We start from the raw sequence: 72,089 nt of genomic DNA, 5'->3' as shown, positions 1-72,089 counted from the left end.
AGAGATTGACATCATCACTACCTGTTTTTGTAAGTTTTGACAAGCTGAATGTACCGAGCAGTCTCCTTAAAATACTAGCACACAGCTTGGACACCCATGCATACCCCACAAGACATGCCACCAGAGGTCTCTTCACAATCCCCATGTCCAGAGCAGACTATGGGAGGCACACAGTACTACATAGAGCCATGACTACATGGAACTCTTTTCCACATCAGGTAACTGATGCAAGCAGTGAAATCAAATTGTTTTTAAAACAGGTAAAAATGCACCTTATGGAACAGCGGGGACTGTGAAGAGACACACAAAAGGTACAGACACACGCATCATTGTAATATTGTTGTATGGTGGTATTATACATTTTGTATTGTAAATATTTAGTGGTGTAATAATGTTATGATGTACTGTTTTATATGTACTGTAAGTGCTTTAATGTGTTTGGACCCCAGGAAGAGTAGCTACTGCGTTGGGGATCCCTAAGAAATAATAAGTTCTTATCCACCCTCCATTGACCCCAACATATACATTCCTTATACTTTATTTGACCTTTTATTTAACTAGGCAAGTCAGTTAAGTACAAAATCTTATTTTCAATGACGGCCTAGGAACAGTGAGTTAACTGCCTTGTACAGAAGACAGATTTTTACCTTGTCAGCTCAGGGATTTGATCTTGCAACCTTTCGGTTACTAGTCCAACGCTCTAACCACTTGGCTACCTGCCACCAATGTAATCATTAACTTTTAGTATAGTAAGTATATTTCAAGCTAGAATCCAACATCATGAATCAAATTTTTTATGGATATATACAGACATTTTAGAAGAAATGCAGCTAGTTTGCAGTCTTTCGAGCTTCAGTTTGAAGTGATTTTGTTAGCTGTGTTGTTGGCTAGCTCCTCTGAACAACAGTGATGAAAGAGCACATTGTCTATGTCAGGTGTCATCGTGCATCATTAGCCCATTGTTATGGATGTTTCCAAATAAATGTCACTAGAAAACAGCTTAAACAAATGCAAATGCAGCTACTTTGCTGTTATTCTGGCTGCACAGTTTGAACGTGACTGTAAGTTAGCCGTAGTTGGCTAGCTAGCAAGCAAGGGATAAAAACGTTGCCAGCCAGTATGGCAATAAAACAATTTGAACAAACAACTGGGTCGCGTCCATAGATACAGAACAAAAATACTTAGCGACTGGGTTGCGTCTCTGGCAACTGAACCGATAGAATGAACGACCAGCCGGCTTTTATATCAATGCTAATATGGCAAAACATTTGATAGCTAGCTAACCAACAATTGTACCGATTTCTTTGAGAGACAATTGCTCACTGTGCACATTTATGTTTTCAAATATAGTTTACATGTTGTGAACAACCTAAGCCAATCCTGTCTGTTTTGCCCCATACAGTAGTTGCGCACTCATCGGTTTTGTTGCTAAACAATCATCCAGTCTATATTCCTGGATTTCAAAGAATGTCCCTGAGCATAAAGCTACATCTCAATAGTCTAAAGTGGATTCCTATACTTGTCTCCTTTCATTTATCTGCACTGAAGAAAAGTGAAGGCATTATAATAAATAACAGCTGGGAATGTCCATTCATCTGTCCAGTTCTTTCATATCAGATTTTTTTTTTTAGCTTATATCAGGAGGAAAGGAGACTAGGCGATATGATGCGTCAACACTTTGGTTTCGGGATGCTCTCATTGGGTTTCATGTTTATCATCGCCACGGTTGGAATTGCAGGTGTGTGTGTAGCTGATAAGGCATGTGGAGAGAACCATAATGGACTCCTTTGTGAAAGGTCCTTTGATCAATGACAAAAAACATCTGCAGCGTTATTTGATTCTATTGATTGATTCCATTCAACTGATTGCCAACTGACTAAAATTAAATGAAAACCTTTCCATTCTACTTAAGTGTTGCTATAACTGTGTACTTGCATGGTAGTTACATAGGCAGCTACTGTAAAACTGTAGTGTTTAGTCAGACATTGTTATATTGCTTACAACTATGTAACATAGTATAATTCATTACAGACCAAGGTCAAAATGCTTTCAAATAGTTGAGCTGCACTTGATTTAAGTTTTCCCGGTACTATGTCCCAAAAGTGCATACTCCAAGCTAAATCAGTATTTATCTAGGTCTGCTATATCCCCTTATATAACCACAATGAAATCTCATTTTAAAATGAAAGACCATGTGTCCCAATCCAAAATATTCTATTCAAAACCCATGATATGAACATATACTGGCTACCTCAGATAATTGTACATGATGCACATGTTGAAGAACCTCAAACTGCTGTGCCTGAGGATGACAATCTGTCCCTTTCGATATAGAGATATACAGTACCAGTCAAAAGTTGACACACCTACTCATTCAAGGGTTTTTATTTTTACTATTTTCTACATTGTAGAATAATAGTGAAGTCTTAAACTATGAAATAACACATATGGAATCATGTATCCAAAAAAAAGTGTTAAACAAAACCAAAATATATTTTATATTTGAGATTCTTCAAAGTAGCCACCCTTTGCCTTGATGACAGCTTTGCACACTCTTGGCATTCTCTCACTCAGCTTCATGAGGTAGTGCTTTGTTAAATTTGTGGAAAATAATGAGTTTGAGCCAATCAGTTGTGTTGTGACAAGGTAGGGGTGGTATACAGAAGATTGCCCTATTTGGTAAAAGACCAAGTCCATATCATGGCAAAAACAGCTCAAATAAGCAAAGAGAAATGACAGTCCATCATTACTTTAGACATGAAGGTCAGTCAATCCGGAAAATGTCAAGAACTTTGAAAGTTTCTTCAAGTGCTGTGATAAAAACCATCAAGCGCTATGATGAAACTGGCTCTCATGAGGACCGCCACAGGAAAGGAAGACCCAGAGTTATCTCTGCTGCAGAGGATAAGTTCATTAGAGTTACCAGCCTCAGAGATTGCAGCACAAATAAATGCTTCATAGAGTTCAAGTAATAGACACATCTAAACATCAACTGTTCAGAGGAGACTGCGTGAATCAGGCCTTCATGGTTGAATTGCTTCAAAGAAACCACTACTAAAGGACACTAATAATAAGAAGAGACTTGCTTGGGCCAAAAAACACAAACAATGGACATTACACCAGTGGAAATCTTTCCTTTGGTCTGATGAGTCCAAATTTAAGATTTTTGGTTCCAACTGCCGTGTCTTTGTGAGACGCAGAGTAGGTGAACGGATAATCTCCACATGTGTAGTTTCCACCGTGAAGCATGGAGATGTGACATTGCTTTGCTGGTGACACTGTCTGTAAATGATTTAGAATTCAAGGCACACTTAACCAGCATGGTTACCACTTCATTCTGCAGCGATAAACCATCCCATCTGGTTTGTGCTTAGTGGGACTATCATTTGTCTTTCAACATGACAATAACCCAACACACCTCCAGGCTATGTAAGGGCTATTTGACCAAGAAGGAGAGTGATGGAGTGCTGCTTCAGATGACCTGGCCTCCACAATCACGCGACCTCAACCTAATTGAGATCATTTGGGATGAGTTGGACCGTAGAGTAAAGAAAAAGCAGCCAACAAGTGCTCAGCATTTGTGGGAACTCCTTCAAGACTGTTGAAAAAGCATTCCAGGTGAAGCTGGTTTTGAGAATGTCCAGAGTGTGCAAAGCTGTCGTCAAGGCAAAGGGAGGCAACTTTGAAGAATATAAAAATATATTTAGATTTGTTCAACACTTTTTGGTTACTACATGATTCCATGTGTGTTATTTCATAGTTTTGATGTCTTCACTATTTTTATACAATGTAGAAAATAGTCAAATAAAGAAAAACCCTTAAATGAGTACATGTCCAAACTTTTGACTGGTACTCTGTGTGTGTGTGTGTGTGTGTGTCCACCTCTCTTCTCTCAAAGCTCTCTATACTTTATTGGGGAACATTGAGTTAAGGTAGTTTTCCGCGCAGTGCTCAGGGCCTCTTTTTCACCAACATCTTCATTGTGCAAGTGGTGTAGAGGCACTATCTGTGGATTGTCCATCTGACTGTCCAGGGTTTTCTGTTGTAAGTCCCACCAGAGCAAGCCAGGGTTAATGGTATTTCTCTTGGTAGGTCCTGTTTAAACAGAAAATATAATTACACACACACATAGTGTGTATATACAGAGCATTCGGGAAGTATTCAGACCCCTTCCCTTTTTCCACATTTTGTTAGGTTACAGCCTTATTCTGGATTAAATTACATTTTTTTTCTTCAATCTACACACAATACCCTATAACAACAAAGCGAAAACAGTTTTGTAGAATATTTAGCTAATTTATAAAAATACCTTATCTACATAAGACCCTTTGCTGTGAAATTCTAAATTGAGCTCAGGTGCATTCTGTTTCCATTGATCATCCTTGATGTTTCTACAACTTGATTGGAGTTCACATGTGGTTAATTCAATTGATTGGACATGATTTGGAAAGGCACACTCCTGTCTATATAAGGTCCCATAGTTGATAGTGCATGTCAGAGCAAAAACCAAGCCATGAGGTCGAAGGAATTGTCCATAGAGCTCCGAGACAAGATTGTGTCGAGGCACAGACATGGGGAAGAAAAAGATGGAAGAAAAATATGTCTGCAGCAAGGAAGGTCCCCAAGAACACAATGGCCTCCATCATTCTTAAATGGAATAAGTTTGGAACCACCAAGACTCTTCCTAGAGCTGGCTGCCTGGCCAAACTGAGCAATCGGGGGAGAAGGGCCTTGGTCAGTGTGGTGACCAAGAACCTGATGGTCACTCTGACAGAGCTCCAGAGTTCCACTGTGGAGATGGGAGAACCTTCTAGAAGGACAACCATATCTGCAGCACTCCACCAACATGATTCTCTGGTCTGATGAAATTAAGATTTTACTCTTTGGCTTGAATGACAAGTGTCACGTCTGGAGGATACCAGGCACCATCCCTATAGTGAAGCGTGGTGACAGCATCATGCTGTGGGGATGTTTTTCAGCGGCAGGGACTGGGAAACTAGTTAGGATCGAGGGAAAGATGAACGGAGCAAAGTACAGAGAGATCCTTGATGATGTCCTGAGCACTCTAGAGCAGGTTTTCAGACTGGGGTGAAGGTTCACCTTCCAACAGGACAACGACCCTAAGCACACAGCCAAGACAAAGGAGCAGAGGCTTCAGGACAAGTCTCTGAATGTCCTTGAGTGGCCCAGCCAGAGCCCGGACTTGAACCCAATCTAACATCTCTGGAGAAACCTGAAAATAGCTGTGCAGCGACGCTCTCCATCCAACCTGACAGTGCTTGAGAGGATATGCAGAGCAGAATATGAGAAACTCCTCAAATACAGGTGTGCTAAGCTTGTAGCATCATACCCAAGAAGAATCAAGGCTGTAATCACTGCCTAAGGTGCTTCAACAAAGTACTGAGTAAAGGGTCTGAATACTTATGTAAATATGCAATAAACAACAAAAAAATACTGTTTTTGCTTTGTCATTATGGGGTATTGTGTAGGTTGATTGAGGGAAAAAAATGGAATCAATTTTAGAATAAGGCTGTAATGTAACAAAACTTGGAAAAAGTCAAGGGGTCTGAATACTGAATGCACTGTATGTCTGTTTGAACTGAATGGTCAAGACATGGTATTAAACGATAAAAACATTGAGGAAATGATAAATAAATCGTACTTTTATTACCTGTTGCATAGCTCACAGCTACCCCAACCAGCACCACTGAAATTGTCCCCACGGCACCAAAGTAGAGGTAGGACATGGAATAAAAGTTCTGCAGACTCGTCAGTCTGTGGAGAAATATTTCCTTGGTCAGCGTACCTCATAAGGCCAAGAGCCTTTCCTAACCATATGCCCAGACCAGGAACATCTGGGCTGTAAACTATCCAACATTCAAGATAAGAGACAAGTTATTGAGTTATGAACACTTTAATGAGATATATGATTGATGATAGTAACACACTTTTGCTACTTCTACTGGTGGTACTACTCTCAATTTGTTAGTATGTCTCTCCATATGTCTTCCTCACCCATGTTGATATAGGGGAAGCGGCGTGGAGGCGGAGGGTGTGTCCATGCCCAGGCTGCTGTTGACTGTGCTGTTACTTGATGGACACTGATCTGTATAGGTGGGCAGGACACCCATGGTCTGCAGACTGGGAGGATGGAGGGTTGATCCAATGACCAGCCACAAGGAGATGGAGAAGCCCACCGCCACGCCACTAAACACGCCCTAAAGACAAAAGTAATATAATCTCTGAAGGCAATCAGTCATTATGAAAACTGTGGTATTAGCTGTACAAATAATCTTCCTATGGAGGGTTAGAATTACAAAGGTGAAAAAGGGTACGGGGCAATACCCCCATATCAAATCATGGCACCCTCCTAAGCATCAAAATAGAATCATGGATGGACACCCCTGTAACTCTTATTACATGAGCAGCTGATCTTCTCTCTCTTCCCAAATGTTCCCATTGTGCAAACAGCATCTTGTCCAACTCACCGGCCTGTTACTAGCGGGAACAAACATCCCCAGGATGAAAGCCCCAAGAAGTGGGCCACTGACCACTCCCATGACTGTGAAGGACCCCTGAGGAGGAGAAGAATAGGGACAATGTGACACTGGACAAATCCTTCATTACTCTCAGTCCCCAAGGCTTATGGCTGTATGTCAGGACAGCATTTTGGTACACTTGTATTGGTGTCCATAAGAAAGCCTTTTGTGTACCTGATCTGAGTCCGTGGCCTACAGAGACTTTAAACATGAGGAGGAATGTAATATGGTGAAGGGAGGAACCTACTTGAAGAACTCCCCAGTCCAAGAAGGATGAGAGAGCAGCCACCGTGATACATCCAGCCCCATACATGAAAGCTAAAACACAGCGACACATTAGATGCTACAACGCCAGCTTGATAAGGTCACATTCTTTTGTACCACATTGATTATTTAATAATTTGGTACAAAAACCAAACTATTTAAGGTGTTTTTCACTTTAGAGAAAGAGTTGCTGACCTAATACAAAAATATAACTTTAAAATTGCGCTTACACAGCCCTCTGGAAATTAAAATCAACCTCTTCTCTGACATGTTGGCTAGAGTTGGTTTCAGTAGATCATCCATGGTAACAGCTGCCATAGCATTGATGCTGGTGGAGGCAGTACTGTAAAGCAGTGAATTACCAGCAATGATGTCATCAGTGGTGTCAGTCATATGCTGATTTATGACTTGATGCATATTACAGACAGGGATTGGATACCTCAGGGTGCCACTGTATGCACAAGCCAGAAAAAGACCGGGAAAGCCAGGGTGGTCTTGAAAGATGTCCAGCACCAAGTATGGCATATACTTTGAAAGAGAGAAGAGGGGAAATGTATGAAAGCCCAAATATTAACACAAGCGCAATCATTTCATAAAAAGGGAGAAAATAAAATGTTTACAATTCTGTGAAAGTTCATTGGGTGCATTTACTTTAGCTCTCCTTGTACCGCAAGTGGATGTAGATTTCACTTTAGGACCACCCCGGTCCCTGAATACCCCCAACAGTACACATTTTTATTGTAGTCCTTGTCAAGCACACCTGATTCAACTTGTCAACTAACTATCAGGCCCTCAATGAGTTGAATCAGGTAAGTTTGTCTGAGGCTACAACAAAAGTTGGGAACCACTGGTGTAGATTGTAGTAGTTATATCATTACTCATTACCTGGTCTGGAGTAGCAATCTTTCCAGACTTCAAAGGGTCACAGTGGGAGTACAAGGCAAACATGACAATGCCGCAGGTGGCTGCACTGCCTACAACGAGACACAAGCCCACTTGGTTGACAAACAACGCCCTGCAGAGAAGGATACGCAAACATCTACGTTTAGTCCAGTACAGCCTTGTGGGACATTATTTTTCAGCAAACATCCTTTATATTAGCGGTCAATAGACAGTGTTTTATCAGTAGACGTCCTGTTCCTCCTTGTTACCAAACAGTTGAATTATCATAAATTATAATTTCCAGGGCCCATATTCATAAACAGTTTCAGAGTAGGAGTGCTGACCTTATTCAATATATAATAAAGGGTAAAAACTGATCCTAGATCAGCACTCGTTATCTGAGGATCACACATTATGAATAAGGACCCTGGTCTTGTGGGTAAGACATGGACACCCTTCCCTCTAGTCCAACTAATCTGGGATTGGGACAGGGACTGTGCTGGACTGCCATCATTTGAGTGATGGTCTAAACCAGGGCTCTCCATCCCTGTTCCTGGAGAGCTACTGTCCTGTATGTTTTTTTCACTCCAACGCTATTCCTGGAGAGCTACTGTCCTGTACCATTTTCACTCCAACCCTAATCTTGCACACCTGATTCTAACAATCAGCTGGTTGAATCAGGTTAGTTACAACTGAGGTTGGATTGAAAACGTACAGGAGAGTAGCTCTCCAGGAACAGGGTTAGAGAGCCCTTGTCTAAACATATACTGAACATTTTTCTTACAGAAGTGCTGTGCGTCTTATAAAGTAAAGTGAGTCATTCTGGAGTGATTTTGGAATCATTACATCCTTCTGGTTATAATTACTCTGAACATTCCTGTCAGTAATCAGCCTTTCATGTGTGAAGTGATTGTGATTTGTGGCTCTTATTTGTAAATAATAAAAACACCATTGCTCATTTGACTTACTCTATAACAAACTATTGAACATGCACCGTGCTTCTCTCAACGTTCATTTGATAGCCTGTATGCGTCAGGGTTCCTTAGTATTTCAGAACTCGCCTTTGCTTCTGTATAAACCAAGGGGTTGCGTATTACCAGTTTATTTAATTTAATTTCCTGTAACTACTAGTCCAGTTGGTTACAGTTATATTCCTCCCTTTTTTATATAGGAAGGTCTAAAGAATCTAGAATCTGCTTTTATTCATTGGCAACGTAAAAAATATATTAATACATTTCACAAAATGTGAATTTGCATATGAGCTTAATCTTACATTATCTTATGTGAAAATAAGAAACTGTGATCCAGCATAGGCTTTGCTGAAAGTGGATGTCTGCACTCACCACTGGGCCTGTCGCTCAGTTCTGCAGGAGATGTAGCGTTGTACCTGTGCCTGGTTCACACCATACATGGACAGCCACAACAGCGTACCGCCAACAGTAAAGCTCCAGAATGTGTATCGCCTCCTTGGGTCGAAGTCAAAACTGATCAAAAGAGAAGGTATTGATGGTGTAGTAATGGTAAGTGTGATTTTTGGGGGCAATTGTGCAATGGATAGCTGAAAGGCATATTGTTAGTTGAATAAAAGGCAGTTTTTTACTCATTAAAGTTAATTCGTGATCCATTGTTGGCAATCTCCAAAACCATTGCTGGCCCACCAACCAAAACGGTGCCCTGGATGAAGATGGCGATGAAGCCAGAGAGCATGACCAGGATCTGGAACACGTCTGTCCAGATGACTGCTTTCATGCCCCCCTGTGGTGCGGAGGACAGACAGACAGACAAGATAGATTCAGAGTAGCACCCTGCGCTAATACAGTCCATTTACTATGAAGTATGGAGAAGGCATTCTAAGTCTTACCAATGTGGTGTAAAAAGTACAAATGAACCCAGTTGAGAAGAGGGATGCCCACATATTGAGCCCAGTGGCTGGAATACAATAATTAAAACATATTAATAACAATTGTACGTAACACATTGATAATGTATCACACACACAGGTGGTATAGAGCATTATAACGCTTACTAAGACTTCATAACGGCTCATGGTCACTATAGTCATACATGCATTTATAAAGAATTACATACTGGAGGTTGCATATACATTATTGTGCTTCTCCAGAGATCATACCTTGGCTCAGGATTAAGGCTGGAGCATAGATCACAATTCCTGTGTAGAGCAGCTGGAAAGAAATGATCAAGTATAAATCAATGGCTAATTGACGGTATATGTTATACACACACACACATATCTAATATGTATGTATGTATGTACACATTCTGATCTCAACATTATGCATAAAGTCATATGAGGACGACTTTGCGCATGCTCTATCAGTTTGCCTTACTTACTGTTGAGACTATAAACTGGACACTTCCAAGCAGCTGCATCTCTCTGCCAAATCTCATCTTGAGGTACTGTGACAGCAAAGCAAAGAGTAATTGTAACAAAACAGTATCCTTCCACACAGACTGTTCTTCCTATCCCTCCCCCTGCCTTCCCCACACACACAAACATTTCAAGTTCAACAGTTGCTAGGCCATAACCCTATTTCTTAATTGCGTAAATCTAGTAGCTATGTGTTGTATGTGCATGGCATCTCTATGGATGCTGTCAATGTAAAGGGTAACAAAACCTCATTGGTGCTGGTGATACCAAGGCGGTAGAACACTGGCAGGAACAGGTATGCAGTCAGACAGGAGTTGATGGTTTGCCCAAGGCACATGTATAGGAACTTAAAACCATAGATGGAGGCTTCAGCTGGCACTCCCAGGACCTGGACAGCTGACATGAAGCTGGCACACAGTGACATTCCCACGGGTATGACTGGCATACTACGGCCACCGGTGAAGAAGTCATCCACCTTAGCATCACCCGGTTTCTTCTTCAGGGCCTGGAACAGCCCTATTCCCATGGAAACGAGCAGCATGGCAGCAAAGACAACGTAGTCTGCCAGGACAAAGCCTGGTCGGGGTCGTTCAGGGATATGTTCTCCATCCATTGCTTTGTCCTCCTTGTCGTGTTGGATGGTAGAATCAGATGCTCCAGGTGTTTTTTGGGACTGAATAGGATGTATGCATAATGAGTATAAATTACGACAGAGTATATGATACAGCACCTTTAAACTGCTGTTTTGACCTTTCAACTGCAATTGGTGCATCTGATAAAAGGTTGCTAGGAAAAATGTATTGAATGAAAGAAACTTTACATTTACAGATAAAATGAGTCCCAGTCATATATAGTGCCTTCAGAAAGCATTCACAACCCTTTCCTTTTTCCAAATGGATACACATGCAGTTCCTTTTTTTAAATGGATACAGACATTTGAAGTCGGAAGTTTACATACACCTTAGCCAAAATCATTTCAAACTCAGTTTTCCTGACATTTAATCCTAGTAAAAATTCCCTGTTTTAGGTCAGTTAGGATCGCCACTTTATTTTAAGAATGTGAAATGTCAGAATAATAGTACAGAGAATTTTAATTTTTTAAATTTATTTCATGATTTATTTATTTCATCACATTTCTAGTGGGTCAGAAGTTTACATATACTCAATTAGTATTTGAAGTTGGGTGAATTTAGGCCCATTCCTCCTGACAGAGCTGGTGTAACTGAGTCAGGTTTGTAGGCCTCCATGCTCACACACGCTTTTTCAGTTCTGCCCACACATTTTCTATAAGATTGAGGTCAGGGCTTTGTGATGGCCACTCCAACACCTTGACTTTGTTGTCCTTAAGCCATTTTGCCACAACTTTGGAAGTATGCTTGGGGTCATTGTTCATTTGGAAGACCCATTTGCGACCAAGCTTCCGGACTGATGTCTTGAGATGTTGCTTCAATGTATCCACATAATTGTCCTTCCTCTTGATGCCATATATTTTGTGACGTGCACCAGTCCCTCCTGCAGCAAAGCACCCCCACATGATGCTGCCACCCCCGTGCTTCACGGTTGGAATGGTGTTCTTCGGCTTGCTCCCCCTTTTTCCTCCAAACATAAATGGTCATTATGGCCAAACAGTTATATTTTTGTTTCATCAGACCAGAGGACTTTTCTCCAAAAAGTACGATCTTTGTCCCCATGTGCAGTTACAAACCGTAGTCTGGCTTTTTTGTGGCAGTTTTGGAGCATGGCTTCTTCCTTGCTGAGTGGCCGTTCAGATTATGTTGATATAGGACTCGTTTTACTGTGGATATAGATACTTTTGTACCCGTTTCCTCCAGCATCTTCACAAGGTCCTTTGCTGTTGTTCTGGGATTGATTTGCACCAAAGTACATTAATCTCTAGGAGACAGAACGCTCCTCCTTCCTGAGCGTTATGACGGCTGCGTGTTTATAGTTCCGTACTATTATTTGTACAGATGAACGTGGTGCCTTCATGTGTTTGGAAGTTGCTCCCAAGGATGAACCAGACATGTGGAGGTCTTTCGATTTCCCATGATGTCAAGTAAAGAGGACCTGAATTTGACGGTAGGCCTTTAAATACATTCACAGGTACACCTCCAATTGACTCAAATGATGTCAATTAGCCTATCAGAAGCTTCTAAAGACCTGATATAATTTTCAGGAATTTTCCAAGCTGTTTAAAAGGCACAGTCAACTTAGTGTATGTAACTTCTGACCCACTGGCAATGTGATACAGTGAATTATGAGTGAAATAATCTTTCTGTAAACAATTGTTGTAAAAATGACTTGCGTCATACACAAAGTAGATGTCCTAACCGACTCTCAAAAACTATAGTTTGTTATCAAGAAATTTGTGGAGTGGTTGAAAAACAAGTTAATGACTCCAACCTAAACTGTAAACATCCAACTTCAACTGTAATACCCCATATTGTTTTTATTAGTTTTATTCATTTAAAAAAAGAAAAGCTGAAATGTCTTGAGTCAATAATTATTCTACCTCTTTGTTATGGCAAGCCTAAATAAGTTACTGTGTAAACAACTTCACCGACCACCGAAATCCTAGAAGTCGTTTGTGCTTAAGTCAAAATTGCACGGTTCATGATTCGGTTTCTCGGGCCAATCAGAACGGTTTGAATGTGTTCCGATTCAAGAAGTTGTTGAGGTGGAAGCAAATCTATTCTCATTGCAGAGAAGACATGTTAGTGGGCGTGGTGTTTTGCCAGAGCGATGTGGATGGGTAGCCAGGCAAGTTTGACATCGCAACCAGCGGCTTCTATAGCCAGCGTGACAGTGTGGGAATTTGGCAGTTTGGGTTATTACCTATTATGACCCCATTCCTGAAAGCGAAGACTCCCAGGAACTTAGAGCTCCAAAAGTATTGTGACAGTGAATTTGTTGTTGTTATGGCTCTGTACTCCAACACTTTGGATTTGAAATGATACAATGACTGAGGTTAAGTGCAGATTGTCAGATTTAATTTGAGGGTATTTTCATCCATTTTGTATGAACTGTTTAGAAATTAATGGACTTTTTGTACATAGTCCACCCATTTTAGGGGACCAAAACTATTGTGACATTCACTTACAGTTCGTGTATCAAAGTAGTCAAAAGTAGGCCAATGTCATCACAAAAATGCAGCCTAAATAACATGAATCAGTGAAGTACTCCTTCAGATAAAGATCTGTATAGATTCTGTTCTGTCACATCATTTGATTATATGCTGAGGGTATGAAATTAAATGTTCCGGGGCTAAAGTGTTTCAATTTGAAGGGACCAAATAAAAATGTTAAAGGATCTTTACATTTTTTTACTTCAATTTGTCCATGTGCCCTGAAAGAAGTCAATGGGGCCAGGAGAGTGTCATCCACAGTTTTGTTTAGTTTCAAAAGCCACTGCTAACTTAACCCCAAAAAAATAGATAGGGGCAACCTCACCATGTTTAAAATTGCATGACCAAATCAACTCAAAAACTTGGTTCTAAGTTACTTTTACATGGTGAGCTGGTCCCTATCACTCCCATAGTTTTTTAGTTATTATTTCCTGAAGTTAGCTTAAGTTGGCCGTGGCTTTTGAAACAAATTTGAACCATAGATGACTCTTGGCCCCATGGATTACTTTCTGGGTAAATGACAAAACAGAGTCGGAAAAAGTGAAGACTAACTATATATTCATGAAAACTTTAACAATTGTCTGACTAAATTTGTTTGATATAGAGGAAGTCTTCATAAAGACCATCAAAAGTCATTGTACTTTGCGTTAAGTTCCATTTGTGAGGCTATTTGGTTCACGGTGCAATACAATATTGATTATTGAATTACCTTTGCTCTAGTTTGTTATTTTATCAATCCTTTAACATGTTTAATAATGATATCTTAGCTAGCTTGATGACAGTGGCCCTTTTTGCTTATTTTTGATTTTCAAAAAAATAACTGGATAGAAGTGCCATGGATCATGTCAAAATTGTCTAGAAATGCAGGAAATGGGCTTTAGGTGGGAAAAGAAATGTCTGGGGGAGGACCCCGCCACTTTGTCTCCCCTACCTCTAAAACCATAGTTGTGCACACTGGCACTTTTAGTGGGTTCATAAATAGGGTCTCAATAACCCAACATTTGGTTATGAGACCATTATACAGGTTAAGCGGGAAACTCATTCCATTATATCCTGTATCCATGATCAGATTAAAACCACAAAACAATTTGACAAACTTGAAAAAAGTTCAAATAACCTTACCTGTGTCCTCTCTAAAACTCTAATTCCCAGTCTCTGAAAACCCTTTACCTTCGAACCTTCTTCTTCTGCAGAGTTTCAATTGACAATAGCCTAAGACATTAGGACATTTTTAGAATGCCAAGTGATGATGAAGAATAGCAGCACCTTTCATTAAAAGTGGCTCTGCAAACTTGGTCTGTTACAGTGAGTGGAAGGTGCTTTGTGTGTTGAACAAGGTATTGGGGGAGGAGCAAGAGTAAAAGAGGTCAGGAGGATTAGAATAAGAGGGATTTTAATAAGTTGAAATGTTCCTTATTGTCATGCTGCTGAAATCAACTAATGGGAAAGGGATGGGTTAAAAACACTGTAAATGCATCAGAATTAACACTGGTTTAGATCTTGATTGTGTTTAATTGAGCATATGCAGTTCACTTTCACCTACATTTAAAATGTGCTAATATTTCAGGATTTTATAAAAACATTCAAGTTCAGTTTTATTGATGCCCATATGAGTCAACACAGGCTGAAATCCATGGGCATAATATACTAATTGACATCCATAAATATATCAATAGGTAAAACATTTAATTTACATGTCCTTGTGTATGCGGACACACCTTTAAAGCAACAATCAGCAGTTAAAAAGATAAAGCATCTTCCCTGCCCAGTTTCTGTAAAAAGCTGAGGGATGGAGTTGGCAAAAAAAAAAAAAAACGTTTTAATTCATAGACAGAGCTTTGGGATGGAAGGACTGACCATCCATGATATCACTTATGATTTCATAAGTCCAAAACACAATGGAGAATATTCAACACAAACTTGCTTTACAAATACATTTCACAAAGAGAGGTTGTGGTATTTGTGACTCTCCTCTTTAGCTTTAAGTTACCCTATTTTACAAATAGTACAGGTTAATTCTGTTTCATGCTACAAATCACCTTTACATGGGAGTCTTGAGTTCCCATTGAATGCATTTCACGATATTAGTTTAGCCATAAAGGGTCTGAACACCAAAAGTACAGGAGATCCGGCAGTGTAAATGTCTTGAAAAACTCATACAACACACCACGACTCAGCTTATGTCACAATACTAGTTGTCGCAATGCCTCTTTGAAGACTATCGAACTGAATACAGCTGCACTTGACAACTGAGAATTGTATGACTCCTGATATAGTATCACTTCACTAGCTCTGGCTGACTAACAGCTACCGTCAAGGCTCCAAAAACGTACACATACCTAATTGACTTGTTTGCTTCTTCCCTACACAATTGGTCCCTTCACCAGCTGCCAAATATCTGGTACGTCATCCAATATTGGAGAAAACAGCTGGTTGCAGAGTTGTATCAACAATGTGTACAAAAAAAGTGTACTCTGAAGACTTTTGTAAGCCCTTAAAGGGTCCCGAAAAGATTCTGATTCCCATGTAAAAACAGCATTTTGAGTGACTAAAATATCACCTATAATATTTTTGGGCAACAGAAATGCTCTAAAATGTGGGAAAAAGGTCGTTTGAAGAGACAGGCTGAATGGGCGGGAAGCTTATATCCATGAGCTCGCCTTGACAGACAGTTCTTTGAAACAGCTATGTTAAGAAACTTGGATGTAGTGAGAAGTGTTGCAGTAAAATCATCTTAAGCAAATTTGGTGATACACAAAGCAACATTGAAATTGCATCAATGATGGCCAATTTTATTTCATTTTTTTAGACATCTCTCATTTGGCATGTCTCTTGTGATGCGGTTCACTGCAGCACTGAGGGATGTGTTGACATTTGTATTTATTATGGATCCCCATTTGCTGCTGCCAAAGCAAATAATACAATTATTAAACATTAAAATGCATTTAAAAACAGGTTAAGTGTGGGCCCTGAAATGACAACTGCGTCAGAGTTTTGAACAACCCTTGTCCCCCCCTTTTGTTTCATGCTGGCTGAAGATCTAGCTACTGTAGCCAGTAACTAACTAACACTAGAAAGATGAAATGTTTTCCTAAGTTCACACTATTCATCTATGGCAAAAATAATTAAAATTACCTGATATCCTACAGTTGTGCCCAAAAGTTGAGAGAATGACACAAATATTACTTTTCACAAAGTCTGCTGCCTCAGTTTGTATGATGGCAATTTGCATATACTCCAGAATGTTATGAAGAATGATCAGATGAATTGCAATTAATTGCAAAGTCCCTCTTTGTCATGCAAATGACTGAATCCCAAAACACTTCACTGCATTAAAAGTCTTGCCACTGAAAGGACCAGCTGACATCATGTCAGTGATTCTCTCGTTAAAACAGGCACAGGTGTGAGGGTTGACGAGGACAAGGCTGGAGATCACTCTGTCATGCTGATTGTTATTCAAACTCAAACTGGAAGCTTCAAAAGGAGGGTGGTGCTTGGTATCATTGTTCTTCCTCTGTCAATCATGGTTACCTGCAAGGAAACACGTGCCGACATCATTGCTTTGCACAAAAAGGGCTTCCCCAGGCAAGGATATTGCTGCCAGTAAGATTGCACCTAAATCAACCATTTATCGGATCATCAAGAACTTCAAGGAGAGTGGTTCAATTGTTGTGAAGGCGGCTTCAGGGCGCCCAAGAAAGTCCAGCAAGCGCGAGGACCATCTCTTAAAGTTGATTCAGCTGTGGGATCGGGGCACCACCAGTACAGAGCTTGCTCAGGAATGGCTGCAGGCAAATGTGAGTGCATCTGCACACACAGTGAGTCGAAGACTTTTAGAGGATGGCCTGGTGTCAAGAAGGGCAGCAAAGAAGCCACTTCTCTCCAGGAAAAACATCAGAGAAAGACTGCAAAAGGTACAGGGAATGGACTGCTGAGGACTGGGGTAAAGTCATTTTCTCTGACGAATCCCCATTGCGATTGTTTGGGGCATCCGGAAAAAAGCTTGTCCGGAGAAGACAAGATGAGCGCTACCATCAGTCCTGTGTCATGCCAACAGTAAAGCATCCTGAGACCATTCATGTGTGGGGTTGCTTCTCAGCCAAGGGTGTGGGCTCACTCACAATTTTGCCTAAGAACACAGCCATGAATAAAGAATGGTACCAACACATCCTCCGAGAGCAACTTCTCCCAACCATCCAGTAACAGTTTGGTGACGAACAATGCCTTTTCCAGCATGATGGAGCACCTTGCCATAAGGCAAAAGTGATAACTAAGTTACTCGGGGAACAAAACATTGATATGTTGGGTCCATGGCCAGGAAACTCCCCTGACCTTAATCCCATTGAGCACCTGTGCTCAATCATCAAGAGGCGGGTGGACAAACAAAAACCCACAAATTCTGACAAACTCCAAGCATTGATTATGCAAGAATGGGCTGCCATCAGTCAGGATGTGGCCCAGAAGTTAACTGACAGCATGCCAGTGCGGATTGAAGAGGTCTTGAAAAAGACGGGTCTACACTGCAAATACTGACTCTTTGCATTAACATCATGTCGTAATTGTCAGTAAAAGCCTTTGACACTTATGAAATGCTTGTAATTATACTTCAGTATTCCATAGTAACATCTGACAAAAATATCTGAAGACACTGAAGCAGCAAACTTTGTGGAAATTAATATTTGTGTCATTCTCAAAACGTTTGGCCACAACTGTACAGTCAAATTTTGGCACCAGTAGATTAACTGTCTAGCTAAACTCTGCAAAAAAGAAACGGCCCTTTTTCAGCACCCTGTCTTTCAAAGACAATTCGTAAAAATCCAAAGAACTTCACAGATCTTCATTGTGAAGGGTTTAAATACCGTTTCCCATGCTTGTTCAATGAACCATAAACAATTCATTAACATGCACCTGTCGACCCGTCGTTAAGACACTAACAGCTTACAGACGGCAGGCAATTAAGGTCACAGTTATGAAAACTTAGGATACTAAAGAGGCCTTTCTACTGACTCTGAAAAACACCAAAAGAAAGATACCCAGAGTCGCGGTTTTGTCTCACTAGAGGTGATGGTCGGATTCACATTTATCGTCGACGAAATGAGTGTTACACCGAGGCTTGTACTCTGGATCGGGATCGATGTTGAGGTGGAGGGTCCGTCATGGTCTGGGGCGTTGTGTCACAGCCCTCCAGCATGACAATGCCACCAGCCATACTGCTCGTTCTGGGCGTGATTTCCTGCAAGACAGGAATGTCAGTGTTCTGCCATGGCCAGCGAAGAGCCCAGATCTCAATCCCATTGAGCACGTCTGGGACCTGTTGGATCGGAGGGTGAGGGCTAGGGCCATTCCCCCCAGCAATGTCCGGGAACTTGCAGGTGCCTTGGTGGAAGAGTGAGGTAACTTCTCACAGCAAAAACTGGAAAATTTGCCCCAAAGCTAGCACCAGTTAGCCGTGAGCCAAGCGCATCTCCCGGATGAAAACTAGATTACTACAACTACAACACCTCTTTCGCCATCTAGCTTGGATCATTTAGTTGACACGGTGCCCCGCCGCAACACCACGACAAGTCTGCCGACGAATACTCCATCCGCTGTGCCTTCAACCGGCCCCCATTGGACGTCGGAGCAGACGCTTCTACTAGCCCTGGGCTACTGACTTTAAACGCTGTGTCGCCCGTGTGCTAGCTTAGTAACAACTACTCCGCGGATTCCCTGTCCCATATATTGCTGTCCCCTTGACCCTATGATCACATGGCTACATAGCTGATGCCCGCTGGACTGTTCATTAATCACGGTACTATTGTACACTGTTGTTTAGGTTAGTTATCGTTGTTTTAGTTTACTGCGGAGCCCCTAGTTCCACTCATTATACCTCTGATACCTCCTTTGTTCCACCTCCCACACATGCGGTGACCTCACCCATTATAACCAGCTTATCCAGAGACACAACCTCTCTTATCACTCAGTGCCTGGGCTTACCTCTGCTGTACCCGCACCCCACCATACCAGTCTGCACATTATGCCCTGAATCTACTTTACCAAGCCCAGAAATCTGCTCCTTTTATTCTTTGTCCACAACGGTCTCGGCGACCAGTTTTGATAGCCTTTAGCCGTACCCTCATCCTACTCCTCCTCTATTCCTTGGGTGATGTGGAGATAAACCCAGGCCCTGCGTGTCCCCAGGCACCCTCATGTGTTAACTTCTGTGATCGAAAAAGCCTTGGTTTCATGCATGTCAACATCAGAAGCCTCCTCTAAGTTTGTTTAACTCACTGCTTTAGCACACTCCGCCGAACCCTGATGTCCTTGCCATGTCTGAATCCTGGCTTAGGAAGGCCACCAACAAGATAGAACTGCCAAAGGGGAAGGAGTTGCAATCTACTGCAGAGATTGACAGAACTTTGCAGGCTTACTTTCCACGTCTATATCCAAACAGTTTGAACTTCTAATTTAAAAAATGAACCTCTCCAGAAATAAGTCTCTCACTGTTGCCGCTTGCTATCGACCCCCCCTCCGCTCCCAGCTGTGCCCTGGACACCATTTGTGAATTGATCGCCCCCCCCATTGTTCTGTTAGGTGACCTAAACTGGGATATGCTTAACACCCCGGCAGTCCTACAATCTAAGCTAAATGCCCTCAATCTCACAGAAATCGTCAAGGAACCCACCAGGTACAACCCTAAATCCATTTACATGGGCACCCTCATAGACATTATCCTGACCAACTTGCCCTCCACTGTTTTCAATCAGGATCTCAGCAATCATTGCCTGTATCCGCTATGGGTCCGTGGTCAAACGACCACCCCTCATCACTGTCAAACACTTCTGTGAGCAGGCCTTTCTAATCGACCTGGCCCATGTATCCTGGACGGATATTGACCTCATCCCGTCAGTCGAGGATGCCTGGTCATTCTTTAAAAGTAATTTCCTCACCATCTTAGATAAGCATGCCCCGTAAAAAAAAATGCAGAACTAAGAACAGATATAGCCCTTGGTTCACTCCAGACTGGACTGCCCTTGACCAGCACAAAAACATTCTGTGGCGGACTGCAATAGCATCGAATAGTCCCCACGATATGCACCTGTTCAGGGAAGTCAGGAACCAATACAAGCAGTCAGTTAGGAAAGCAAAGGCTAGCTTTTTCAAGCAGAAATTCACATCCTGTAGCTCTAACTCCAAAAGGTTTTGGGACACTGTAAAGTCCATGGAGAATAAGAGCACCTCCCAGCTGCCCACTGCACTGAGGCTAGGCAACATGGTCACCACTGATAAATCCATGATAATTGAAAATTTCAATAAGCATTTCTCAACGGCTGGCCATGCCTTCCTCCTGGCAACCCCATCGATAAAAGACAGTACTGTGCAGCCGTCTTCATCGAGCTGGCCAAGGCTTTTGACTCACCGTATTCTTATCGGCAGACTCAATAGCCTTGTTTTTTCTAATGACTGCCTCGACTGGTTCACCAACTACTTTGCAGACAGAGTTCAGTGTGTCAAATCGAAGGGCATGTTGTCCGGACCTCTGGCAGTCTCTATGGGGGTGCCACAGGGTTCAATTCTCGGGCCGACTCTTTTCACTGTATATATATATCAATGATGTCGCTCTTGCTGCGGGCGATTCCCTGAGACACCTCTACGCAGACGACACCATTGTATACCCTACATTGTTCATCTCATATGTATACGTATATACTGTACTCTATATCATCTACTGCATCCTTATGTAATACATGTATCACTAGCCACTTTAACTATGCCACTTTGTTTACATACTCATCTCATATGTATATACTGCACTCAATACCATCTACTGTATCTTGCCTATGCCGCTCTGTACCATCACTCATTCATATATCTTTATGTACATATTCTTTATCCCCTTACACTTGTGTCTATAAGGTGCACCAGGCTGGGAAGACTGAATCTGCAATAGGTAAGCAGCTTGGTTTGAAGAAATCAACTGTGGGAGCAATTATTAGGAAATGGAAGCCATACAAGACCACTGATAATCTCCCTCGATCTGGGGCTCCACACAAGATCTCACCCCGTGGGGTCAAAATGATCACAAGAACGGTGAGCAAAAATCCCACAAACACACAGGGGGGACCTAGTGAATGACCTTCAGAGAGCTGGGACCAAAGTAACAAAGCCTACCATCAGTACCACACTACGCCGCCAGGGACTCAAATCCTGCAGTGCCAGACGTGTCCCCCTGCTTAAGCCAGTACATGTCCAGGCCCGTCTGAAGTTTGCTAGAGAGCATTTGGATGATCCAGAAGAAGATTGGGAGAATGTCATATGGTCAGATGAAACCAAAATAGAACTTTTTGGTAAAAACTCAACTCGTCGTGTTTGGAGGACAAAGAATGCTGAGTTGCATCCAAAGAACACCATACCTACTGTGAAGCATGGGGGTGGAAACATCATGCTTTGGGGCTGTTTTTCTGCAAAGGGAACAGGACGACTGATCCGTGTAAAGGAAAGAATGGGGCCATGTATCGTGAGATTTTGAGTGAAAACCTCCTTCCATCAGCAAGGGCATTGAAGATGAAACGTGGCTGGGTCTTTCAGCATGACAATGATCCCAAACACACTGCCCGGGCAACGAAGGAGTGGTTTCGGTAAGAAGCATTTCAAGGTCCTGGAGTGGCCTAGCCAGTCTCCAGATCTCAACCCCATAGAACATCTTTGGAGGGAGTTGAAAGTCCATGTTGCCCAGCAACAGCCCCAAAACATCACTGCTCTAGAGGAGATCTGCATGGAGAAATGGGCCAAAATACCAGCAACAGTGTGTGAAAACCTTGAAGACGAACAGAAAACGTTTGACCTCTGTTATATACCCTTTGTTGGCAATGACAAAGTATTGAGAAACTTTTGTTATTGACCAAATACTTATTTTCCACCATAATTTGCAAATAAATTCATAAAAAAATTCTACAATGTGATTTTCTGGATTTTTTTTCTTTTTCTCATTTTGTCTGTCATAGTTGAAGTGTACCTATAATGAAAATTACAGGCCTCTCTCATGTTTTTAAGTGGGAAAATTTGCACAATTGGTGGCTGACTAAATACTTTTTTGCCCCACTGTACATTTGAGAAATGTAGGGTATGTAAACATAAGTGGCATATTTTAAAGTGGCTAGTGATACATGTATTACATAAAGATGGCAAGATGCAGTAGATGAGAGTACAGTATATACATATACATATGAGATGAGTAACGTAGGGTATGTAAACATTATATTAAGTGGCATTGTTTAAAGTGGCTAGTGCTACATGTTTTACATCAATTTCCACCAATTTCCATTATTAAAGTGAGCTGGAGTTGAGTCAGTGTGTTGGCAGCAGCCACTCAATGTTAGTGGTGGCTGTTTAAGAGTCTGATGGCCTTGAGATAGAAGCTGTTTTTCAGTCTCTCGGCCCCTGCTTTTATGCACCTGTACTGGCCTCACCTTCTGGATGATAGCGGGGAGAACAGGCAGTGGCTCGGGTGGTTGATGTCCTTGATGATCTTTATGGCCTTCCTGTAGCATCGGGTGGTGTAGGTGTCCTGGAGGGCAGGTAGTTTGCCCCCGGTGATGCGTTGTGCAGACCTCACTACCCTCTGGAGAGCCTTACGATTGTGGACGGAGCAGTTGTCATACCAGGCGGTGATACAGCCCGACAGCATGCTCTCGGTTGTGCATCTGTAGAAGTTTGTGAGTGCTTTTGGTGACAAGCCGGATTTCTTCAGCCTCCTGAGGTTGAAGAGACGCTGCTGCGCCGTCTTCACCACGCCGTCTGTGTGGGTAGACTAAATAATTCAGTTTGTCCGTGATGTGTACGCCGAGGAACTTAAAACATACTACCCTCTCCACTACTGTCCCGTCAATGTGGATAGGGGGGTCTGCTGTTTCCTGAAGTCCACAATCATCTCCTTTGTTTTGTTGGCGTGGAGTGTGAGGTTACTTTCCTGACACCACACTTCCAGGGTCCTCACCTCCACCCTGTAGGCCGTCTCGTCGTTGTTGGTAATCAAGCCTACCACTGTGGTGTCGTCCGCAGACTTGATGATTGAGTTGGAGGCGTGCATGGCTACGCAGTCGTGGGTGAACAGGGAGTACAGGAGAGGGCTCAGAACGCACCCTTGTGGGGCCCCAGTGTTGAGAATCAGTGGGGTGGAGATGATGTTACCAACCCTCACCACCTGGGGGCGGCCCGTCAGGAAGTCCAGTACCCAGTTGCACAGGACGGGGTTGAAACCCAGGGTCTCGAGCTCGATGACGAGTTTGGAGGGTACGATGGTGTTAAATGCTGAGCTGTGGTCGATGAACAGTATTCTCACATAGGTATTCTTCTTGTCCAGATGAGTTAAGGCAGTGTGCAGTGGGGTTGCGATTGCGTCGTCTGTGGATCTATTGGGGCGGTAAGCAAATTGGAGTGGGTCTAGGGTGTCAGGTAGGGTGGAGGTGATATGGTCCTTGACTAGTCTCTCAAAGCACTTCATGATGACGGAAGTGAGTGCTACGGGGCAGTAGTCGTTTAGCTCAGTTACCTTAGCTTTCTTGGGAACAGGAACAATAGTGGCCCTCTTGAAGCATGTGGGAACAGCAGACTGGTATAAGGATTGATTGAATATGTCCGTAAACACACTAGCCAGCTGGTCTGCACATGCTCTGAGGACGCGGCTGGGGATGCCGTCTGGGCCTGCAGCACTGCGAGGGTTAACACGTTTAAATGTTTTACTCACGTCGGCTGCAGTGAAGGAGAGTCCGCTGGTTTTGGTAGTGGGCCGTGTCAGTGGCACTGTATTGTCCTCAAAGCGAGCAAAGAAGTTATTTAGTCTGTCTGGGAGCAAGACATCCTGGTCCGCGACGGGGCTGGTTTTCTTTTTGTAATCCGTGATTGACTGTAGACCCTGCCACATACCTCGTGTCTGAGCCGTTGAATTGCAACTCTACTGTCTCTATACTGACGCTTAGCTTGTTTGATTGCCTTGCGGAGGGAATAGCTACACTGTTTGTAATTGGTCATGTTTCCGGCCACCTTGGTTCATGCTTTCAGTTTCACGCGAATGCTGCCATCAATCCACGGTTTCTGCTTTGGAAATGTTTTAATAGTTGCTGTGGGTATGACATCGCCGATGCACTTTCTAATGAACTCGCTCACCGAATCAGCGTATTCGTCAATGTTGCTGTTGGACGCAATGCAGAACATATCCCAATCCACGTGATCGAAGCAGTCTTGAAGCGTGGAATCAGATTGGTCGGACCAGCGGTGAACAGACCTGAGCTCGGGAGCTTCTTGTTTTAGTTTCTGTCTGTAGGCTGGAAGCAACAAAATGGAGTTGTGGTCAGCTTTTCCAAAAGGAGGGTGGGGGAGGGCCTTATATGCATTGCGGAAGTTAGAATAACAATGATCCAGGGTTTTACCAGCCCTGGTTGCGCAATCGATATGCTGATAGAATTTAGGGAGTCTTGTTTTCAGATTAACCTTGTTAAAAGCCCCAGCTACAATGAATGCAGCCTCAGGATATGTGGTTTCCAGTTTACAAAGAGCCAAATAAAGTTCGTTCAGGGCCATCGATGTGTCTGCTTGAGGGGAATATATACGGCTGTGATTATAATCGAAGAGAATTCCCTTGGTAGATAATGCAGTCAACATTTGATTGTGAGGAATTCTAAGTCAGGTGAACGGAAGGACTTGAGTTCCTGTATGTTGTTATGACCACACCACGTCTCGTTAATCATAAGGCATATCCCCCCCGCCCCTTTTCTTTCCAGAAAGATGCTTGTTTCTGTCGGCGCGATGCGTGAAGAAACCAGCTGGCTGCACCGACTCCAATAGAGTCTCGAGTGAGCCATGTTTCCGTGAAGCAAAGAACGTTACAGTCTCGGATGTGTCTTTGGAAGGCAACCCTTGCTCGGATTTCATCAACCTTGTTGTCAAGATACTGGACATTGGCGACTAGTATGGTAGGGAGTGGTGCGCAATGTGCCCGTCTCCGGAACCTGAAAAGAAGACCGCTTCGTTTGCCTCTTTTACAGCGACATTGTTTAGGTTCTCCGGCTGGGATCCGATCCATTGTCCTGGGTGGAAGGCAAAACACAGGATCCGCTTCGGGAAAGTCATATTCCTGGTCGTAATGATGGTGAGTTGACGTTGATCTTATATTCAGTCGTTCTTCCCAGCTGTATGTAATGAAACTTAAGATTATCAGGGGTACCAATGTAAAAAATAACCCGTAAAAAAAAAAGAATACTGCATAGTTTCCTAGGAATGCGAAACGAGGCGGCCATCTCTGTCGGCGCTGACACGGTCGCCAGGTGTACGGTGTTTCCTCTGACACACTGGTGCGGCTGGCTTCCGGGTTGGATGGGCTTTGTGTCAAGAAGCAGTGCGGCTTGGTTGGGTTGTGTTTCGGAGGACGCATGGCTCTCGACCATCGCCTCTCCCAAGTCCATACGGGAGTTGCAGCGTTGAGACAAGACTGTAACTACTACCAATTGGATACCACGAAATTGGGGAGAAACATAAATAAATAATATAAGTAGATTTACCAAATATACACGGGCAATAGCCCAAAGGAAATAGCCTCTGTATCAGGCTTAACCTGTCCTATCTGAATGGACACAGATAGAGGGCAAGACTGTACAGCCTCCACTTGAGAAACCAAAAATAGAATCTGTCTAACAGAAGCTCAAACAGGTAGGCCTACATAAGACCCCAGGACCATACACTGGTTCTACAAGGTCAAAGGCGATTTCCACATCCATTGTTACAATTGTGTTAATCAGACTTAATGATATTTCGACAGCATGAATACATGGAACACTCATTTAATCTTATTTAACTTCATGACTCCAAAGCGTGGCGCTCGGCCATGTAGCCTATTTCTATGCACACTGAGGCACGCATGCTCCTATTACCAACAACCAGAAAGAGAGAGACAAAGACACGCGGAACTCCGACATAACCCGGGAAACATGAACAACGGAAACGATACATTGAATTACATAAATATAACTTCTACCTTGAGTCTTGTGAACATCCAGGTGCACAATAAACATTGCTCCCACTGGAGTGGAAAATAGCAAGATTATGTTATACTACTTTTATTGCATCAAATGGTTGTTTTATGCAACAGAAGAGAGTATTCTGTTAACTTGTGTGTGTTCTAATGAGGATGGGCTTCTGGGAGAGAACACTGACAGGAGATTTACGATGTCTTTTGGGTGATAAAACCTAAAGAGCATTCCAGAGCAATGAGTTAATGTTTCTGTTCTATACGGGGCCAGACACTGGTCTCTACACAATGAGAACTGTTGACACAGCAGATACTGTCTGCTATGTATTATAGGCATCTTTCATACAGATCTTAACCTTGTGACCCATTCTACATATCTGTTTGTCATGTAGGTTGAAAGGGGTGTATCTGGGCTATAAAAGACCTTTGTACCTTTGTCTCTGGGCTCTCAACAAATCATCTGAGCATAAATCGTCGACCAGCCATGACCAGCCTTCGTTATCGTAGAGCACTCAATCGATTCACTTTATGTGTGCTCCCTTATTAATAAGTGATTAAAGATTTAGTTTAAGTATAACTCTGACTTGTGTGATAAGTTTGTCTCTCCTCATTTGATAGTAAAGAAATTAACCACCACTTTTGGCAAGGGGGATGGGATGTGAATCTTCACTTGATGACCACTCCTGACAACCTGGGTAAATCATGCACGAAGGATCCTTCAAACTTGGGATCTCAGGGAGACCACACTTTGGGAACAGAGGAGATGGACCAACCTAAGATCTGAGAGGCAGGGAGTCGAGTGGATACCACATCTCGAACTTAGTTTAAAACAAATAAAGACATGAGCAAAACACAAAGTCGAGTTTTTAGTCAAGTTTTTAAGAAAAGCCTCTATTACGTAGGCTCTGAGTGTGTATTCCTGTGTGAGCAGGGCCGAGTCAGAGGAGAGTAATCTGAGAGTTTGTGAACTCAAAGATACTCTGCCACTGGTCGGTTGCGGGCGACCTAGAGCCGTCCTGACACTGAATTGATTACAGTGGGGATTGGTGCTGTCTGTAGGGGCAAGGGATCAGAGTGACTGTGGGTACTTTGTGAAGCACGGTACCTGGTGAAACCCTATTGGAAGAAGGACCTCATTCTGAAAAGTGTCTGTGACCTTCTAAGTGATCCTCAGAAGTGGTGAATTACAATTATTTGAAATGGCTGGCTAAATTAAGATGTATCATAGACCTATCAAACATGAAACAGAAATGTCTAAGTGTTGCAATAAACGGTACAGGGTTGGAATGACGAAATGGTAGCAATTGTTGTATTAGATGGAACATAGATTTACCACATAGTACCTGGTGCATTTATGTATTTAAACGTGCGAAAGCAAAAATTTCAACAAGAGAAAAAAAGCACACTCCTCTGGCAGGAGTTTGGTGAGCGCAAGTGAAGATCTGTGCCTATGGTGCGTCGTCACCACAGTAATGTATTTTAAACAAAACATTCCAAATGCAAACTTCATAAGTAAATCATAATTTTCAAGCATTTGTTACATACCAAAAGACCAGTAGGCCTATGCTAGTAATTGTTGCCCCATTGCTGGTGAGATTGCAAAGTAAACAGTTAACATTCGTAATCACCCAAATATTTGAGCTACATATTTTTATGGCAATCCTCTCTTCCTGCAATATGATGTTTGCTAACTCACCCGATCTGTGTTGATTGACAGTTTGTTGGTCCAATCAGAGTGCTGTGTATGCATTTCACTAGCCAATCTGTTGCAGGTTTTTTTGCAAGAACGATGCTACTTATTGTCTCTGGCTATGTGTGTAGAGTAATCCACGTAGACTCCCGTGCCAAAAAATAACTTACAAAACCTGTAAAGATAAGTTCAAATCATCAGTCAAAGTCGAGTCCTGAGGCTCCATGTCAAGTCTCAAGTTATTTTATTTTCTATAAAGTCAAGTCTCAAGTCATCAAATTTGTGACTGGAGTCCACAACTCTGGTGATTACTTAACAATATCGTACATGTGTGTCACAGGTGTGACTCATTTGCATGTAATCAGAAACAATTATTTCTATTGGATAATTGACTGGTTATGAGATTTGTGCTGAATGTATTTAAACCCCCTGTTTTTGTGTTTCTTGGTGGCTGTCCACAGGAGGTGATGCAGCCAGAGGCATGGTGGATTGGTCATATTGAGGTGGTCTTATACTGATTAATTGTGTTTATGAAGAATAGAGAAATATTGCAGTGGGCCTCAAAACAATCCATACAACAGACATATTGTACTTTGGAGCAGAGTCCCTGTTAAAGGAGCAATTTCAGGGGTGACAACATATGTTAACATTAAATACCTGAAGAGAATTTTAGGGGTAGTTGGTGCCCGACACCTTACCCGCTAGGTGAATGGAGGAAAGTGTTGGTTCTGTGTTAAAACATTTTTTTATTAATAAAATAAAATGTTATCCCTTTTTCATGGTATCCAATTGGTAGTTAGTCTTGTCTCATCACTGCAATTCCCATACAGACTCAGGAAAGGCGAAGGTCGAGAGCCGTGCGTCTTCCGAAACACAACCCAACTGCTTCTTGACATAATGCCCACTTAACCTGGAAGCTAGCCGCACCAATGTGTCAGAAGAAACACTGTACACCTAGCAACCGGGTCAGCATGCACTGCGCGCGGCCCTCCACAGGTCTCACTAGTGCGCGATGGGACAAGGACATCCCTGCCGGCCTAATATGTACATACTCATTCACCCCTTTAGATTTGTGTGTATTAGGTCACTGTTGGGGAATTATTAGATTACTTGTTAGATATTACTGCACTGTCGGAACTAGAAGCACAAGCATTTCGCTACACTCACATTAACATCTGCTAGCCATGTGTATGTGACCAATAAAATTAGATTTGAAAGTGTGTGCAGATGGACAGAGTATACTGAAGAAAGGTGTGAAGGATGACAATGTTGAAATTGTGGTGGGGATCATGATCCCGAGTTCCTGGAGTGCACTGTAAGGGTGAAGGCGATTAAGGTGGCTAAAGTTAGTGGTCAATCGAATCTCCTATGCGGCTGTGATTATAAAAGCATTGAGAAAAAGTGACTAGTGAAGATATGGTATTGGATGTACCATAGCCAGTTGTAAATGTTTTCTGCCAGTCAAAATAGACCCTGTGTGTTAAAAAGTTAGATTCTGTGGCGTTCAGTTATAAACTGTTTGGCTCGAGTGTCAAAGAAACGGGACATTATTGTGGCCTTGGCAGAAAAGTTATTTGGGACTTCAGGAGTTTACAACAGAGGACTTGCAAGGGGTACTGGCGCCAGATGACGGCCTGCCCTCCTAGGCTCCCCTTGAGCCTATGTAGGGATAAGATCCGTTTTTATTTTGAACAGAAAAGTAGTTTGATTTAGTGTAGTTTATTTATTTTACTAGTTTGTATGGAATCCTGTTTCCATTCTTCACAGTAGGTGGCAGCATGCACACTAAATTGTGCGAACAACAATATACCATAGAAGAGCAGTGGCAAATGAGTTTGTGCTGTAATTGACTATAAATGAAGATAGACAGCTGGCTGCTGGGCTGTGTTGCTTCCTGTGACCCCTTTTTGTTTGGTTTGTATGTGTCTTAAGTAGCATGGTTTTATAGTAAAAGTAAGAAGTTATATAAGTTATATGGAAACAAAGGAATTGAACTGTTTTGAGAATGTGCTGGAAGCTATGTGCCTTAAGAAAATAAATGTTAAACTGTGTTTTGTGTTCTGCCTTTGCTTCCTGCTGCCTGCTCAATCTCATACCTAGAACCTCCCACTTTTCCACCCCATGAGCCATGCATGTCAACTAGCTCATGTGCTTGAAACTCTGTAAACAGTTGGAACTAACAAGGTCTGGAAACTGGCAGACCAGAAGTCTTGAAGTGCTCCTGTACTCCATAAAGAGTAATAGCAAACCCGCACTCTACTCACAATGTTCGGATGAACATCTTCAAATCAGACTGCCTTTGCAGTTTATGGTACACTCAGCAAATATGATATGAACTCTTAACGGAAGACTCATAATGGTATGGCCTTATAGTCTAAACAATTGAAGATGACCAACTGTAGTACAGCATCAACACACCTGATTAAAATTATCAAGGGCAATATTGAATAATTTCATATACCGATAGAGAGGTTTGAGAGGCTATGGTGAAATCTAGATTACATTAAGAGAAACAGAACCTCGTATGGCAAATACAGTCAATGCCTAATGGAAAGCTAAGTGTTCCCATTGAACAACACAGGGTTTTCACATTCATATAACTTGGGTATCTTTTTTTGTTTGGTTCGCGACAGGAAACTACAAGAACCCACTGCTTGTCAGTGAAAGAGGAAACCACAGTACAGCTTCAAAGAGCTTTCTTTTTGTCTTGAACAAGTCAGTTGAATAACATTCCAACTCATGTTCAAGTCTGTTTACACATTTTCTGTCTATATCTGCTACATGTAAAACAGGCTAAAATAATTTCTCATACCATTACTGTCACACTTTCAAGTCTTAAATTCCTTTTCCCCACAGAGGAAATGGTATTGACAGATGTCATTTATTGTTAAGTCTCTTCTGCAAACTAGAACAGAGTGAGGTTAAAACAGGTTGAAGATACTAATCAAGATACATTTTTTGGTCAGGAAATATGTTGCTCTGTCTCAAACAGGAAACTGTATTACTTTCCTCCTCCCACCACCATGAAACATAGAAGCAAAAGCCTCATCAACAAGAGACATCGAAGACATGGATGCCTGATCAGAAAGAAGACACCTTGCTGTCAATCATATTTTCAGGTAATGGAGTACGTACATAGGATACTGTGTAGATGTAGTGGTGAAGACTCAACTTCAATTGATGTCTTTTACTGCTTATTTTTGTCAAGCTGACACTAGGTAGTGTCAAGACAACATTGATTAAGTAATTGAGGTCATGTGATTAAGTGCTTGAGTCCAGTTCAAATGTTAATCTTTGGATGTTATGACTCACAACTGTGTTGAAATGTTAGGTTTGTTTAAATGAGAGTGTTGCTCTCCACGCGGTATGTTTTTTACTATTGTATATATTTTTCAACATATATTTTCAGTTTTCTGATCAAAAAGCCTCAACCTGGTCTTGTTGAAATAGATTCAACAAAATGTCTTGTGTAGATTCCCATGGTTTAGTTACTCTGTTTAGGAAACCCCTAGCTTTTAATAACATTTCATTTTCCCTTGTGGCTTCAGTAGCGAGCTTGTTGACGTCATCCTCTTCTTGTAAAATCTAGGACGTCACTATCCTTCCTCTTCCCTAAATTTACTTGCAGTTTCTCAGGTAATTTGTGTTTCAGGAGTGGTTCTGCCAATGGATCTCACTGAGGAGGAGACAGCACCTCTAATGAACAGGGAGAGGGGGGGCAGCCAAATGTCTGGTTCTGGCTCTGGTTTACAAGTCCATCTCTACTTCCTCCCTGCCACAAAGGTGGGAACAACTTTCAACATATCCTCTGGACAAATCTCTGCTGAAAGGGTCTGTGTCCTGGCAGCAAAAAAATGTGGTAAGATATGTGTTTTTATGTGAATATGGTTGTAATTTTTTATTTAACCCTGTTGAAGAGCATATATTGTAACAGTCTGAGGAATAATTGTAATATGGTGTGAAATAAACATCATTAAGCTGTTTACTAAAAAAGTGGCAAGTTGATCACTTTGTTGTTATTTAAATCCCAGATTGCCCCTTTAAGGGAGGAATTTTGGAAATTTCCTTGACTACGCCACCTTTTGAGTGTGCATACCCATTTGTTGTGGAATTACAAAATATTTATTGGAGCCTTGTGTATCTTCCTTCAGGACCTTGCTGTCTATACGCTTTATATTTCTTGAGAATGCAGTCACGTATTAGCATGGATGTTCAAACCTGCAAAAAAAAAGTTTCTTACAATAACTTTTCTCTCTCCTTAGGAATCCTACCAGTGTACCACAGCCTATTTGCTTTGGCGTTTGATGATCTGTCCAACTTTTACCCCCCAACACATGTTTTCAGTACTGATGAAAGCATTAGCATTCACTACAGAGTCAGGTGAGAAAAAACTTTATGGATTTTTGTGTAAAAAAGAAACATTTGACTAGAAATACATTTTATGCCCAATATTAACTGTTACGTTGCACTTTATTTGGTCTTAGTCATGTGTAGTGCACCAGCATAGCACCATCATACTGTTTTATCATACAAAGGGATTTTAATAGCTGTGAATGTGAACTGGATGACTCATGTATGTATAAAATTGTACTTTTTTATTGCCCCTGTTGTTATAAAGGTTTTTCTTTGCCAACTGGTTTGGAGAGGGGTCAAAAACATCATACCGCTACTGTCTGAGAAGAGGCAGAATCAGTGCAGTGCTCGACTACTGTGTCATTGATTATCTCTTTGCACAGGTAGATAGAAAACACTTCCAAACTTTGCAGTAAGCCAAAACTCATATTTAGATATAGACTATTTTGATATGGCAATAAATAATGTGAAATTACATTATCACACAATTCTGATTTTCCAAAACGACATAAGGCCATTTGTTGTGAATGATTAGCTTTAGAATGTCCACATGGGCAGAACACATGCATGTATACGTAGGATGCCTTCGGAAAGTATTCAGACATTTTGTATTTTCCACATTTTGATATGTTACAGCCTTATTCTAAAATGGATAATATAAAAATATAATCTACACACAATACCCCATACTGACAAAGCAAATACAGGTTTTTAGACTTTTTTTGCAAACGTATAAAAACACAAAAACAGAAATAGCTTATTTGTATAAGTATTCAGACCCTTTGCTTGCTATGAGACTCAAAATTGAGCTCAGGTGCATCATGTTTCCATTGATCATTCTTGAGATGTTTCTACAACTTGATTGGAGTCCACCTGTGGTAAATTCAATTGATTGGACATGATTTAGAAAAGGCACACATCTGTCTATATAAGGTCCCACAGTTGACAGTGCATATCAGAGCAAAATCCAAGCCACGAGGTCAAAGGAATTGTCCGTAGAGCTCCGAGACAGGATTGTATCGAGGCACAGATCTGGGGAAGGGTACCAAAAATATTCTGCAGCATTGAAGGTCCCCAAGAACACAGTGGCCTCCATCATTCTTAAATGGACAAAGTTTGGAACCACCAAGACTTCCTAAAGCTGGTCACCAGGCCAAACTGAGCAATCGGGGCAGAAGGGACTTGGTCAGGGAGGTGACCAAGAACCAAAAGGACAACCATCTCTGCAGCACTACACCAATCACAAACTCTTTGGTCAGAATGCTAAGCGTCACGTCTGGAGGAAACCTGGCACCATCCCTACCGTGAATTATTGTAAGGCAGCATCATGCTGTGGGGATGTTTTTCAGCGGCAGAGACTGGGAGACTAGTCAGGATCGAAGCAAAGATGAACGGAGCAAAGTACATAGAGCTCCTTAATGAAAACCTGCTCAAGATCGGTCAGGACCGCAGACTGAGGCAAAGGTTCACCTTACAACAGGACAACAACCCTAAGCACACAGACAAGACAATGCAGGAGTTGCTTCGGGACAAGTCTCTGAATGTCCTTTAGTGGCCCAGCCAGAGCCCAGACTTGAGCCCGATCTAACAAATCTGGAGAGACATGAAAATAGCTGTTCAGCAACGCTCCCCATCCAACCTGACAGATCTTGAGAGGATCTGCAGAGAAGAATGACAAAAACTCCCTGAATACAGGTGTGCTAAGCTTGTAGTGTCATACCCAAGAAGACTTGAGGCTGTAATCGCTGCCAAAGGTGCTTCAACAAAGGGTCTGAATACTTATGTGATATTTCAGTTTTTTATTCTTAACAAATTAGCAAAAAATTCAAAAACCTGTTTTGCTTTGTCAATGTGTTGATTGATGAAAAAAAGCAAACAATTTAATTCATTTTAGAATAAGGCTGTAACCTAACAAAATATGTAAAAAGTCAAGGGGTCTGATTACTTTCCAAAGGCACTGTAAGTGTTCTACTACTTCCTGTGTTCTGTGTATATTCTTAATTTTTTTGTGACCCTTTAGTCCCGTAGTGACTTTGTGGCTGGCCAGGCGGGGGTCTCACCTCCCTTGAGCGTCCAGGAGGAGTGCCTTGGCCTGGCAGTGCTCGACCTATGGCGACTGGCTAAGGAACACAACCAGAGCGTAAGGGAGGTGTGCAAGAATGTCAGGTATGAATACTGAAAAGAGGGTATGAAAATGAGTAAATTTCTTTATGCCAACGGTTCTCTTGGTTTCTTATTTGGCTGTGCACAATATATCAATTACCATTTTTTTCAGTTACAAGTCATGCCTTCCCGAGACACATCGGCAGGAAATCCAGCAACTGAGCCGGCTTGCGCGCTACAGAATCCGCAACACTCTGAAACGGTTCCTGAAGAAGCTTGGCCGCTGCTCAGTGGGGGAACGCAGTCTAAAGCTGAAGTACCTGATGGAGCTGGCAGGGGTGGAGCCTTCCCACGGCACTGAGACCTTTCAGGTGAACCACCCTGGCTCCCAGCTGCAGCAGAAGGAACCAACATTCAACCTTATGCGGGTCGCTGGGGAGAGCGGTATACAATTCAGTGGAAGTCACTGCCCTGCTGATGTCCTGGTGAGAGAAAGTGCAAAGTCCCTACTGTGGGTCATGATCATGACTATCATCCTGTATCTACATTGACTGACCACAAAACATAAATAATGTTCCCTTTCAGTTGGTCATTCGATATAACATGCTATGGGGAGTGTCGTGGAAATTCAGTACTGAGAGAGACTTGGTCATTTCTTCTAACAATCATCTTTATTTAATATCTATTAATTATTGGAGTAATGAAGCCGTCAGCCCAGCAGTCTTTTTTTGGTGTTTTTTTGTTTTTTTTGTTGTTGAATTTTACCCCTTTTTCTCCCCAATTTCGTGGTATCCAATTGTTTTTAGTAGCTACTATCTTGTCTCATCGCTACAACTCCCGTACGGGCTCGGGAGAGACGAAGGTTGAAAGTCATGCGTCCTCCGATACACAACCCAACCAAGCCGCACTGCTTCTTAACACAGCGCGCATCCAACCCAGAAGCCAGCTGCAATAATGTGTCGGAGGAAACCCTGTGCACCTGTCAACCTTGGTTAGCACGCACTGCGCCCGGCCCGCCACAGGAGTCGCTGGTGCGCGATGAGACAAGGACATCCCTACCGGCCAAGCCCTCCCTAACACGGACGACGCTAGGCCAATTGTGCATCGCCCCGCTGGTTGCGACAGAGCCTGGGCGCGGACCCAGAGTCTCTGATGGCACAGCCGGCACTGCAGTACAGCGCCCTTAACTACTGCGCCACCCGGGAGGCCAGCCCAGCAGTCTTGACTGTCGGACCGAGTGCTTTAATCATACAGAGAATACCATGTCTTTATATACCAAACCTAAAAATGCTTCAACCATGGCTGGCTCCACCCTTCCCTTATAGATTGGCGGGCACCATGAGTCACTTTGGTCTCATCCTGTCTTTATCTGCACCTGGCGTTATCTAAACCGCCGACTCTGGCCTAATTTCCCAGATGCCAGGATGTCTAAGAACCATTGAGGCCTTTGTTCTACTCCTCTCTATCCCAGTTACAACCACAATCTCCTCGATAGAATGTAGGCCCAATTAGACCAGAGGCATATGTCTCACATGCCCCACAAATGATAGAATGGAATTTGGCTGTTTGTTTTTTTATCACCGAGACATCAATCAATTGTCAGCTTCAAGCTATCTTTAGTAAAAACCATGTCTATGACACCCAGCCTAGCTGCAGGAAGCTAGAGTGGACAGACAAACTCAGTATTAGCGGGACAGAAATAGCTCAATGTCGAACAAATCAGGTAAATATGTCAGTTTTCTATCACATGAGTCAATAACCAATCCTATTCACCTGAAGCAAACTAAAATCACGCCCAACCTGCCAATGGATGCCAAGCCCGTCCTCGGAAGCCTCGCCTTCTTGGCTATAATATGGGGGATTGCTCCATTTCCTCAATTCTTCGCTCTTCACTTTCAAGCACATGATGGCTAGGAGATTCAGATCCGATTTAAGTGTCTGTTATGAGGAGAAAGTACTCGTCCCCCTAGATGTTGCGAGTTTTTGGGTCTTGGTATCGGTTTTTGTGTTTGGTGAAAGCTAACTACTTTCTGCTCTGCTTGTGTAGCTAATGCTTCCTTACATGAGTGGTAAGAGTACGTTTGAAAAGACTAACCAGCTGGGTTTGAACCTCTGACCGTGCCCTAGGGCATGTGGTTTCACAATGAAAAATGTAAGATTCTCACGAGTTTTGTCTGGGGTAGAAACACGCTCAGGAGGCCTTGGCTCAGACCAGTTTGCAAGACCATTGTCTCTGGCTGTGTTCAACTTCCACTGGGAGTCGGGCTGACTTTGTGAGAAAGATCGGTGGTCAGAGTTGATAGGGGTTCCTCCAGGTTTGGGGGAAGGTATTTACTTCCTGTCCCTGCAGCTGTGAAGCGTTTCTAACCCCTGTTTAAAGACTTTGCTGATGAGTGGCGCGTTACTTAGCTCAAGAGGCTAACAAGATGGGTAATCCTAGCACAGTGCTTCCGAATAAACAGAGCCAGTTCTCTGGATTCCTGAGAGGGACAGGCTGATGTTTTTTTGAGCCAGTTTCGCTAACAAGGTTGTTTGGCTCGGGACCCTCCTCCCCAATAATTTACAAAGGCAACAGTGCTCCCAAGTGGCTCGGTCAATGGGGGCAAAACCGTAAAATGGCCTGTTCCGAGTGTGTACATGTAAGTCAGAATGTCTTTAATGATAAGAAGTAAAAGCTCAGTATTGAGAAGTCAGAATGAAAACAGAGCTTGACCAGTCTTGTTTAGTTGGCTCTGGAAGGTCATGGATCTTTACACATGCTAAATAAAATATATTTTTATTTGTCAACTGTGTTGAATACAACATGTGTAGACCTTACCATGAAATGCTTATTTACAAGCCCTTAACAAACAATGATGTTTAAAAATAAATAAAAACTTTACCACTTTTTCTCCCCAATTTCATGATTTCCAATTGGTAGTTACAGTCTTGTCTCATCACTGCAACTCCCGTGCATACTCGGGTGAGGCGAGGTCGAGAGCCATGCGTCCTCCGAAACACGACCCAACCAAGCCGCACTGCTTCTTGACACAAAATGCCTGCTTAACCCGGAAGCCAGCCACACCAATTTGTTGGAGGAAACGTCGTACACCTGGTGACCGTGTCAGCGTGCATATGCCTGGCATGCCACAGGAGTCGCTAGAGCGCAATAGGACAGGGACATCCCGACCGGCCAAACCCTCCCTAACTCGGACACACTAGGCCAATTGTGCGCCGATCGCGGCCGGCTGTGACACCGCCCGGAATCAAACCTGGGTCTGTAGTGACAACTCTAGCACTGCAATGCAGTGGCTTAGACCGCTGCGTCACTCAGGAGGCCGCATTGGTAGCATTTCTATGTTGAAGATTTTCCATCCAATTCGCTTTACTTTTGTAATACATTATACTTGATCGTTCCCAAATAAGTTCATCCATAACTTATTCTGTGCCTCTATGGTACCGTTTTTATTGCTATCCATCTGTACTGTTATTTATACTATTTCCTTTGAATATAATATTAACTATTTTGACCTAAATGTTTTGTTTTAAAGATGAGTATCGAATTGCATGACCTCTAATGGCACATTTAAAAGTGTCCCATACAATATGGGAATCTGCTGTACCTATGTTATGCAGGAAAAAGTTATTCTTTGTCTTAAAAATTCTTTGTCTTGGTTAAAAACAGGTTGTCATCCAGTAGGCTTTGATTACATTTCTAATGTCCTCGCCCACGTGGAAATTCTGTAAGAGTTATATTTGATGGTCCGACTGCATTCTGCCCCCTATCAAAGCTTTTAACATTTTTTTATTTAAACTTTTGATGCCAGTGTGAGGGATACAAGAATGTAATCAAGATGACTAGTTTGATTAAGCCACCACCATGTACAGTATATAGTATATAGATTAATTGGCCAAATCTGTTTATCGTCCAATAGAATATTTAAAATGATCCACCTTACTTTCTAATCTGTTTGGACAGTTTGCACATTCGGATCGAAATTGTTATTGATTAATATCATCACCCCTTTTGAGTTTCTTTGCCCATGACAGAAATATATTTCTCCCTCCCATTCCTTTTTCCATACAACATCATCTGTAATTGGAGAGTGAGTTTCCTGTAAACAATAGACATAATATTCCTTCTCTTTTAGCCAGGTAATGACTGATTGTCTTTTCTTATAATCTGCTAAAACATTACAATTATAACTAGCTATACTTATTTAATCACTTACAATAATGAGATACAAGTTTCAATTATACCTAATATGGGCAGCAGGGTACCCTAGTGGTTAGAGCGTTGGACTAGTAACTGAAAGGTTTGCAAGATCAAATCCCCGAGCTGACAAGCTAAAAATCTGTCGTTCTGCCCCTGACCAAGGCAGTTAACCCACTGTTCCTAGGCTGTCATTGAAAATAAGAATTTGTTCTTCACTTACTTGCCTAGTTAAAAAAAGGTTAAAAAAAATCTATGCTCAAAAAGTACCATGATGATCAAGCTGCTAGACGCCCTGAATGATGATATTAGTGATATCGTGAATTTTTGGGGTCCTGGCTATTTATAACAGTATTTCGAGTATGCAATACTCTACACCCGAAGGCCACAACCTTCCGAATGCGACTCCACATTCGTAACAATCGTACGTTTTGAGAATCAGGATAACTTAATGTCTCAGGCTGGACACATTGGCAGTCAGGATTTGTTTTCCCCACCGAGTGTTGTTAACACCCCATTGTACCCCTTATCCAACAGTCGGTTGAGAAACCAGCATTTGAGTGTTCAGAGGTAAATCACCTAAGCTCTTCCGATTGCCATGGAAGTGGCTAGTGTCTTCAGAGGTGTCTGAAACAATCTGAAACAGTTCCCCTGTGGGATTAAGCCTTGGGCTACCTTGTGTCTTCGATGAGGCAGAGCGTGAATGCGCATTATCAAGTCACAGCAGGTTCCCTGTTGTTTTGGACTTACGGTTCCTTTTGTGAGTTTTGGCATTCCAGACTCAGGTCTTGTGTGAGCCTTTTTGGAACCGATAGGGTTTAAGGACTTGGCTGCCGTGGTCGAAGTTGTGCAGGATTTTGTCCGGGTTACCACGGTTCCCTGTGGGTTTGAGCCTTGGTCTGCCGGGGTTCATCGTCTCCGGTCGATATTTATGCAGCGCCCGTGTGCACTTTACCAAGTTACGACATGTGTTTTGTTGTTTTGGACTTGCAGTTCTTTTTACGAGTTCTGACATTTCAGGCTCTCAAGGTAAATATTGGTATTGGAACTGTGGGGTATAGGAACTTGGACTGCAGTTCAGGCTTCTCTCTGACAGTTCAGGCTTCTCGGGCCTCCTAGTTTGGTACCCTCTGAGCCGGCTTGGGGCTTGATTGTATGTCCCCATAGTATGTTATATTAAGTGACTTACTGAAAGGGAACAAGGGAACGTACAATTATGACTATAACTGCTGTTCCCTGAAGGAGGGAACGAGGTATAACATATTTTGGCCCGAGCCGTCAATGGGGTTTGGGCTCGCTGAAGAGCGGTACTGAATTGAGGAAATGGATGTGAGCCCTCGTATTATAGCCAGGAAGGCGGGGCTTCCGAGGGCGGGCTCGGCATTCATTGGCACATTGGGCGTGATTTCAGTTTGCTTCAGGGTTAACTCCCCACAGTATGTTATACATCGTTCCCTCCTTCAGGGAACAGTAGTATTTCCATAACTGTACATTCTTTCACAGGAGTGGCAGACATTTTGTGACTTCCCAGAGATCATCGACATCAACATCAAGAGGGCGTGCCACGAGCAGGTTCCCCAGGACAGCAGGGTGGTCACGATCACCCGGCAGGACGACAGATGCCTGGTTGGTTGATAACACTGAATCAATGCTCTATACATCCTTAATTAATGCCTAATCAAAAACAATTGATGCTGACTCATTGCACCTGAGCAACATCCATTTCGGGGGGTGTATGTCTAATGAAAAAGTGTGCATGTCACCATTTTTCTCCACAGGAGGTCGAGTTTCAAACAGTGACTGAGGCGCTTTCATTTGTTTCACTTGTGGATGGCTACTTCAGGCTGACTACAGACTCCAGTCACTATTTCTGTCAAGACGTTGCACCTCCCAGCCTGCTTGAAGACATTGAAAGCAACTGCCATGGGCCAATCACGTAGGTCCTTTCAGACTTATATCAAACCCATAGAGATACATTAGATGTAAACATCTGTGTGCCTTTATATGTTGTTTTCTCAGGTCTGAGTTTGCAGTGCACAAGCTGAAAAAAGTAGGCGCCAAAGATGGCAGGTTTCTGCTAAGACGCAGCCCCAAAGACTATGACAAGTTCTTTCTCACTGTCTGCGTTCAGGTAAAAAGTTGACAATTATGAAACATAATCAATCCTCAAATTGCTTTAATCTGGATTTACTTTTGGTCACACTTTATTTAGATAGTCCGGATGGTCCACCTGTATTGTATTGTATTTATTAGGAATCCCCCTTACAATCAAAAATAATAATAAATAACTGTACATCTTATAACATTATTACACCACTGCATATCTACAATAGAAAATGTATAATACCACCATACAACAATATTACAATGTACCTGTGTGTAGAGTCTGTGTGCCAGCGTCTGTGTGCACGTATGTGCATGTGTGTGTGTGTGTGTCTCTTCACAGTTAGCGTTGTTCCATAAAGTTTAGTTGTATCTGTTTTATAATCAGGCTCTATGTAGTACTGTGCGTTTCCCAGAGCTTGTTCTGGACTTGGGAACTGTGAAGAGACCTCTGGTGGCATGTCTTGTGGGCTTTACATGGGTGTCTGAGCTGTATGCTAGTCATTTGAACAGACAACTCGGTGCTTTCAACATGTCAATGTCTCTCACAAAGACAAGTAGTGATGCATTCAATCTCTCCTCTACTTTGAGACAGTATAGATTGACATGCATATCATTGATGTTTACTCTCCATATACAATATACATTTAAGGGCCAGCTGTGCTGCTCTGTTTTGGGCCAAATGTAATTTGCATATGTCCCTCTTTGTGGCACTTGACCATATGACTGGGCAGTAGTCCAGGTGTGACAAAACTAGGGCCTGTAGGACTTATTTTGTCAAGAAAGCAGAGTAACGCTTTATTAAGTACAGACCTCTCTCCATTTTAGCTACCGTTGCATCAATATGTTTTTACCATGACAGTTTACAATCCAGGGTTACTCCAAGCAGTTTAATCTTCTCAACTTGCTCAATTTCCACCTTATTCATTACAAGATTTAGTTAGGTTTAGTAATAAGGTAGTAGTTAATGATTTGACCCAAAAATAATCCTTTTAGGTTTTGAAATATTTAGTACTACCTTATTACTTGCCTCCCATTCTAAAACTTACTGCAGCTCTTTGTTAAGTGTTGCAGTGATTTCACTTGCTGTGGTAGCTGACGTGTATAATGGTGAGTTACCCTCTGTATTCTGTTAGACAGGTAACTCTCGATCCACGATATAGCAGCAGATGTAAAGACATAACACAGTTTTTGCAGCAGCAGATTATTATCGATAATGTCAAAAGCTGCACTGAAGTCTATCAAAACAGCTCCCACAAACATCTTATCAGTTTGTGGTGGAAATTCAATACCAAGGAAACACCTGAAGTCAATATTAAATTAATCATTCTTTATTATCAGTTAATTGGAGAGGTTACAAGCAACACATATACAAAGTACAAGTTTGCCAAAAGCTCCGGCAGGGCGGTCCCTTCTGTTTTCTTACTACAGTGCGTTGCGAAAGTATTCGGCCCCCTTGAACTTTGCGACCTTTTGCCACATTTCAGGCTTCAAACATAAAGATATAAAACTGTATTTTTTTGTGAAGAATCAACAACAAGTGGGACACAATCATGAAGTGGAACGACATTTATTGGATATTTCAAACTTTTTTAACAAATCAAAAACTGAAAAATTGGGCGTGCAAAATTATTCAGCCCCCTTAAGTTAATACTTTGTAGCACCACCTTTTGCTGCGATTACAGCTGTAAGTCGCTTGGGGTATGTCGCTATCAGTTTTGCACATCGAGAGACTGACATTTTTTCCCATTCCTCCTTGCAAAACAGCTTGAGCTCAGTGAGGTTGGATGGAGAGCATTTGTGAACAGCAGTTTTCAGTTCTTTCCACAGATTCTCGATTGGATTCAGGTCTGGACTTTGACTTGGCCATTCTAACACCTGGATATGTTTATTTTTGAACCATTCCATTGTAGATTTTGCTTTATGTTTTGGATCATTGTCTTGTTGGAAGACAAATCTCCGTCCCAGTCTCAGGTCTTTTGCAGACTCCATCAGGTTTTCTTCCAGAATGGTCCTGTATTTGGCTCCATCCATCTTCCCATCAATTTTAACCATCTTCCCTGTCCCTGCTGAAGAAAAGCAGGCCCAAACCATGATGCTGCCACCACCATGTTTGACAGTGGGGATGGTGTGTTCAGGGTGATGAGCTGTGTTGCTTTTACGCCAAACATAACGTTTTGCATTGTTGCCAAAAAGTTCAATTTTGGTTTCATCTGACCAGAGCACCTTCTTCCACATGTTTGGTGTGTCTCCCAGGTGGCTTGTGGCAAACTTTAAACGACACTTTTTATGGATATCTTTAAGAAATGGCTTTCTTCTTGCCACTTTTCCAGGCCAGATTTGTGCAATATACGACTGATTGTTGTCCTATGGACAGAGTCTCCCACCTCAGCTGTAGATCTCTGCAGTTCATCCAGAGTGCTCATAGGCCTCTTGGCTGCATCTCTGATCAGTCTTCTCCTTGTATGAGCTGAAAGTTTAGAGGGACGGCCAGGTCTTGGTAGATTTGCAGTGGTCTGATACTCCTTCCATTTCAATATTATCGCTTGCACAGTGCTCCTTGGGATGTTTAAAGCTTGGGAAATCTTTTTGTATCCAAATCCGGCTTTAAACTTCTTCACAACAGTATCTCGGACCTGCCTGGTGTGTTCCTTGTTCTTCATGATGCTCTCTGCGCTTTTAACGGACCTCTGAGACTATCACAGTACAGGTGCATTTATACGGAGACTTGATTACACACAGGTGGATTGTTGTTATCATCATTAGTCATTTAGGTCAACATTGGATCATTCAGAGATCCTCACTGAACTTCTGGAGAGAGTTTGCTGCACTGAAAGTAAAGGGGCTGAATAATTTTGCACGCCCAATTTTTCAGTTTTTGATTTGTTAAAAAAGTTTGAAATATCCAATAAATGTTGTTCCACTTCATGATTGTGTCCCACTTGTTGATTCTTCACAAAAAAATACAGTTTTATATCTTTATGTTTGAAGCCTGAAATGTGGCAAAAGGTCGCAAAGTTCAAGGGGGTCGAATACTTTCGCAAGGCACTGTATATACTGCTACACAAAAAAGCTACATAGGCATGGTTTATAGGGTTGGTTCCTGCAGGTGACTGGCTGTTATAGCGCGGACTCAGTTTCCCAAGACACTGAGCAATTTCTCCTATCCTAACTTCCAGAACATATTCTGGGTGTTTTGCCAATTGGTCTGAGGAGGAGATCACAGTCAATGTCACGGCTTTCTTCCTGGGAAGGTGAGGCGGACCAAAACGCAGCGTGGTTATAGTTCATGGTTCTTTAATAAGAAAACTCAAACATGAACAAACTACAAAACAATAAACGTGAAAACCGTAACAGTCCTAACTGGTGCATAAAACACAAAGACAGGAAACAATCACCCACAAAATACCGAAAGAATATGGCTGCCTAAATATGGTTCCCAATCAGAGACAACAATAAACACCTGCCTCTGATTGAGAACCAATCTAGGCAACCATAGACTTACCTAGACATCTAAACTGAACACAACCCCATAAATCTACAAAAAACCCTAGACAAGCCAAAAAACACATAAATCACCCATATCACACCCTGGCCAAAATAATAAAGAAAACAAAGATAACTAAGGCCAGGGCGTGACAGTCACCTACATGAACAAAGAAAGAGTGAGAGTAGATGCATACTGTATACAATTACACCCCCTCCTTTTATCACTTCTGTGATAACGACTGTTAAATATTAAGGTAATCATTAGATTATGGCTTAAACTGTCAAACGAGGTTCTATTAAAATACGTACAGTACCAGTCAAAAGTTTGGACACACCTACTCAGTCAAGGGTTCCTTCTTTATTTTTCCTATTTTCTACATTGTATAATAATAGTAAAGACATCAAAACTATGAAATAGCACATATGGCATCATGTAGTAACCAAAAAAGTGTTAAACAAATCAAAATAAGTTATATTTGAGATTCTTCAAATTAGCCACCCTTTCCTTTGATGACAGCGACAGCTAATACCCTCTTGGTATTCTCTCAACCAGCTGCACGTGGAATGCTTTTCCAACAGTCTGGAAGGAGTTCCCACATATGCTGAGCACTTGTTGGCTTCTTTGCCTTCACTCTGCGGTCCAACTCATCCCAAACCATCTCAATAGGGTTGAGGTCGAGTGATTGTGGAGGCCAGGTTTTCTGATGCAGCACTCCATCACTCACCTTCTTGGTCAAATAGCCCTTACACAGCCTGGAGGCTGTTACTTGAACTCTGTGAAGCATTTATGTGGGCTGCAATCTGAGGTGCTGGTAACTCTAATGAACTTATCCTCTGCAGCAGAAGTAACTCTGCATCTTCCATTCCTGTGGCGGTCCTCATGAGCGCCAGTTTCATCATAGTGATTGATGGTTTTTGCGACTGCACTTGAAGAAACTTTCAAAGTTCTTGACATTTTCCGTATTGACTGACCTTAAAATAATGACGGACTGTCGTTTCTCTATGCTTATTTGAGCTGTTCTTGCTATAAAATGGACTTGGTCTTTTACCTAATAGGGCAATCTTCTGTATACCACCCGTACCTTGTCACAACACAACTTATTGGCTAAAACGCATTAAAGAAGGAAAGAAATTACACAAATGAACGTTTAACAAGGCACACCTGTTAATTGAAATGCATTCCTGGTGACTACCTCATGAAGCTGATTGAGAGAATACAAAGAGTGTGCAAAGCTGTCATCAAGGGAAAGGGAGGCTACTTTGAAGAATCTCAAATATAAAATATATTTAGATTTAGATTTGTTTAACACTTTTTTAACACATATGATTCCATTTGATTCCATATGTGTTGTTTCGAGGTCTTTGCTATTATTCTACAAAATAGTAAAAATTAAGAAAAACTCTTGAATCAGTAGATGTGTGCAAACTTTTGACTGGTACTGTATATTAAAAGTAAGCGAAATCAACACATAAGACCGCACACTTTCAAACCCTTCATTCTGTGTTGTACAATCCGACTAGTATCTGATCCTTATTTCATAGCCCTTACACATGTAAAACCATTGCAGTAGAATGGTTTAACTTAAGACCTTCAGTTACACACATGATTCAGTACACCATTTAATTTATGGAAATAGTATCATCATAATAAAGCTCAAATCTAGGGTCATTTAGCTATTTGATTTATAATTTTATGACCTATCAAACTGAACTATCAACTATCACTATTTGAACTATCAAATCAAAATAGAACCAAATTATTTGATGAACAATTATTTTGGGCATTACTGCTATTAGCCCATACAAATGCTTTGAATAACACATTCACTACATGGAACAACAGATAGTCACACAAAATATATAAAATGGAAGATCAGGAAACATTTTATTATAATTATAATTATTTTCCTTCAGATGTATTTAAATAATATTTTTGGCAGCAAACTGTCTCCATACAGTGCATTCGGAAAGTATTCAGACCCCTTGACTTTTTCCACATCTTGTTACATTACAGGCTTATTCTAAAATGGATTAAATCGTTTTTTCATCAATCTACACACAATCCCCATTAATGACAAATCAAAAACAGGTTTTTAGAAATTTTGGCACATTTTTTACAAATAAAAAACAGAAATATCACATTTACATAAATATTCAGACCCTTTACTCAGTACTTTGTTGAAGCACCTTTGGCAGTGATTACAGCCTTGAGTCTTCTTGGGTATGAGGCTACAAGTTTGGCCCAACAGTATTTGGGGAGTTTCTCTAATTCTTCTCTGCAGATCCTCTCAAGCTCTGTCAGGTTGGATGGGGAGTGTCGCTGCACAGCTATTTTCAGGTCTCTCCAGAGATGTTCAATCGGGTTCAAGTCCGGCTCTGGCTGATCCACTCAAGGACATTGAGACTTGTCATTCCTGTGCTGTCTTGTCTGTGTGTTTAGGGTTGTTGTCCTGTTGGAAGGTGAGCCTTCGGCCCAGTCTGAGGTCCTGAGCGCTCTTGAGCAGGTTTTCATCAAGGATCTCTCTGTACTTTGCTGCGTTCCTCTTTCCCTCGCGCCTGACTAGTCTCGGGGTCCTTGCTGCTAAAACAGGATGCACATGATGCTGCCGCCACCATGCTTCACTGTATGGATGGTGTCAGGTTTCCTCCTGCCGTAATGCTTGGCATTCTGGCCAAAGAGTTAAATCTTGGTTTTATCAGACCAGAGAGCTTGTTTCTCATTGTCTGTGAGTCCTTTAGGTGCCTTTTGGCAAACTCCAAGAGGGCTGTCATGTGCCTATTACTGAGGATTGGCTTCCGTCTGGCCATTCTAACATAAAGGTCTGATTGATGGAGTGCTGGAGGGATGGTTGTCTTTCTGGAAGGTTCTCCCATCTCCACAGAGGAACTCTGGAGCTCTGTCAGAGTGACCATCAGGTTCTTGGTCATCTCCCTGACCAAGACCCTTCTCCCCTGGTTGCTCGGTTTGGCCGGGCGGCCAGCTCTAGGAAGAGTCTTGGTGGTTCCAAACTTATTCCATTTAAGAATGATGGAGGCCACTGTGTTCTTGGGGACCTTCAATGCTGCAGAATTTTTTTGGTACACTTCCCCAGATCGGTGCCTCGGCACAATCCTGTCTCAGAGCTCTACAGACAATTCCTTTGGCCTAATGGCTTGGTTTATGCTCTGACATGCACTGTGCCTTTCCAAATGAAATGAAATCAAATCAAATTTTATTTGTCACATACACATGGTTAGCAGATGTTAATGCGAGTGTAGCGAAATGCTTGTGCTTCTTGTTCCGACAATGCAGTAATAACCAACAAGTAATCTAACTAACAATTCCAAAACTACTGTCTTATACACAGTGTAAGGGGATAAAGAATATGTACATAAGGATATATGAATGAGTGATGGTACAGAGCAGCATAGGCAAGATACAGTAGCTGATATTGAGTACAGTATATACATATGAGATGAGTATGTAAACAAAGTGGCATAGTTAAAGTGGCTAGTGATACATGTATTACATAAGGATGCAGTCGATGATATAGAGTACAGTATCTACGTATGCATATGAGATGAATAATGTAGGGTATGTAAACATTATATAAGGTAGCATTGTTTAAAGTGGCTAGTGATATATTTACATCATTTCCCATCAATTCCCATTATTAAAGTGGCTGGAGTTGAGTCAGTGTCAGTGTGTTGGCAGCAGCCACTCAATGTCAGTGGTGGCTGTTTAACAGTCTGATGGCCTTGAGATAGAAGCTGTTTTTCAGTCTCTCTGTCCCAGCTTTGATGCACCTGTACTGACCTCGCCTTCTGGATGATAGCGGGGTGAACAGGCAGTGGCTCGGGTGGTTGATGTCCTTGATGATCTTTATGGCCTTCCTGTAACATCGGGTGGTGTAGGTGTCCTGGAGGGCAGGTAGTTTGCCCCCGGTGATGCGTTGTGCAGGCCTCACTACCCTCTGGAGAGCCTTACAGTTGAGGGCGGAGCAGTTGCCGTACCAGGCGGTGATACAGCCCACCAGGATGCTTTCGATTGTGCATCTGTAGAAGTTTGTGAGTGCTTTTGGTGACAAGCCGAATTTCTTCAGCCTCCTGAGGTTGAAGAGGCGCTGCTGCGCCTTCTTCACAATGCTGTCTGTGTGAGTGGACCAATTCAGTTTGTCTGTGATGTGTATGCCGAGGAACTTAAAACTTGCTACCCTCTCCACTACTGTTCCATCGATGTGGATAGGGGGGTGTTCCCTCTGCTGTTTCCTGAAGTCCACAATCATCTCCTTAGTTTTGTTGACGTTGAGTGTGAGGTTATTTTCCTGACACCGCACTCCGAGGGCCCTCACCTCCTCCCTGTAGGCCGTCTCGTCGTTGTTGGTAATCAAGCCTACCACTGTTGTGTCGTCCGCAAACTTGATGATTGAGTTGGAGGCGTGCGTGGCCACGCAGTCGTGGGTGAACAGGGAGTACAGAAGAGGGCTCAGAACGCACCCTTGTGGGGCCCCAGTGTTGAGGATCAGCGGGGAGGAGATGTTGTTGCCTACCCTCACCACCTGTGGGCGGCCCGCCAGGAAGTCCAGTACCCAGTTGCACAGGGCGGGGTCGAGACCCAGGGTCTCGAGCTTGATGACGAGCTTGGAGGGTACTATGGTGTTGAATGCCGAGCTGTAGTCGATGAACAGCATTCTCACATAGGTATTCCTCTTGTCCAGATGGGTTAGGGCAGTGTGCAGTGTGGTTGAGATTGCATCGTCTGTGGACCTATTTGGGCGGTAAGCAAATTGGAGTGGGTCTAGGGTGTCAGGTAGGGTGGAGGTGATATGGTCCTTGACTAGTCTCTCAAAGCACTTCATGATGACGGATGTGAGTGCTACGGGCGGTAGTCGTTTAGCTCAGTTACCTTAGCTTTCTTGGGAACAGGAACAATGGTGGCCCTCTTGAAGCATGTGGGAACAGCAGACTGGTATAGGGATTGATTGAATATGTCCGTAAACACACCGGCCAGCTGGTCTGCGCATGCTCTGAGGGCGCGGCTGGGGATGCCGTCTGGGCCTGCAGCCTTGCGAGGGTTAACACGTTTAAATGTCTTACTCACCTCGGCTGCAGTGAAGGAGAGACCGCATGTTTTCATTGCAGGCCGTGTCAGTGGCACTGTATTGTCCTCAAAGCGGGCAAAAAGTTATTTAGTCTGCCTGGGAGCAAGACATCCTGGTCCGTGACTGGGCTGGATTTCTTCCTGTAGTCCGTGATTTACTGTAGACCCTGCCACATGCCTCTTGTGTCTGAGCCGTTGAATTGAGATTCTACTTTGTCTCTGTACTGACGCTTAGCTTGTTTAATAGCCTTGCGGAGGGAATAGCTGCCCTGTTTGTATTCAGTCATGTTACCAGACACCTTGCCCTGATTAAAAGCAGTGGTTCGCGCTTTCAGTTTCACACGAATGCTGCCATCAATCCACGGTTTCTGGTTAGGGAATGTTTTAATCGTTGCTATGGGAACGACATCTTCAACGCACGTTCTAATGAACTCGCACACCGAATCAGCGTATTCGTCAATGTTGTTATCTGACGCAATACGAAACATCTCCCAGTCCACGTGATGGAAGCAGTCTTGGAGTGTGGAGTCAGCTTGGTCGGACCAGCGTTGGACAGACCTCAGCGTGGGAGCCTCTTGTTTTAGTTTCTGTCTGTAGGCAGGGATCAACAAAATGGAGTCGTGGTCAGCTTTTCCGAAAGGGGGGCGGGGCAGGGCCTTATATGCGTCGTGGAAGTTAGAGTAACAATGATCCAAGGTCTTTCCACCCCTGGTTGCGCAATCGATATGCTGATAAAATTTAGGGAGTCTTGTTTTCAGATTAGCCTTGTTAAAATCCCCAGCTACAATGAATGCAGCCTCCGGATAAATCGTTTCCAGTTTGCAGAGAGTTAAATAAAGTTCGATCAGAGCCATCGATGTGTCTGCTTGGGGGGGGGATATATACGGCTGTGATTATAATCGAAGAGAATTCTCTTGGTAGAGAATGCGGTCTACTTTTGATTGTGAGGAGTTCTAAATCAGGTGAACAGAAGGATTTGAGTTCCTGTATGTTTCTTTCATCACACCATGTCACGTTAGTCACAAGGCATACGCCCCCGCCCCTCTTCTTACCAGAAAGATGTTTGTTTCTGTCGGCGCGATGCGTGGAGAAACCCGTTGGCTGCACCACCTCGGATAGCGTCTCTCCAGTGAGCCATGTTTCCGTGAAACAAAGAACGTTACAGTCTCTGATGTCCCTCTGGAATGCTACCCTTGCTCGGATTTCATCAACCTTGTTGTCAAGAGACTGGACATTGGCAAGAAGAATGCTATGGAGTGGTGCTCGGTGTGCCCGTCTCCGGAGTCTGACCAGAAGACCGCCTCGTTTCCCTCTTTTTCGGAGTCGTTTTTTTGGGTCGCTGCATGGAATCCACTCCGTTGTCCTGTTTGTAAGGCAGAACACAGGATCCGCATCGCGAAAAACATATTCTTGGTCGTACTGATGGTGAGTTGACGCTGATCTTATATTCAGTAGTTCTTCTCGACTGTATGTAATGAAACCTAAGATGACCTGGGGTACTAATGTAAGAAAAAAAAAACTGCATAGTTTCCTAGGAACGCGAAGCGAGGCGGCCATCTCTGTCGGCGCCGGAAGTGTCTCAAATCATGTCCAATCAATTGAATTTTCCCCAGGTGGACTCCAACCAAGTTGTAGAAACATCTCAAGAATGATCAATGGAAACAGGATGCACCTGAGCTCAATTTCGAGTCTCATAGCAAAGGGTCTGTACCGACTTCAGACGAGTCTCCTGACACCTGTGGAGGTCATAGAGCAAAATTAAGAACACCATCCTGTTCGGACACTACAGACAATGTTGCGAGAAGAACGATTTTCGGGATGTGTCATGGTCTGACAAACACTGCTCTAGCTCTGTCACCTTTCAGCGCAGATTCAGAAGTGCGACATAGGCAGATATGGTGGATTGAGACGCATCCAATGCAAACTAAAAACATCTCTAGCTTAAACTGATGGATTTTGATGGGGATTGCTTTATTACGCTTATTTGGTTTCCTCGGAGGCGTGGACACCAACCTTATGGGGTTTTAAGGTTCTCCAAAGCTTTTTACTATCATTCTCTGTATCATTTATCTTTGTTTCATAGTTTCACAGTTTCTTCTTCTTTTTTGTTTAGTTTTGTCACATGATTTCTCAATTTACAGTACCAGCTGTGTAGACAGATTTATTTGACATTCTTTTTGCTTCGTCCCTCTCAACCATACCATTTTTTAATTCCTTGTCATTCTTTGGGGATTTTACAGTTTTTGCAGTCATTTTCTTAATGGGTGCATGCTTATTAATAACTGGAATAACACATTACATAAATGCGTCAAGTGCAGCGTCTGGGTGCTCATCATTACACACCACAGATCAGCAAATATTCTCTTCAATATAGGAATCACTACAAAATGTATTTTATGACCTCTTATACACTACATTAGGCACAGCCTTTGGAACTTTGGTTTTCCTAGATATGGCTACTATATTATGATCACTTCATCCAATGGATGTGGATACTGCTTTAGAGCAGATTTCTGCATCATTAGTAAAGATGATATCAATACATGTGGATGATTTCAGTCCTGTGCTGTTTGCAAATACCCTGGTTAGTGTTTAAAACTTTTTGTGGTAACACTTAATTTTAAGGGGTCCTTAGTTTTGTATAATTACACTGTAACAAGTTTTGTAGTTAATTGTAATAACTCTGTTACACTATAATAACACCATGGTGGTAATTGCAGTCTGTAATTACAGAGGTGTAACAACAAATGCTTGTTACAAATGGGAAAGTTTCCACTAAATTCACCATTTCGTGTTTAGTTTGTTCTCAGCTGCATCTGTTTCAGTAATAACTTTCACAGGGTTGTAATCTCTTGTGGACAGATGCTCTGGCTGTCCGAGATTACACTGGTTGGAGGCTCAGTAGGCACTAATTACCTACCCGTGAATGTGCACTCTTCAAAATCTCCACTCAGTCGCTATGTTTCCATTACCTTACCTTTTTGGTGACATTTACAAAGTTTGCATAGAAAGTAGATGCGACAATTGCCTGCCACAGAGCATTTCCATTTAACTATCTTGTTCCGATTAAAACAGCTGGCGGCAGGTAGCCTTGGGCGAGTAGTAACCGAAAGGTGGCTGAATTGAATCCCCATTTATACAAGGTAAAAATCGGTCATTCTACCCATGAACAAGGTAGTTAACCCACTGTTCCCCGGGAGGCTGTCATTGTAAATAAGAATTTGTTCTTAACTGACTTGCCTAGTTAAATAAAGGTTAAAATATTTTTATGTAAATTACAAGTAAGTGTCCCTCAAGATAAACCTAATTTTAACTAGCTAAATCCTGTGTAACGCCTAGTAATTACATTGTACTTTTGCAGATATTACATGTACTCTGTGGTGTACTTGTGGATTTATCCTCTCACTTGGATGGCAAGGAGTTTCAAGTTGTCATAATAGGTAACATACACATAAATTATAATCAGGGATACTACCAGTATTGGTAGTTACCCAGTCAGTGAGGTTGACCTACAGTATATCTGTAAACTCAACCAAGTTAACACAGATGGTACACTTTTGGGGGGCAAGTGCTAGCAAAAACAGTAGGCAGGTTTCCATTGACAAATAAGCAATGTGGCAAAAAATCATTGCGACTTAATGAAAACGGCAGATGTAAGATACATTTTCTAAAGATCAACTAACATTTTATCCATTCGACAGGGATGAATTTTCTTTTGTCGAACTTCCTTTATTGTGAAAATTGATGATGAAAACAGTGTTTTTCAAAAAATGTATAATTTAGAAGATGCGGGGCAAGTGATGGCATCACGAAAATGCCTACTGCTTGCAAAATCCATTTATTCAACTATAAAAAAGTATGTTTCTTTGCAGGACAAGGATTATCCTGACTTTCAAGAATCACAGCAATTTTAAATGTCACCATCATATTGTTTCAGATTTAGTACATGAGTTCAAGTTTCACCATGGCACAGACTCTGGCGATAAGTAGGCCTAGGCACATGAGAATTAGGATTATGGCAAATATTATAAAATTCTTGCATTCTATCCACTGGCTTTTGCGGGCTACCGGAGACAGAAACAGATAGGTGGGCATGGCATACAGGTTGTTGTCAATTTATTAATGCGCAATTTGTGAATACAGATGACACTGGAGAAGTTTTACGTGTTCCTATCCAATTGTGGTTTTGCGTTGTTTGTAACTTATTTTTAAACTTATTTTGTACATAATGTTGCTGCGACCATCTCTTATGACCAAAAATAACTTCTGGACATCAGAACTGCGATTACTCACCACAAACTGGCAGAATCCTTTTTTTCCTTTAACTAGTCCAACGAGCCCGATGTGAATGATATACTGCTTTCCCGGGAACAGGCCCAGATCCCTGTCATTTGCGTGAAGAGAAGGCAGAAAAAAAGGGTCCGGAGGGCGGGCTGCCTTCTGAGAATTCATAGGCAATCGAATAAACCCCCACTGCTTTCCATTCTGCTAGAAAATGTGCAAACTTTGGAAAATAAAATGGGTGACCTACGTGGAAGATTAAACCCACAACGGGACATTCAAAACTGTAATATCTTATGCATCACAGAGTTGTGGCTGAACAACGACATTATCAACATACAGTTGGTGTCACGCCCTGGTCTTAGTATTTTGTGTTTTCTTTATTATTTTGGTCTGGCCAGGATGTGACATGGGTTTTTTATGTGGTGTGTTTTTGTCTTGGGGTTTTTCGTAGGTATTTGGGATTGTGGCTTAGTGGGGTTTTCTAGCATAGTCTATGGCTGTCTGGAGTGGTTCTCAATCAGAGGCAGGTGTTTATCGTTGTCTCTGATTGGGAACCATATTTAGGCAGCCATATTCTCCGAGTGTTTCGTGGGTGATTGTTCCTGTCACTGTGTTTGTTTGCACCAGATAGGCTGTATAGGTTTTCACGTTACGTTTGTTGTTTTTGTATTGTTTGTTTTTTCGTCGTCATTAAACATGTATCAAGAATACCACACTGCATTTTGGTCCGACTCTCCTTCACCGCAAGAAAACCGTAACAGTTGGCTGGTTATACGCTGTATCGGCAGGATAGATCTGCGGTGACTGGTAACACGAGAGGCTGCTGACTATGTATTTTTGTTATTTACAATAACAGCTGGTGCACAATATCTAAGGAAGTCTTGAGGTTTTGCTCGCCTGAGGTAGAGTATCTCATGATAAGCTGTAGACCACACTATCTACCTAGAGAATTTTCATCTATATTTTTCATAGCTGTTTTACATACCAACACAAACTGATGCTGGCACTCAGAGCGCAATCAATGAGCTGTATTCCGCCATAAGCAAACAGGAAAACGCCCACCCAGAGGCGGCACTCCTAGTGGCCGGCAACTTTAATGCAGGGAAACTTAAATCGGTCTTACCAAATTTCTATCAGAATGTTAAATGTGCAACCAGAGGGAAAAAAACTCTGGACCACCTTTACTCCACACACAGAGACACGTACCAAGCTCTCCCTCACCCTCCATTTGGCAAATCTGACAATAATTCTATCCTCCTGATTCCTGCTTACAAGCCAAATTAACGCAGGAAGCACCAGTGACTTGATCAATAAAAAAGTGGTCAGATGAAGCAGATGCTAAGCTACAGGACTGTTTTTCTAGCACAGACTGGAATATGTTCCGGGATTCCTCCGATGGCATGGAGGAGTACACCACATCAGTCATTGGCTTCATCAATAAGTGCATCAATGTTGTCGTCCCCATGACTAATACAATTTTATTTTATTTTGACTAAATGAGTAATATAAATACTTCAACCACTTCATTTTATTTCGACATTCTATGTATTTTGTTTAAAGTTGTGATGTCATTACGTCCAGCTTTTTATTTTAATAAGAACAAATTCTTAATTACAATTATGCGCCGCCCTATGACACTCCCAATCACAGCTGGATGAGATACAGCCTGGATTCAAACCAGGGACTGTAGTGACGCCTCTTGCACTGCACCACTCGAGAGCCCATGTGTACTTATATATGTGTACTCATATAGTACGTTAGCCATCCTGGCAACCTGACCCTAATTGTATAGCTGTGAGAGGATAAACCCACAAGTACATTACAGAGTATGTGTAATATCTACATGAGTACAATGTAATTAATAGGTGTTACACAGGATTTATCTATTTAAAATTAAGTGTATCTTGACGTGTACTTACCTGAAGTGTACCTACAAAGTACGTTAACCATTCTGACAATCTAATCATCAGCTTCTGAAAGTGCCGTCCAAGTGAGAAAATAAACACAGTGATACACAGAGTACATATCAAATCAAATTTTATTTGTCACATACACATGGTTAGCAGATGTTAATGCGAGTGTAGCGAAATGCTTGTGCTTCTTGTTCCGACAATGCAGTAATAACGAACAAGTAATCTAACTAACAATTCCAAAAAACTACTGTCTTATACACAGTGTAAGGGGATAAAGAATATGTACATAAGGATATATGAATGAGTGATTGTACAGAGCAGCATAGGCAAGATACAGTAGATGATATCGAGTACAGTATATACATATGAGATGAGTATGTAAACCAAGTGGCATAGTTAAAGTGGCTAGTGATACATGTATTACATAAGGATGCAGTCGATGATATAGAGTACAGTATCTACGTATGCATATGAGATGAAAAATGTAGGGTAAGTAACATTATATAAGGTAGCATTGTTTAAAGTGGCTAGTGATATATTTACATCATTTCCCATCAATTCCCATTATTAAAGTGGCTGGAGTAGAGTCAGTGTCATTGACAGTGTGTTGGCAGTAGCCACTCAATGTTAGTGGTGGCTGTTTAACAGTCTGATGGCCTTGAGATAGAAGCTGTTTTTCAGTCTCTCGGTCCCAGCTTTGATGCACCTGTACTGACCTCGCCTTCTGGATGATAGCGGGGTGAACAGGCAGTGGCTCGGGTGGTTGATGTCCTTGATGATCTTTATGGCCTTCCTGTAGCATCGGGTGGTGTAGGTGTCCTGGAGGGCAGGTAGTTTGCCCCCGGTGATGCGTTGTGCAGACCTCACTACCCTCTGGAGAGCCTTACGGTTGAGGGCGGTGCAGTTGCCATACCAGGCGGTGATACAGCCCGCCAGGATGCTCTCGATTGTGCATCTGTAGAAGTTTGTGAGTGCTTTTGGTGACAAGCCGAATTTCTTCAGCCTCCTGAGGTTGAAGAGGCGCTGCTGCGCCTTCCTCACGATGCTGTCTGTGTGAGTGGACCAATTCAGTTTGTCTGTGATGTGTATGCCGAGGAACTTAAAACTTGCTACCCTCTCCACTACTGTTCCATCGATGTGGATGGGGGGTGTTCCCTCTGCTGTTTCCTGAAGTCCACAATCATCTCCTTAGTTTTGTTGACGTTGAGTGTGAGGTTATTTTCCTGACACCACACTCCGAGGGCCCTCACCTCCTCCCTGTAGGCCGTCTCGTCGTTGTTGGTAATCAAGCCTACCACTGTGATGATTGAGTTGAGTTGGAGGCGTGCGTGGCCACGCAGTCGTGGGTGAACAGGGAGTACAGGAGAGGGCTCAGAATGCACCCTTGTGGGGCCCCAGTGTTGAGGATCAGCGGGGAGGAGATGTTGTTGCCTACCCTCACCACCTGGGGCGGCCCGTCAGGAAGTCCAGTACCCAGTTGCACAGGGCGGGGTCGAGACCCAGGGTCTCGAGCTTGATGACGAGCTTGGAGGGTACTATGGTGTTGAATGCCGAGCTGTAGTCGATGAACAATATTCTCACATAGGTATTCCTCTTGTCCAGATGGGTTAGGGCAGTGTGCAGTGTGGTTGAGATTGCATCGTCTGTGGACCTATTTGGGCGGTAAGCAAATTGGAGTGGGTCTAGGGTGTCAGGTAGGGTGGAGGTGATATGGTCCTTGACTAGTCTCTCAAAGCACTTCATGATGACGGATGTGAGTGCTACGGGCGGTAGTCGTTTAGCTCAGTTACCTTAGCTTTCTTGGGAACAGGAACAATGGTGGCCCTCTTGAAGCATGTGGGAACAGCAGACTGGTATAGGGATTGATTGAATATGTCCGTAAACACACCGGCCAGCTGGTCTGCGCATGCTCTGAGGGCGCGGCTGGGGATGCCGTCTGGGCCTGCAGCCTTGCGAGGGTTAACACGTTTAAATGTCTTACTCACTTCGGCTGCAGTGAAGGAGAGACCGCATGTTTTCGTTGCAGGCCGTGTCAGTGGCACTGTATTGTCCTCAAAGCGGGCAAAAAAGTTATTTAGTCTGCCTGGGAGCAAGACATCCTGGTCCGTGACTGGGCTGGGTTTCTTCCTGTAGTCCGTGATTGACTGTAGACCCTGCCACATGCCTCTTGTGTCTGAGCCGTTGAATTGAGATTCTACTTTGTCTCTGTACTGGCGCTTAGCTTGTTTGATAGCCTTGCGGAGGGAATAGCTGCACTGTTTGTATTCAGTCATGTTACCAGACACCTTGCCCTGATTAAAAGCAGTGGTTCGCGCCTTCAGTTTCACACGAATGCTGCCATCAATCCACGGTTTCTGGTTAGGGAATGTTTTAATCGTTGCTATGGGAACGACATCTTCAACGCACGTTCTAATGAACTCGCACACCGAATCAGCGTATTCGTCAATGTTGTTGTCTGACGCAATACGAAACATCTCCCAGTCCACGTGATGGAAGCAGTCTTGGAGTGTGGAGTCAGCTTGGTCGGACCAGCGTTGGACAGACCTCAGCGTGGGAGCCTCTTGTTTTAGTTTCTGTCTGTAGGCAGGGATCAACAAAATGGAGTCGTGGTCAGCTTTTCCGAAAGGGGGCGGGGCAGGGCTTTATATGCGTCGCGGAAGTTAGAGTAACAATGATCCAGGGTCTTTCCACCCCTGGTTGCGCAATCGATATGCTGATAAAATTTAGGGAGTCTTGTTTTCAGATTAGCCTTGTTAAAATCCCCAGCTACAATGAATGCAGCCTCCGGATAAATCGTTTCCAGTTTGCAGAGAGTTAAATAAAGTTCGTTCAGAGCCATCGATGTGTCTGCTTGGGGGGATATATACGGCTGTGATTATAATCGAAGAGAATTCTCTTGGTAGATAATGCGGTCTACATTTGATTGTGAGGAATTCTAAATCAGGTGAACAGAAGGATTTGAGTTCCTGTATGTTTCTTTCATCACACCATGTCACGTTGGCCATGAGGCATACGCCCCCGCCCCTCTTCTTACCAGAAAGATGTTTGTTTCTGTCGGCGCGATGTGTGGAGAAACCCGCTGGCTGCACCGCTTCGGATAGCGTCTCTCCAGTTAGCCATGTTTCCGTGAAGCATAGAACGTTACAGTCTCTGATGTCCCTCTGGAATGCTACCCTTGCTCGGATTTCATCAACCTTGTTGTCAAGAGACTGGACATTGGCAAGAAGAATGCTAGGGAGTGGTGCACGGTGTGCCCGTCTCCGGTGTCTGACCAGAAGACCGCTTTGTTTCCCTCTTTTTCTGAGTCGTTTTTTTGGGTCGCTGCATGTAATCCACTCCGTTGTCCTGGTTGTAAGGCAGAACACAGGATCCGCGTCGCAAAAAACATATTCTTGGTCGTACTGATGGTGAGTTGACGCTGATCTTATATTCAGTAGTTCTTCTCGGCTGTATGTAATGAAACCTCTGCATAAGTACAAAGTTTTTGCTAGTTGTTACACAGGATTTAGCTATTTAAAGTGAAGTGTAACTTTATAGTTACCTATAAGCAATTTCTATATAATTACTTATTACTCATTACCAAGTGAAAATCTATTAAAAATGAAATGCTACTACATTAGTCAACTTTATTGCAACATATAAAAGACCTTACATATCTTACAAAACAATAAGGATTTGTATTGTTAGATTAATAATTAGAATAATTAGATTAAACAAAGATACAGGCCTACTCAATAACATATAAATAACTATTCTAGTGATGATTCAGATCTGTAGGCTGGTGAGTAGCCTAGATAGCAATCTAATTTAGAAAAATGGGATTGTCTTTTCTTTCCTTTTTAACATTACAAGTAGCAATGGAAATCGACAACAGTGACTGACTTCTTTCTTGTAATCATTTTCCCATTTTGGAGTCTGACCTTGTGAGAATCTGTGGTAGCGAAGAAGAATGTATGACAATTTGGCCTAGTTATCGTCATCATGATTTCTGTAGTTTAGGCATATAGCTAGCTAGTCTTTGCTAGCTACCTAGCTAGTTGTTCTGTTGTCCAAAATAGTGCTTATTTTGACACAAGTAGCTAGCTAGCAGGCTCATTAGGCAAGATTAGGAGGCTGCCTATGGCGGCAGATTGACAACAGCAGCATTTTCTGAATATTTTACCTCTATTTAACTAAGCAAGTCAGTTATGAACAAATTATTATTTTCAATGACGGCCTAGGAACAGTGGGTTAACTGCCTTGTTCAGGGGCAGAACGTCAGCTCGGAGATTCGATCTTGCAACCTTTCGGTTACTAGTCCAACGCTCTAACCACTAGGCTACCTGCCGCCCCAAATAATGTGTTACGGGGTGTACTTTTCAATATTCTCTTAGACTCCTCTTGGGCTGGATTACAAAGACTGTCTAATTATGAAGAATGAACAATTCAGTCTTTCGGGGGTCCACAAGTCCTTCCTCAGCTTGAGGGAACTCACTGACTTCTTCCAACAAAGCAAGCTGCTCCTGGCTGAGGTTCCTGTCAAGCTGGAAAGATGTTGTCCACCTCGACCGAAAGGTACAGGACAACAAGCCAGTTGAATATTTATTTGGCTCAAACTTAAAGCTAAATCTTAGGATTCTGATCATTGACCATTGGTTACTTCACAATCAAATGAGACTAAAATATATTTCATATTGAAATCAGAAGACATAATATTTATTTGATTATACATATCTCAATCATAACAATTAGCAATGATACATCTGCATAATGCTACATCATTCATCACAAAAACTACACCTTACTTGCTGTAGAACTCTCAAACATGGTCATCATCCGCGGTAGCAGCTCAGTAGAGACACAGGGGTCTCCGATGCTGCAAAGGACCAAACCCAGTCACATCCAGTTCCACATGATCAAGTACGAGGATCTGCGATGGGTGAGTTCAGTAGAAGCCTGGAGCTTTACTCAAACATCCTATCAGTTCTCTGTTATGTGGGTTTAATGCCATTCAAGTTTAAATGAATTCTGTCTTATGACAAATCCTGTATAAGGGAAGACGGGCAAGGCCATGAATGACAGTTTGAGTGAATGAATGGTTTACTCACTTTACTGTGTGTATAATTTCTGTCAGTCTGAAAGCTTGGGACAGGGATCCTTCACGCGAATCTTCAAAGGCAGCAAGATAGACATCCGTGATGGGGAGAGACATGTGACAGATGTTCTGCTTAAGGAGCTGGATGCAAACCACAAAAACTGCTGGGAGGTATGCAAAACAGATCATGTGCATTTCAGAAGTCAAATAGAATGTGATACTGTGGCTGCATCAGAATTGTAATTTCCCCATTCGTGGCATTAGTCCATATCTACCAGAAGGTGTTCTTGTTTAAACCCAGGTGCTGAGTTTTTTTCTGAATGTTATGAGTCCTTTTAGTTTTAATCAATAATAAGAGGACCATTTTAATATCCTACTTTACTTTAATTGACATGTATTGAGTTAAATGATCCAATCAACTGTAAGAGCAATACGCTCGGCACAATATAATTACTCTTTAACAACAATCACAACGTCAAAGAAAAAAACGATTTTGTGGTGCAGTAGTCTATGGCACTGTATCTCAGTGCTTGAGGTGTCACTACAGACACCCTGGTTAGATTCCAGGCTGTATCACAACCTGTGGGAATTGGGAGTCCCATAGGGCGGCGTACAATTTGCCCAGCGTCCTCCGGGATTGGCTGGTGTAGGCCGTCATTGTAAATAAGAATTTGTTCTTAACTGACTTGCCTAGTTAAAAGGTAATATATATATATATATATATATATTATTATTTTTATTATTATTATTAATCAAGTAGCCAGTTTCAGTTGGAGGGTTTTTCCATTTGGGAAGGGGTGGTCTATGGTATAACAAACTAAGCATCTAAAGACATAGACCCTTTTAGAAAACTTTTTGGAGGGGTTTGTTAAGTTGTGTCATGTTATATCAGCTCTTTTTGGAATATTCTAAAAACGCATTATCGGATGTGTTTCATTGTCTCTTGAATCCTACGGGATGTTTTAGAGCAGGTGGCTGTAGCTTTTTGCCACATGAAACAGTAGCTAAGATAGGATACCAACGCCTGTATCAACCCCTTGTTACACCTTACTGAAGAAAATCCTGTCCAAATAAAAGGAGAGTAGCTACAGTGGTCACACATTCTAAGTATTTGTTTGCTTGTCATTTCTAGTCATTCTTTGAAGCTGCCAGCTTGATGAGCCAGATTTCCCACAAGCACCTTCTCCTTGTCTATGGGATAAGTGTTCACAGATCCAAGAGTGAGTAAGCATCAACCGCTCAACTTAACATCCCATTTCTCACAGATTTCTACAAAATCACCAAACCTTAAAAAAAATATTTTAAAAATCCAGGCACAATTTAAATTAACTACAGGTTATAGTGTTAGGGCTGAGGTCAGTGTTAAGGCTACTGTTAGAGTTAGGGTTACTGCCGTAAATTGCCGTAAATACTTGTTATATTGTAATTATATGAGTAGTGACACGGTATTAAGGGCACTGTAATCTAAAGTGCTACAGAATCTGCTAATGCAGTTCCACTTCATTTTCTGTGGGGGCTTAGAGCAGTTCTGACTCAACTCTCTCTCAAGGAGCTGCTGCTATTGTAACACATCTAATCATGCTGCGCTGGTCATCTCTTAACCTTGCAGACGTCATGGTGCAGGAGTTTATCAAGTGTGGGGCCCTTGACCTGTTCCTGAAGAGGGAAGGGTCAGTGTCGGTCAGCTGGAAACTTGACGTAGCCAAACAGCTGGCTAGTGCGCTCAATTTCCTGGTGAGATGAACGTGATCTTTGGCCTGATTTCTCTTTCTCTTCAGTTGATAATACATAACTTCTGCGGAAGTATTTTGTATGTTTTCTGTGGAAGCACCTTTGTTCAAATAGATTATCATTAGATGTTTGATTAACTATCCTTAGACATTCCTTCATTGTCAATACTAGTGTATACACTAGTTAAACTGCTACTACTTGCTCATTGTTTGAGCATACACTTTCGTTAAGAACTATTCAAATAGACTGTTACATTCTGTCTCTTCCTTCATCAAATAGGAAGAGAAAAACATTACTCATGGGAATATTTGTGCCAAAAATCTGCTCTTGGCCAGAGAGGGGGACGCATCCCAAGGAAGTTCTCCATTCATTAAGCTGAGTGACCCGGGCATCAACTTGGCAATGTTGGGCAGAGATGGTAAACAGTTATCATAATGTCATGCAGAGAGTATACATGCACACTGGGAATGGCTTCGAAAAGTGATGTTTTATTTAAGAACCTCATGCTTTTAACTGTTTGTGTTCTGTATATACTGTATGGGCTGTGTGTGTGTGTGTGTGTGTGTGTACAGTGGTGCTTGACAGGATTCCATGGGTAGCTCCGGAGGTGCTGGAGGCTCCAGAGAGGCTAGAGCTGGAGTGTGATAAGTGGAGCTTCGGTGCCACGCTGTGGGAGCTATTCAATGGAGGACAGGCACCACTACAGGGCCTGGACCTCGAGAGGGTAAACTCCCACCTTTTACTACCACTAACACAACAATGTACAGTATCTGATATTGACTTACCCTATGGATAAGGGCCAAAGTTATATATTCATGAAACCTATACAATTATAGTTTCAGGAAAATCAAGTGCAGTTTATTTTCACTGTATAACCCACATGAAATTACCAACTGTTAATTCTCCTTGGATTAGTCTTTGTCTACATCCTGAGTATTACACTTACATTAATCCAATGTTAATTACTTTTTAAGCGGTTTTCAGAAAATATGTGGTCAAATTCCACACAAATTCACCACAGCGTTTTTGTAGAAACCCAGTATGTTGAATCAACCTCTGCTTCTTTCAAGCAGAAGCTGCAGTTTTACGAGACCTACAAGCAGTTACCCTCCTCAGAGTGGACAGAGCTGGCGGATCTTATCAGTCAGTGTATGAACTACCAGCCTGCATTCAGGCCCTCCTGTCGAAGCATCATTCGCCAACTGAACAGTCTGATAACGTCAGGTACTTCTCGCTAATGAATCCAAACCATGTTACTTAAAACACCCGGTGTGGTCCAGAATTATAGTTTCTATCTGCTATTTTCAGGTGGGAATTTGTTTAATAAAACACAGCTAAACACAAACTGGCCTTTAGTTTAGGGGCTTTGTCTTTTATTGACCTGTTTGTTCTACACTCTTAGAAAAAAGGGTTCTTCAGCTGTTCACATAAGAGAACCTTTTTGGTTCCAGGTAGTAGGGCTGACCCTATTTAGTCGACTGGTTGATTGCTTGGTCGACCAAGATTTTTTTAGTCGATATATTTAAAAAAAAAAATGTATGGTAGGAAAGACACCTGTCTGATTTACACCTGTCTAAGTGGACTAATCCATTGCTGAGGCCATGGGGATGGCACACCAGTATCACCGGTAGTAGGCTACATTTAGCCGACCGTTAATTCCCAAGATTTCAAATCTGCAATGTTTGTTTGGTTAGGGTCATTTCTATTAATGCATTTAATATATTATTATTACTCCAGTCTTATCATTGTCATTGTAGAAGTGGACAAGTTGTTTGCAGAGCGCACAACCTAGGCTATACTTTTGAGAACAAAGTTTTGGTTTATTTCATTCCATTTACGAGTTGTCAATTTATTAATTGTCTTTTGTTTGTAGTGCTCTTGTCAATCTTGAGTAAGGAAACACATCTGATTACTCATAGAAGTAGGCCTAGGCTAACTGGCATGCATGCAAATGTAGGCCTATAAATGGCCCATTTGGGGATCTGGTACTTTTTCTGATTGTCTTAACTCACCATCACTGTGGTGCTTCTCTAAGTAATTTTTTCTTTGCCTCAAACAGCAAGTAAAGGAAGTCTGTTTTTACATCCATTGAGACTAACAATAGTTCCTCAACGTAGCAATGGCAATAGAAGTTACTTTTAGATTTGTATCATTTTAATTTAGATTACATTTTGATTAACCACGACATTGATTTTCAGATATAAAGACTTTATTATAAATTAATTGAAACTGTTCCACGAAAATGTGCATATGAAATCATAACTGGCACACAACTCAGTAGAAATGGTACGATAACTTGGCACTCCAAATGGAAAAGGTTGCCGATCGCTGGTGCAGCCTATTACCGGCAACTTCAGGAGCTTAAAGGCAGAATCTGCAAAGGCCAGCAGCAGCGGGAGAAAGGTCGGGAAGAGGTTTATTTCTTCTGGTTAAGCTCCATTGATCTCTGGCTCCCTCTTTTGTAATTTGTGTGTTTTCATTTTTAATCGCAGTGCTTAAAGCATCAGACAAGCTCAGTAGCCTACATATAGTTGATTTTACTCAAACATAGGGTGTGTCTATATATGCAAAAATACACATTCTAAAAAACTTTTGGTTGACCCCAAAACATTTTTGTCGGGGGCAGTCTTACCAGGTAGGACCCTTTTTGGTGTCAGGTAGAACCTTTTTGGGTTCCATGTAGAACCCAAAAGGGTTCTATCTGTAACCAAAAAGGGTTATCCTATGCGTATAGCCCGAAGAACTCATTCCAACACAGAACATCTGCTTTTAATGTACTTAATTAGCATTTTTTGGAAGGGGAAACTATTTCACTCATTTGTAAGTAATTATAGGTCATATTTCATAGAAATCTGGAAACACTGGACAGTTACCTTAAACTGCCCTCTACTTATTGATAACCTTTAATTCCTGTATTCCTTTAATCTTTGCTCTGAGGCAAACACTTTTAAATCTGTCCCTATGTGATTTATGAAAGGCATCAGTAGTGACATAGCCTCTGAGCGCCTTTCTTCCTGTGCCATAGATTACGTGATACTCCATGCTGCGGAGCCTCTCCCTGACAGGGACAGAGCATTAGGCCCCTCCCACCAGCAGGACCAATCAGTGTATGAGGAGAGACACCTGCGCTATATCTCCCCTCTGGGGAAGGTAACTTGTCACCTGCATGAGTTGCTTTCACACATGCTGTGCTTCCACCTCTCATCTCCTTTTGTTGTTAATTGAGTCTTTGTAAACAAACATTGTATAGCTTTAAAAAGCTATGATGATTAATTTCTTACAGGCTACTGTCAGTCCTTGCATCCATACAGTAGCTCCGTCTATGACATTGAGAGTAGTTGCATTTCCCCAGCCCTATCCCCTGGCTCACCAAACAAAGTGGCAGGGTCAGGTAGTTGAAATGACACATTGTGCCTTTATGTTGATTCTAAAAAAATAATGCATGGCTGAACGCAAGTCGACTGACTCTCTGCTTCCAGATGTTATTTGGGGGACAAAAGAAAATAATGAGAAAAAAACTAAGCCCTAGAAATGGTCACTTCACTTTTTATCATGTACCACAAGAGGACAGTGTTCTCCTATCCTTCTGCAATCCACACTATTCTGAACAAAACATTTTAGGCATCCTGTACCAAGGGTCAAATCTATTTCAACATACAGTAACTTTAATTCAGGAATTGGAGTGGTGAACATTCCTTTCAATTATGACCGTTTTCAATACATCAATTTAATCTAATTCAGAACTCAATCCTAGAATTGACTAGGTTAAAATACGAACACCCCCAACCTGTTGTACTGTATATTACAGTACATGTTTTAATATAAAACGTTCTGTCCTCATTGTATTTAGGGGAACTTTGGCAGTGTTGAGCTGTGCCGATATGATCCTCTGGGGGACAACACAGGCGAGCTGATTGCTGTGAAGAAGCTACAGCCCAACAAGCAGTCAAACCTGGAAGACTTTCAAAAGGAAATCAACACCATTCGCTCCCTGCATTGTGACTACATTGTCAAATACAGGGGTGTCTGCTACAGCATGGGTAAGAACATGCAAATAAATTCATACACCAAGACCCCAATAACACTTTTTGTAGGCTATAATGCCACCTATGAAATAAAGGTTATCTGCAGCTGCACCACAGTTGATAGCATGGGAAATGTACCTGTTCTATGAAGTGTCACTAGACAAACTCATATTTGAAGTTTGTTGGGGTTTTTGGTATCCTTTCAGTCAATGTCAATAGACCATGCAACAGTCAATGGAACATAAAATGGGCTGAAATCTTTGTGATTTTCATAATCATAGCTGAAATGCCAGAAATGCCATTACTTGATAACTTTAGGCCATCTCAAAACTGTCTTTGTCAACCTCCATATCTTTATTAGCTTCTTAAATGTGCCCTCTTTGTTATTTATACTCAAGACACTGAATAAAATATAAATATTTGTTTTTCCCCAGAGGGAACTTCTTTCTCTTCCTATTCTTGAAAAAACATGTAAAAGATTAGGTAGTGTATTAGAAGTAAGAACCTTCAGCCTACATGTAAATAATAGCTGTTTCAAGGCAGGAATGTTTGTGTTAACTCTCTGAATGTTTATCCACATTTTGGGTAGGTCGACTCAGCATGAGCTTGGTGATGGAATATTTGCCCTATGGCAGTCTGATTGGATACCTGGAGAAGAACCGGCAGCTCGTCAACAACAGGAGGATGTTGCTTTTTGCCTCTCAAATCTGTAAAGTATGAGCCCAATTCAAAGAGCAGAAGCCCTGACTATTCCATACAAGACTGTTTATCTCTACATTGTAAAGGGGAAAAACCTTAATTGTGTTGTTTTGCACACTTAGGGATTGGAGTACTTGCAGAGCATGCGCTACGTGCACCGGGATCTGGCTGCTAGGAACATTCTGGTAGCAAGTGACACACTGGTCAAAATAGCTGATTTTGGCCTGACAAAGATCATTCCCTTTGACAAGGAGTACTACCGTGTGACACATCCTGGTGAAAGCCCCATTTTCTGGTAACTGCCATTGCATTTGGAATTTACTTTCCACTCATGTGTGGAAATGACATGATCTACTTCAGTGTTCTTCCTGGAGACACTTGTTACCTTTTCACATTACTGATCCAAACTGAGCTGTCCTGTGCTAGGCTGGATGAACATCCATCAATGTTGCTGGCACAAAGTAAAAGTACAGTACTGTTAGGGTTAGCGCGATAGTGTGCACATTTCTGTTCATGCACTAACGCACCTGATTCTCCAATGAATCCAGGTCAATAGACTTGAAGTGCTGCTGAGAGCATCTTCATTTTCTATGGAAATTAGCTCTAAGGCAAGTTGTCTTCTAATAAGGCTTCTGTTCATACCCAGGTATGCCCCAGAGTCCATCACAGAGTCCAAATTCTCACACAAGTCAGATGTCTGGAGTTTTGGAGTCGTCCTTCATGAGCTCTTCTCCTATTGTGAGCACAACTGCAACCCAAAGAGGGTAAGTGGCTTAACCAAGCCTTAATACCTTGTTCTACTGGTCTCATTAAATATCTGTGTTTCAGCTTGAGCTATCTCAAATCTACCAACCCTGACATTACATTACTTTAAGCTCATAAAAAAATATTTTCATTTTTTTGTGTCAATGATTTTAACTAAACTATTATGATTGTACATTACCTGCCCATAAATGCCTAATTTGATTCTGACATATTTTCTCTCACATCCACTGCACATTTAAAGCTATATATGCAGGAGATTGGCAATGACATGCAGGGTCTCTCCATTTCAATGCATCTGGTTGATATCCTGAAGGACAACTGGAGGTTGCCTGCTCCACCACTCTGCCCACCCAGAGTAAGACACCTTCCACAGCCATGTGCCACGCTTAGGGTGGCAGATAGCCTAGAGGTTAGATTGTTGGACCAGTAACTGAAAGATCACTGGTTCAAATGCCTACGCCGACAAGGTGAAAAATCCATCAATGTGCCCTTGAACAAGGCACTTAACCCTAATTTGCCAAAAACCAAAATGTGTAGCCCTTGGGGTCCCAAGGACCAAGTTTGGGAAATGCTGCTTTAGCTAGTCCATACTCACAACAACACAATTATTTTAAATGCGTGTTGAGGAGTGCACAAAGTCACACTTTAAGATTAATTCATTAATACTGGTCCTATCCTGAGTTTTTACAGGCATAGACACTAGACATAGGGATGTCTCAGGTATGAAAGTTATTATTTTTCCTGTTTTTGTAACCTTCCATTGTTTTATTTAACAGATTCATAGTATGATGATGGCGTGCTGGGGATACAGCGCTGAGGAACGGCCAACGTTCTCCACCCTGGGAGATCAGATTGAGACCAGCATCCAAGATGAGAGAGAAGGTTCAAAAGGATGAATATAACTGAAGCCAACCCTATTAGAGAATGTTGCATTCTAACTTGAAATATACATATTCCTGTTACCATATTAGAACTTATTGATTACATTACATGTATAATAAATGTACAGTTGAAGTCGGAAGTTTACATACACCTTAGCCAAATACATTTAAACTCAGTTTTTCACAATTCCTGACATTTAATAATAAAAATTCCCTGTCTTAGGTCAGTTAGGATCACCACTTTCTCACTCAATTAGTATTTGGTAGCATTGCCTTTAAATGGTTTAACTTGGGTCAAACGTTTCAGATAGCTGGTGTAACTGAGTCAGGTTTGTCGGCCTCCTTGCTCGCACACGCTTTTTCAATTCTGTCCACAAATTTTCTATAGGATTGAGGTCAGGGCCTTGTGATGGCCACTCCAATAACTTGACTTTGTTGTCCTTAAGCCATTTTGCCAAAACTTTGGAAGTATGCTTGGGGTCATTGTCCATTTGGAAGACCCATTTGCGACCAAGCTTTAACTTCCTGACTGATGTCTTGAGATGTTGCTTCAATGTATCCACATAATTGTCCTGCCTCATGATGCCATCTACTTTGTGAAGTGCACCAGTCCCTTCTGCAGCAAAGCACCCCCACAACATGATGCTTGTGTTCTTCGGCTTGCAAGCCTCCCCCTTTTTCCTCCAAACATAACAATGGTCATTATGACCAAACAGTTCTATTTTTGTTTCATCAGACCAGAGGACATTTCTCCAAAAAGTCTGATCTTTGTCCCCATGTGCAGTTGCAAACCGTAGTCAGGCTTTTTTTTATGGCGGTTTGGAGCAGTGGCTTCTTCCTTGGTGAGCTGCCTTTCAGGTTATGTCGATATAGGACTCATTTTACTGTGGATATAGATACTTTTGTACTTGTTGCCTCCAGCATCTTCGCACGGTCCTTTGCTGTTGTTCTGGGATTGATTTGCACTTTTCGCACCAAATTACGTTAATCTCTAGGAGACGGAACGCATCTCCTTCCTGAGCGGTATGACGGCTGCATAGTCCCATGGTGTTTATACTTTATACTTATACTATTGTTTATACAGATGAACGTGGTACCTTCAGGCGTTTGGAAATTGCTCCCAAGAATGAACCAGACTTGTGGAGGTCTACAAATGTTTTTCTGAGGTCTTTGCTGATTTCTTTTGATTTTCCCATGATGTCAAGTAAAGAGGCACTGAGTTTGAAGGTATGCCTTTAAATACATCTACAGGTACACCTCCAATTGACTCAAATGATGTCAATTAGCCTATCAGAAGCTTCTACAGCCATGACATCATTTTCTGGACTTGCCAAAACTACAGTTTGTTAACGATAAATTTGTAGAGTGGATGAAAAATGAGTTTTAATGACTCCAACCTAAGTGTATTTAAACTTCCCGACTTCAAATGTTAGGAGTTAATGTGGCAGGGTAGCCTAGTGGTTAGAGCGTTGGACTAGTAACCAAAAGGTTGCAAGTTCGAATCCCCGAGCTGACAAGGTACAAATCTGTCGTTCTGCCCCTGAACAGGCAGTTAACCCACTGTTCCTAGGCCGTCATTGAAAATAAGAATTTGTTCTTAACCGACTTGCCTAGTAAAATAAAGGTAAAAAAAAAAAAAATGCAAGGTGAATAGGAACGTTGTGCATGGAAAGTTACTGATTGAGAGAATGGGCAAACATGTTATTGCTGAATATTAAGTTCCTACGGAAAGAGCAACAGTTTAGTCTCAGTTCCTGATAAGGCAGGCCAGTTTCCAAAAAAGTAGTACCAGGAAGCACGTGGAACTCAACTCGAGTTACGGTTAACAGTTGAAGAGAGAAGGAACTTTGGCAGGACCATGACAGTACCAGTAAGAGGAACAGACTGACATACAAGGAGGTGACTCGGCCTAGTCAGAATGCATACACACATGTTTGAGTGACCTGTATGTTGTGTTTGCAGCTGAAGCATCCAGTGGGTTGAATATATATGTTTTGAGCTTTTTCTAATCATCCGTGTGAGTTTTTCTCTGTTTGTTCACAACCTAATAACGACTGGAAAGAAACCTTTTGATAATAAATCATGATGTAATCTTTAGAGTGTCTAAGCACACAAATAAACAATACTCTTATAAGAGCTTGTCATCTTCAGGTTTACTTTTCACCTTTTTTAATTGAGCCATTATTTTAACAGGGAATCAACATTGAGGCCCAGGTCTCTTTTCCAATTGAGCCCTGCATACAAAATCCCCGCACACAAAATCCCTACATTCAAAATACATAAATAAAATACAGAATATACAGAAGATACAGAATAGGTAGCCTATTTTCCAACTTCAGTCCACCCTGGAATTCATTCAATGTCTGAGGGGCACAGAATCCAAATATGGAACATGTGATCAGATGTGAGATAGGTACCAATATGGGATATTCATTTGACCAGTATTATTGTAGCAAAATAATCCTGCAGCAACAGGATTTTAACCTTTAGTCCATAATGTTGCTTGATCGGTGGTTAGCCTATGGCCTACCTGGTTACATAAAGGTGAGATAAACATAAATAAAATATATTAGCTGGACAAAAGTAGGCTATGTGAAAAGTGCAACACTGTTAATATAACCGAGTAAGTGCAGTTTTTCAGTGAATTTATGTAAGGAGGGTCTCAAATTGTAAGGATAGACCCCACGTGAAGTACTAGGGACTGCCATTATACATTTGGGTTGGATAATTTATCAATAAGTTTAATAATGATTCGGAAATGCGAGAAGGAGAGACAGAGAGCTGCCCCTAAATGCACTCATGCTCAAACTCGTACACTTTTGATAGACTTAAAAGGGGCAATCTGCTACATCCATTTTTTTCTTATAAAATGTATATATACATATATATATAAAAAGCTTAAATTCTTGCTAATATAACTGCACTGTCCAATTTACAGTAGCTATTACTGCGAAAAAATGCCATGCTATTGTTTGAGGAAAGCTCCTAACAACAAAACACTTTTTCCACCGCGATAGGTTTGATAAATTCACCTCTGAAGGTGAAATTTGTAATTACATTATGAAATCTTGCTCTGATTTATCATCCAAAGGATCCCAGAGATAACATGAAGTGTTGTTTTGTTCGATAAAATACTTTTTCATATCCTAAAATAGGTCCATATAGCATGCACAATCGATTTTTGTATTTCCATTCTTTCAATTTGCAAAAAAAGGACTCTGTGAAAATCTAACCCTAAACGTTGTTTCAACCAGTCAAATCACATGTATATATATTCTTCAGAGATCCTAGAAAGTAACCAGACTTCACTATATCATTAGGGGTGTAGTGTATCCTATAGGACACCAAATTTGGTCAGAGAGTGATGGCTTCACGGCACACCGATGATGCGGCCGGTCATCACTTGGTCGACTCTAATAAGCACCAATCGGGGTCAAACAAAACTAGCTAGATAGCCAATGAGCTGGGCTTTGCGAAAATGTCCAGAATCCCCGTTTCTGTTGCAA

General features: G+C 42.1%; 2 protein-coding genes across 5 annotated transcripts; one reads left to right on the top strand and one right to left on the bottom strand.

Moving 5' to 3' along the window:
- Positions 1-3,822: 3,822 nt before the first annotated feature.
- On the bottom strand, positions 3,823-28,156 carry slc5a5 (solute carrier family 5 member 5). Of its 2 annotated transcripts, none has more exons than XM_024425322.2 (15): positions 27,898-28,156; positions 10,322-10,747; positions 10,038-10,103; positions 9,817-9,868; positions 9,547-9,614; positions 9,286-9,440; positions 9,029-9,169; positions 7,689-7,818; positions 7,243-7,331; positions 7,034-7,146; positions 6,787-6,857; positions 6,489-6,575; positions 6,016-6,218; positions 5,672-5,775; positions 3,823-4,095 (listed from the first exon to the last, which is right to left on the bottom strand). In XM_024425322.2, the coding sequence occupies exons 1-15, from the start codon at positions 27,949-27,951 to the stop codon at positions 3,893-3,895; spliced, it is 1,962 nt and encodes a 653-aa protein (XP_024281090.1). In that variant the 5' UTR covers positions 27,952-28,156; the 3' UTR covers positions 3,823-3,892. The 2 variants fall into 2 exon arrangements, with proteins under 2 accessions (XP_024281090.1, XP_024281091.1); XM_024425323.2 differs by lacking the exon at positions 27,898-28,156 and adding an exon at positions 14,321-14,483.
- Positions 28,157-30,682: 2,526 nt separating this feature from the next.
- Positions 30,683-68,825, top strand: jak3 (Janus kinase 3 (a protein tyrosine kinase, leukocyte)). 3 transcript variants are annotated; one of them, XM_024423153.2, is made up of 24 exons: positions 30,683-31,010; positions 31,675-31,750; positions 32,154-32,271; positions 32,510-32,627; positions 34,265-34,410; positions 34,520-34,832; positions 40,043-40,165; positions 40,318-40,475; positions 40,559-40,670; positions 59,782-59,962; positions 60,202-60,326; positions 60,522-60,653; positions 61,615-61,702; positions 62,092-62,216; positions 62,493-62,631; positions 62,786-62,937; positions 63,287-63,437; positions 65,239-65,363; positions 66,064-66,253; positions 66,828-66,952; positions 67,060-67,232; positions 67,584-67,701; positions 67,944-68,057; positions 68,479-68,825. In XM_024423153.2, exons 1-24 carry the CDS (start codon positions 30,915-30,917, stop codon positions 68,596-68,598), a joined length of 3,318 nt encoding a protein of 1,105 aa, XP_024278921.1. In that variant the 5' UTR covers positions 30,683-30,914; the 3' UTR covers positions 68,599-68,825. The 3 variants fall into 3 exon arrangements, with proteins under 3 accessions (XP_024278921.1, XP_024278920.1, XP_024278919.1); XM_024423152.2 differs by having other exon boundaries at positions 31,544-31,750; XM_024423151.2 differs by having other exon boundaries at positions 30,685-31,010; positions 31,528-31,750.
- The last annotated feature ends 3,264 nt before the right edge of the window (positions 68,826-72,089 follow it).

This window comes from Oncorhynchus tshawytscha, linkage group LG06, assembly GCF_018296145.1.
Source record: "Oncorhynchus tshawytscha isolate Ot180627B linkage group LG06, Otsh_v2.0, whole genome shotgun sequence".
Classification (NCBI taxonomy): Eukaryota; Metazoa; Chordata; class Actinopteri; order Salmoniformes; family Salmonidae; genus Oncorhynchus; species Oncorhynchus tshawytscha.
This window is presented reverse-complemented; position numbering and strand designations above follow the sequence as displayed.

Excerpts from the sequence above, each read along its gene's own strand:
- slc5a5 (XM_024425322.2), bottom strand. The coding sequence starts at position 27,951 with ATGCATACACAGCACTCTGATTGGACCAACAAACTGTCAATCAACACA. Across the intron at positions 9,170-9,285 it reads TCACGAATTAACTTTAATGA|TTTTGACTTCGACCCAAGGA; the intron begins GTAAAAAACTGC and ends TCTTTTGATCAG. Across the intron at positions 6,858-7,033 it reads TTTAATTTCCAGAGGGCTGT|CTTTCATGTATGGGGCTGGA; the intron begins GTAAGCGCAATT and ends GCTGTGTTTTAG.
- jak3 (XM_024423151.2), top strand. The coding sequence starts at position 30,915 with ATGAAACATAGAAGCAAAAGCCTCATCAACAAGAGACATCGAAGACAT. Across the intron at positions 34,833-40,042 it reads ACTGCCCTGCTGATGTCCTG|GAGTGGCAGACATTTTGTGA; the intron begins GTGAGAGAAAGT and ends ATTCTTTCACAG. Across the intron at positions 62,938-63,286 it reads AGGGCCTGGACCTCGAGAGG|AAGCTGCAGTTTTACGAGAC; the intron begins GTAAACTCCCAC and ends TCTTTCAAGCAG.